A 72,089-nucleotide genomic window follows, 5' to 3' on the forward strand; every position below is an offset into this window, starting at 1 on the left:
CAAATGTGTGATGATGCATGGTGATCTCAAATGAAGGCTTGGAAAAACACTGTTGATAAGACTTTTAGGCATTGTGGTAATTGGACTTCTTCTATGCACTTATATATTGTTAGTGCAAGTTCTGTCTCCAATGTGCCTTTAAAAAGGAAAAAAAAAAAAACAGTTTTACAAACTATCTCCCCAACCTACCCATGGCCCAGGGACTCTTGAAAAAGAGGGGGCATGTGAGGAAGTAAGGGATGGCCAGGGGGGTGGATTGTTAGGTACATATACCATCTTCTACCTGACTGAGGATTGACCTCACCCAAGACCCCCTCCTCAGACATCCCTTCCCATCACAGCCTGGGAACACACCAAACTTACTGCTATATTCTTGAGCACAGCCTGCACTGAGCACATCTTGTTTTGAAAAAGAGCACATACCAAGATTTTTTCCCAATACTTGCAAGCAAGTCCCTGGCACTTAGCTACCTTGGTTCCTCAATGATGTATAATACATAAAGTTGTAGGTTCAGACATATTTGAGTGAACTTCTTGCCATCTCACTGTCTGTAGCAAGGTAATTGAGATTTCTGTACATCAGTTCCCCTAATAAATAAATTTGAACCAATCAGCTTGGCATTAATGCCTTTTTCTTCATAATCTCAACTGACTCCATTGTAGGGTGGATTGGGACAGTCCCTGATGAGTCTTCCTCTATTGCTTGTATCATGGCAAGACCTGCTGCTTGTTCAGTGAGACACAACAGTATCATATCATATCATATCATATCATATCATATCATATCATATATATCATATCATGTATCATATCATCTATCTATCTGTATCTATCTATCTATCTATCTATCTATCTATCTATCTACTAAACAATTGAGATTAAGTTGTATACATCATGCTCCTTGAACACATAATACTCCACATGTATTCCTCAGGATAAGGATATTCAGCTGAACCATAAGTTCAGTTATCAAGTTCAAGAACTTTCAAATTGATATAAACTTTACAGTCTATTTCAATTTTTTCATATGTCTCAATAACAACTTTGGGCCTTTCCCCTTATTAGAACCAGTGCAGGATCATGTACTGCATTCAATGGTCATTGTTTATTTATGCTCTTTTTATTTTTTAATTGTGGAAGGATATATACTATATAAACCTTCCCGTCTTAATCACTCCCACAAATGTTATTCGGTAAAATTAATCACATTCACAATGTTGTGCTACCCTCACTACTATCCATTACAAGAACTTCCCCATCACATCAAACAGAAACCCTACAACCTTTACAGATATTCTAGCTATTTCATATAAGTGGAATCATACAATAGCTGATGGTTTGTGTCTGAATTATATTACTGAACATGATGTCTTTTTGGGTCATCCACGTAGTGGTATATATAAGAATTTCATTCCCTTTTATGGCTGAACAATATTCCATTGCATGTATAAATCATATTTTCTTTATTCAATCATCTTATGATGGACATTTGGATTGCTTCCATCTTTTGGCTACTGTAAATGAAGTTTCCACACTGGGGTACAAATATCTGTCTGAAACCCTGCTTTTAATTCATTTTGATACATAACAAGAAGTGGGATAATCAGGTCATATGGGAGTACTTTAACATTTTGAGGAAATGCAAAGTGATATTGTACAGCAGCTATATGAATGCATATTCCCAACAAAAATGGATAAGAGTTCTTATTTCTCCACATGCTCACCAGTCTGTAATTTTCTGTTATTTTAATAGTATTCATTCTAGTGAGTGTGAAGTGGTACCTCATTTTGGTTTTGATTTGCATTTCTATAATGGCTAGTGATATTGAGTATCTTTTCATTTATTTATTTAACATTTATATATTTTCTTTGGAGATATGTATATTCAATTCCTTTGCCCATTTTTTAAATTGGGTTTTCTGTCTTCCTGTTTTTGTGCTGTAGGTGTTTATATATTCCTGATATTAAACCCTTATCAGACATATGGTTTCCAAATATGTCCTCCCATTTGGTTTCTTGTCTTTTTAGTTTCTTAATAATGTCTAAACATACATTAAGTTTTCATTTTGATGAAATCAGTTTTATCTATTTATTATTTTGTTTCTTGTGTTTTGGTGTAAATTCTAAGACCCCTTTGCCTAATACAAGCTCTCAAATATGATTTCCTAAGTTTTCTTCTAGAAGTTTTATAGTTTAAGTCCTTATATTCAGGTCTTTGATACATTGTGAGTTAATTTTTGTATATGGGGTAAACTGTGGTCCATTTTCATTCTTTTGCATGTGGATATCCAATTTTCCCAGCACCATTTGTTGAACACTGTTCTTTTACCATTGAGTTGAATTGACTCCCTTGTCAAATATCAATGAACTACAGAAGTGTAGGTTTATTTTTTCACCCTCAACCCATTCCATTGTTCTATATGTATGTCATTCTGCCATACTGTACCTTTGTAATAAGTATTGAAACCAGAAATCATGAGTCCTCCAAATTTGGTATTTTTCAAGATGGCTTTGGGTATTCAATGTCCCTTCCCTTTCAAAATGAATATAATGATTAGTTTATTCACATTTTGAAGTAGACTATAGAAATTTTGATTGGGATTGTGTTAAATCTGAAACTCCCTTTGGGTAGTATTGACCTCTTCATTACATTGTCTTCAAATCTGTGAGAATGGAATATCTTTCCATGTATTTAGGTATTCTGTAATTTATTTCCATAATGATTTGAAGTTTTATGCATACAAGTACTTTACAACCTTGGTTAAATCTATTCCTAGATATTATATTTTCTGTTGCTATTGTAAATGGAATTTTTTCCTTCATTTCATTTTCCAATTTTTCATTGTTGATGTATAGGAATGACACTGATTTTTTTATTAATAATAAATTTTATTTTGAAATAGGTTCAATCTTACAGGAACAGTTGTAAAAACAGTACAAACCCCCTACATAGATTTCCATCATACCCTGACACCCCTCCCCCGATACCCTGATCCATCACCTTTAAGATCCTGTCACACCACTCTTTCTTTCCCTCCCTCTCTCCCTCACTCCCTCCCTCTCTAACACCCATCATCTATTGCTTTGTCTTCTGAATATATGGGAGCAAGCTGCACACATCCTTGAACAGGCAATGTAATTCACATATACCTTTCGCATGGACAAGAACATTATTTTATGCAATCTCATTAAATGCAGCTAAGAAGTTCAAGAAATTCAACATTGATATAAAGCTTAGATTCTATATTTCCTTTTATTTTTCCTTATGTCCCAGCTGTGTCCCTCTGAGCCTCCTCTCCTCCGACCTCAGATCCCATCCAGGATCATCCTTGGCATTTAATTGTCGTCTATTTAGACTGTCTTATTTTTTTTTTCATTTGTGGAAAGATATATATAGCCTAAATCTTCCTATTCCACCCCTCCCTAGCATTCCCTTAGTGGGATTAATCACATTTAGCATGTTGTAATGCTATCACCTTCCGACCATCCATTTCTAGAAGTTTCCCTTCACCCCAAACCAAAACCCCTACTCTCATTTCTTAACTCCCCATTGCCCCTTCCCCCACTTCTTGGAACCCCTACTCTACTTTTCATCTCTTTGGTCATATTCTTTGATACTTTCTTTGTGTTTACCATGGGGCTTAAATTTAACCTCTTAAATCTAACCTCTTAAATCTATAACAATCTTGTTTTTCTTTGAAACCAATTAACTTCAATAGGACATGTATACTGTGTTCCTATACTTCTCCATTCCCCCACCTTTATGTAGTTCTTGTCAAGGATTACATATTTTACATTGAGTCCAAAACCACCAATTTATCATTACAGTTTATGTATTTTAGATCCTGTAGGAAGTAAATAGTGGAGTTATAAACCAACCATACAGTAGTATTGGTGTTTATATCTACCATGTAATCTTTACTGGAAATCTTTATTTCTTCATGTGGTTTCAGTCAATTGTTTAGTGTCCCTTCCTTTCAGCCTGCTTAGGACGGATCTACTGGTGATGAAGCTCCTCAGCTTTTGATTGTCTGGGAATGTTTTTATCTCCCCCTCATTTTTATCTTTCAGGTGTTTGTGAATTCTCCAAGTCTCTGATGGTTATTGACTTCTATTTGTATTCCATTGTGGGCAGAGATTGTTCTTTGAACAAATTCAGTTTTATATTTTTTTATTTTATTGAGGTTTGTTTTTATGTCCCCACATACAGTCCATTCTGGAGAAAGATCCGTGATCCCTAGTGAAGAACATGTGTCCCAGTGACCTGGTATGTAATATTCTATATATGTCTGTTAAAAGTCTGTATATCTCTCTTTCATTGCTTTGTTTCTCTGTCGGTAGGGCTCGCTTTAGTATCTGAAGTAGGGCAGGTCTTTTATTAGCAAACTCTCTCAGCATTTGTTTGTCAGTGAAAAATTTAAGCTCTCCCTCAAATTTGAAGGAGAGTTTTGCTGGATAAAGTATTCTTGGTTGGAAATTTTCATCTCTCAGAATTTTAAATATGTCATGCCAGTGTCTTCTTGCCTCCATGGTAGTCGCTGAGTAGTCATTACTTAGTCTTATGTTGTTTCCTTTGTATGTGGTGAATTGCTTTTCTCTTGCTGCTTTCAGAACTTGCTCCTTCTCTTCAGTATTTGACAGTCTGATCAGAATATGTCTTGGAGTGGGTTTGCTTGAATTTATTCTATTTGGAGTTCGCTGGGCATTTATACTTTGCATATTTATATTGTGTAGAAGGTTTGGGAAGTTTTCTCCAACAATTTCTTTGAATACTCTTTCTAGACCTTTACCCTTCTCTTCCCCTTCTGGGACACCAATGAGTCTTAAATTTGGATGTTTTATTTTATCTATCATATCCCTGAGATCCATTTTGATTTTTTCAATTTTTTCTCCATTCTTTCTTTTGTTCTTTCATTTTCTGTTCTGTGCTCCTCGAGGAGGTTGAGTTGTTTTTCAGCTTCCTCTAATCTTGTATTATGAGTATCCAGAGTCTTTTTAACTTGGCCTACAGTTTCTTTAATTTCCATAAGATCTTCTATTTTTTAATTTACTCTTGCAATATCTTCTTTATACTCTTCTAGGGTCTTTTTTATGTCTTTCATATTCTGTGCCATGCTCTTCTTCAAGCCTTTTATATCCCATGCCATGCTCTCTTTGCCTGTCTGTAGTTCTTTGATTAATTCTGCCAGGAACTGTGTCTTCGGATCTTTTGATATGAGTGTTTGGGTTTGGGTTCTCCATGTCGTCTGGTTTTATCATATGCTTTAAGATTTTCTGTTGTTTTTGGCCTCTTGGCATTTGCTTTACTTGATCTTTAATTTGTTAGAATTGCAGTTTGGTGACATACACTTTCTCTAACTAACCAGCAGATGGCGTCCATGTGTCACTTATTCCCCTCAAGTCAGTTCTCCCCAACTTTGTGTTAAGTGGGGATCTGATTCTTTTGGGTCCAATTGGTGCACTTAATTTGGGTGTGTTGTCAGTGCTGTCTACCCTCAATGAGGGGCGTGTGCCTGAGTGGTTAGGGAGGAAGGGCAGGTTTAACAATCAAATCTCCCAGGTGTTCCCAGAGATTTAAGGCTGTTCTCTGCTGCTGACACAAAAGTCCTTGGTATTGGCGTAGGTTCCCTGGGGTTTCCTAGTGGTTCCTGCCTCCCTGCTGTGCTTTTCCAGGACCTCTGTTGAGGTGGGGAGGGCCATGCCACATCACAGGTGAGCGCCAGCCTCCAGGGAAGTGTAGGGATTTTCCCAGCCCACTTCAAAGATGGTTGAATGGGATGCATTAACTTCCCCCTTTCTGCACAGCTCCACTCTCCCAGCTCCGGGACAATCAGCTGTGGGTGTATTCAAGGCCACTGTCCACAGCTGATATTGTGTCGTGTGAGCAGTGCTGCGGGAAAGACTCCCTGTCAGGCTGGGTTTCTTGTCTGGGTTCTGTGCTGTGTGTTCAGCCCTGGGCAGGAGCAGCCCCGCCCACTGGGGTGATGGCCGTGAGGTTGGGTTTCTCCCCTTTGTTTCCCTGGACCCGAGACAATCAGTCGTGGGTGTGGGAAGGGGTATCCTCCATCCCAGACACTGAGGCATTAGTCCAGACCACTCCCATCTTATCTGCAGCTGTTCCCAGGCTTCTCTCTTTTTTAATAATAATAATACAAAAAAATGCCAGCCCAGTGTCTCCCCCCACTGCAGCATGGCCAATGGATCAGCCTACTCACTCATGCATTTCAGAATGCAGACTCCTGGTTTCACCAAATTCACGTTCCCTGTGGTTTCAGCAGACCTTGTCTGGCTGGTGCTACTTTGGAAGTGGTGTTCTGGGTCCTTTCTGGTTTTTTACCTAGTGTTTTCCACAGAGGTGTTTTTTTCTCTGTCTCACCTAGCCACCATCTTAGGTTCCTCCCTCTGTTTTCTTTTATTTGTCTTGTACCCTGCCACTTTATTGAATTTGTTTATTAGCTAGTAGCTTTCTTGTAGGTTCTTATGGATTTTCTATATATAGAATCATGTCATCTGCAGGAAAAGTAATTTTAATTCACCTTCCCAAATTGTATGACTTTTATTTATTTTTCATGCCTAAGTGCTCTGCCAAAAACTCCCAGTATGATGTTGAATACCAGTGGTAATTGCAGTCATCTTTTTCTTTTTCCTGATCTTAGGGGTAAAGATTTCACTAATGAGCTTGATGTTAGCTGTGGGTATTTTTTGCTCACTTTTATTTTTTAATTATTTATTTTTTTCCTGCAGTTTTATTGAAATATAATCACATACTATACAATCATCCAAAGTGTACAACAAATTGTTCACAGTATCATCATATAGTTGTGCCTTCATCACCACAATTTTTGAACATTTTCATTATCCATAAAAAGAATAAAAATAAAAATAAGAATAAAAAGAAAAGTAAAAAAGAAAACCCAAAACATCTCATCCTTCCATCCTCCCCTATTATTCATTCACTTTTTTGGTACCAATTTTTCAACTTATCTGTCCATACACTGGATAAAGGGAGTGTGAGCCACTAGATTTCCACAATCACACAGTCACACCATATTAGCTATACAGGTATAAAATCATCTTCAAGTGTCATGGCTACTGGATTGCAGTTAACAGTTTCAGGTATTTCCTTCTAGCTATTCTAATATACCAAAAACCAAAAAGAGTTATCTATACAATGCAAAGAATAACCTCCAGAATGACCTCTTGACTCCAGTTGAAATCTCTCAGCCACTGAAACTATTTTGTTTCATTTCACTTCCCTTTTTTGGTCAAAGAAGGCTTTCTTAATACCACAATACAAGACACTGGGAGTCATGTTCCACATTGCCAGGGAGATTAACACCCCTGGGAGTTATGTCTGATGTATGGGGGAGGCCACCAATTCCAACTGCTGAGGTAGCATATAGAGCAAGGCCACATATGAGGAACAAAAGTGGCTCTCTGGAGGTGACTCAGGCACAATTATAAGTTGGCTTAGCCTCTCCTTTGCAGTATCAAGCTTCATAGGGCAAGCTGCAAGACTGAGGGCTTGGCCTACCAAATTTGTAATCCCCAATACTTGTGAGAATATAAGGAATTCCCTAGGTGGGTAAGTTTAGTATTTCCATATTTTCCCCCAGGCACTGAAGGGGAATTTTCAATACTTTTTTATTATGTGTCCAGATTACTCTGCAATGTATTGGGGCTTCACACTAACTTGTTCAAACAAACCAGAACTCACTCCCCTTCAATGTTTCATGTAATTATAGTGTTTAAATAAACTGATAAACAAGTTAAATTATATAGCCTGCTAATGAAAATATAGACATTACAACAAATAAACAACTCTTACTTTGGTTTCACAATTAAGGTGAAGTTTTAAAACACAGTCAATATCATCCTTTACCCTTTAGTCTAATTTACCTTAGTCCTAACCAAGTCCATTTTGTTCATATATCTAATTAAAGTTTGATCTCTTTTGCAGCTTCTTTAACATTTGCTGTCTGGGGTAATACTGACATTCAGAGCTGCTGAACTGTGGCTCTGAGTCTCAGATGTCACAAAGACACCCAAAGTTCCAAGGACTGACCAGATTATACACAAAGAGCTCAGCATATCAGAAATTACAAATAAACATTACAACTCAGGAATATATGTAACTGCTGTTAAAAGCCTACAATTTAATAAATTTTACCATAAGCCTTTCACTGATAACCTATGCCTTCAGATTCAATTCCGAGTTTGCACATTTTAATTAGTCCATATCACAGTGTTATAATGTCTGCCTTTCTATTTCTGGCTTTTCACACAAAGTACTCTCCTCAAGGTCCATTTACCTAGTTGAGTACCTCACAACTTCATTCCTTCTTGCAGTGGCTCAATATTTCATTGTATGTATTCACCACAGTTAACCATTCCATTCATCAGTCAATATACCCTTACGCCACCTCCATCCACTGTGAATCATGGATACTGCTGCCATAAACACCAATGTGCAAATGTCTGCTTTTGTTCCTGCTCTCAGTTCTTCCAAATATACACCCAATTATGGGGTTGCAGGACATTATGGCAAACCCATATTATCTTCCTGTGGAACTACCTCAAGGCCCTCCAGATGGGATGTACCATTCTATTCCTACAACAGTGATTAGGTACATACCTCTCTCAACATTTTCTCCAGCACTTGTATCTCTCTGTTTATTTTTAAAACATTCCATCCTTAGTGGAGGCATTATTACAATGTTACTGTTAACTATGTACTATAGTTTGCATTGATCATGTTTTGTAACAAATATTCTCCCATTCTCAACACCTTGCAAAGTTGACATCAATTTGTTCCCATTCATGTCAAAATATTCTTACATTTGTGTATTTAATCACCATCACTGACCAGTCTAGATTTCACTAAGTTATAAAGTCCCAGTCTCTGTCTTCTATCTATCCTTCTTGTGTCATACATGCCCCTACCCTTCCCCTTTCAAACGTACACACACTCAAATTTATTCAGTGTACTTTCAGTATTGACAGTATTGTGCTACCATCACACAGTGCTGTGTTATTCATTTCTGCATCTATATAATCAATCCTGTTGAACATTCTATATTCCTTCAGCATCAAATGCCCTATCTCTAACATCTATCTATCCCTGATAACCCATGATCTCAACTTTAACTCTCAAAGTTTGCTCATTAATGTTAGTTCGTGTTAGTGAGACCATATAGTATTTATCATTTTGTTTCTGGCTAATTTCACTCAACATAACATCCTCATGTTTCATCTATGTTGTTATATGATCTATGACTTTATTCTGTCTTACAGCTGCATTATATATATATATATATATATATATATATATATATATATATACATACATACATACATACATACACACACACACACACACATATACCACAATTTGTTTATTGACTTGTCCATTGATAGTCATTTGGGCTATTTCCATCTCTTGTAAATTGTGACAAATGCAGCTATAAACATTGGGTGCAAATATCCATTCATGTCCTTGCCTTCAATTCCTCTGAGTATATACATAGTAATGAGGTTGCTGGATCATAGAGCAAGTCTATACATACCTTCCTGAGAAACAGGCACACTGCCTTCTCACCAACAGTGAATAAGTGTGCCTGCTTCTCCACATTCCCTCCAGCACTCATAATTTTCTTTTGTTGGGGGGCATTCTTTTAGGTGTGAAATGATATCTCAATTTTGTTTTGATTTGCATTTGCTTAACAGCAAGTGAAGTTGAGCATCTTTTCATAAGTTTTTAAAATTCAGTTTTATTATGACGTATTCACATACCATAAAATCATCAACAATGTACAATCAATTGTTCATAGTAACATCATATAGTTATACTTCATCACCACAACCAATTTTGAACACTTTCATTACTCCAAAAACATGAAAATAATAATAAAACTAAAATTAAAAAGAACACCTAAAACATCCCATTCCCCCAATACCACTGGTTAAAGGGAGTGCGAGCCACAGGCTTTTCACGATCACACAGTTGCACCATGTAATATACATAATTATACAGTTGTCTTTAAGAATCAAGGCTGTGGGTTGCAGTTCAACAGTTTCAGGTATTTTCTTCTAGCTATTCCAATAAACTAAAACTTACAAAGGGCTATCTATATAGTGCATAAGAATACCTCCAGAATGATCTCTCCATTTGAAATCTCTCAACCACTGAAACTTTATTTTGTTTCATTTTGCTTACCTTTTTTGGTCAAGAATACTTTCTCAATCCCACAATGCTGTGTCCAGTGTCATCCCCATGAGTCTTATTCCATGTAGGGGGAAGAGCAGTGAGTTTACCTGCTGAGTGGGCTTAGGCAAAGACAGGCAGCAAAAGAGGCTTTCTGGGGGAGACCTCTAGGCGCAATTATAAGGTTAGCCTCTTCTTTGCAGTAACAAGCTTCATAAGGGCAAGCCTCAAGATGGAGGAATTGGCCTACTAAAGTTTTAATCCACAATGCTTGTGAGAATATCAGTAATTCCACATGTTGGGAAGTTTAATATTTCTGCATTTTCCCCCAGTTCTTCAAGAGGGAGCCCTGCAAATACATTTTTACTCCCTGCACAAATTTCTTTGGGATGTATAGGGATTTAACACCTACCTGTACAAATCTACTAGATCTTGCTTCCTATTCTAAGTTCCATGTAATTATGGTGTTTGGATAAACTGACAGTACAAGTTAAATTATATAGTGTGCTACAGAAGATAAAGATCATACACTATATAAACATCCTTTCCCTTTGTCTCACACAGTAGATGTTTTAAAAAACAGTCGATATCATCCATTACCTTTTGGCCTGATTTGCATTAGTCTTAGCAGATCCACTTCATTCATATCTCTAATTGAAGTCTGAACTATTTTTCAGCTTTTTTAACAGTTGCTGTATGAGGTAATACTGGCATTCATAGCTGCTGATTTCTACCTCTGCATCTCACATGTCACACAGATACCCAAAGTTCCAGAGACCAGCCAGGTAATACACAATGATTAGAGATAGTCACATTACAATTCAGGAATATAGGTGATTGCTATAAGAGCTTACAATCTAGGGATCTTCACAACAAGCATTCCCCTGATAACTTGTGCTCTAAGATTAAATTCTCAGAGTTTACACATTATAGTTAGTCCATATCTGTGAGGCTTTACAATGTTTGTCTTTTTATTTCTGGTGCATTTCTCTCAAAATGCTGTCCTCAAGATTGATTCACTAGTTGCCTGTCTTAAAATTTCATCTCTTCTTGGAGGGCAGGGCAAGATGGCAGAGTGGTGAGGGGCAGAATTTCATCTTTCCCCTAGGGTAGCTGGCAATTACCCAAGAACTATATGAAACAGTATTTTTGGGGTTTCCAGTAACCAGTCACACATCAGACACAAGTTTGGAACTGGAGGAAAAGCTGAGATCACAGTGAACATTGTAAGTTACCCGGACCAGAGGTCTGGTGCCCCTCCCCACCCAGACCTCACAGACTGTCTTGCTGCTGGCTCCCTGAAAGGGGGAAGAAAACCCCAAAAAACAGCAATCTGCTGAGAGTAAGAAGGAGGGCTCAACCCAGCCTCAAATGCAGAATTAATTAACAAATTAAGTAACTAATTTTGGTAGCTGGGGTACTAAAGAAGGGATGGGCTCTGAGAAGGGGGTGCACATAAAAGTGGGCACCCATTCCCAGGCTCCAAAAAAGCCATTTTTTTCCCTTACATTTTGTCCCATTTGGCTTCTCACTGACTTCTTATCTTTTGACATTTCAATAGTCCCTGGCAGGGGTGCAATTGAAGCTGTTGGGTAGTAATTATCAGACAATAGCCAAAGTACATCTTTAAATGCCCTGTTCTGACACTGACAAATCTTCCAGGCTGGGGAAAGACTTTTAAAAGGGACTCCTTTTTTTTTTCCTTTTCTCGTTTTTCTTTTCTATTTTTTTTAAATCTAAAAGTAACATGTGGTTATTTTCTATTGGAAAGCCCAGGTTGAGGGACTAAGCTGGGCTTGGGGGGAGACAGAGTACCCACAGCATCTTTGAGTTCTGGATTCAGTTCTGAAGAAGGTCTCCACCCCTGTCTTTAACTGGAAACTCAGGTTGACTAAGGAATCTAGTTGGAGATGCCCCAAAGAGGAGAGGGCAGAAGGGAATAGTGTCCGTGAGAGACAACTGGAGTTCCTAGGATTGGGAGAGGACGGAGGTCCAGCTCAACTGGCAGTCCTCCTTCTGGGAACTCAGACCCCAGGGGCTGGAATTCAGATTCTGGCTTCAGTCAGCCACACCTCTGACAGGCTCAGAGTCACCAGGAGAACTAAAGTTTCCATACCTCCTTACACTGGTAGGGGAGCTGCAGGCTGGCTACCGCCACCTGCTGGACAAGAGAGGAAAAGCACCAATTCTAAAGGCCTCATAGGAGGGTCTCATTCTCAGGAAAACTCCATTCCCTCCTAATGAGACCTGGGCCTCACTAGTTTGGGAAAATCTGACTAGGGTCGACCATATCCGAGGAGACCCTCTCACAAAAAGGTTACATAGAGGCAGAGCAAGAAACAGAAAAAACAAGAGGGGAAAAATTCTGATCAACTAAATAGAACCTAAGTTAGAGGTCTAGAATAAGTTGAACTGAATAACAGAGGCCAGAGAACAAAGTCAACCAACAAGAAACCCCTAGGTAAAAGATAGAAAACAAGCTGCCGAATAAACTAATCAAGAAAATCAGATGTCTAGACAACTTAAGATAACAAGCCATACCAGGAAACATGAAAATATGGACCAGCCAAAGGAACAAACTGATAGTTCAACTGAGATACAGGAGCTGAGGCAACTAATGCTAAATAAATTCAATGAAATGAAGGAATATATATTGAAATGGATGAAGGATATAAAGAAGACACAGGATGATCATAAAGAAGAATTCAGAAACTTGAAAAAACAAATGGCAGAACTCATGGGAATGAAGGCCACAATGGAAGAGATGAAAATCACGATGGAGGGACACATCAGTAGATTTGAACAGGCAGAAGAAAGGATCAGTGAACTGGAAGACAGGTCATTCGAATTCATACACACAAAAGAACAGATGGTGAAAAAAATGGAAAAATGTGAGCAGGGTCTTAGGCAGCTGAGTGACAATATGAAATGCACAAATATACATGTTATGGGTATCCCAGAAGGAGAAGAGAGGGGAAAAGGGGAAGAAAGAATAATAGAAGAAATATCCAGTGAAAATCTCCCAACTCTTATAAAAGACAGAAAATAAGAGATTCAAGAAGTACAGTATACCCCAAATAGAATAGATCCCAATAGACCTACTCCAAGACACTTACTGATCAGATTGTCCAATGTCAAAGACCAAGAGAGGATTCTGAAAGCAGCAAGAGAAAAGCAATCCATCACGTACAAGAGAAGATCGATAAGACTATGTACAGATTTCTCCACAGAAACCATGGAGGCAAGAAGACAGTGGCATGATATATTTAAGATACTGAAAGAGGAAAACTGCCAGCTAAGAATTCTATATCCAGCAAAACTCTCCTTCAAAACTGAGGGAGAGATTAAAACATTTTCAAGAGAAAAGACACTGAGATAGTTTGTGAATAAGAGACTAGCACTACAAGAAATACTAAAGGGAGTGCTACAGGTTAATAGAAAAAGACAGGAGAGAGAGAGCTGGAGAAGAGTGCAGAAATGAAGATTATAAGTAAAGGTAAAAGGAGAGAGAGGAAAAAATAAGATATGACATATAAATTCCAAAACACAAAATGGTAGTAGAAAGTACTGCCCTTACAGTAATAACAGTAAATGTAAATGGATTAAACTCCCCATAAAAAGACACAGACTGCCAGAATGGATTAAAAAACAGAACCCATCTATATGCTGTCTACAAGAAACCCACTTTAGACACAAGGACAAAAATAGACTGAAAGTGAAAGGCTAGAAAAAGATATTTCACTCAAAGAACAAAAAAAAAGTGGGAGTAGCTATATTAATATCAGACAAATTAGACTTCAAAAGTAAAACAATTAAAAGAGACAAAGGACACTGTATATTAATAAAAGGGTCAATTCATCAAGAAAACATGACAATCATGAATATTTATGCACCAAGCCAGAAGTCCCCAAAATTCATGAGGCAAACACTGAGATCACTGAAAGGAGAAGTAGACACCTCTACAATAATAGTTGGAGACTTCAGTACATTGCTCTCATCAATGGATGGAACATCTACACAGAGGATCACTAAAGAAAAGGAGATGATAAATTGTATGATAAATGAATTAGACTTGACAGACATTTATAGAACACTGCATCCAACAACAGCAGGATACATTTTTTTCTCAAGTGCTCATGGAACATTCTCTAGTATAGACCACATATTGGGTCACAAAGCGAGTCTCAAAAAATTTAATAATATTGATATGATACAAAACACTTTCTCAGACCATAATGGAATGAAGTTGGAAATAAATAAAAGGCAGAAGGTCATAAAATTCATAAACATTTGGAGGCTAAACAACACCCTATTAGAAAACCAGTGGGTAAAGGAAGAAATCAAAAGAGAAATTAGTAAATACCTCGAGGCAAATGACAATGAAAATACAACTTATCAAAACTTATGGGATGCAGCAAAGGCAGTGCTGAGAGGGAAATTTATTGCCTTAAATGCCTATTTTAAAAGAGAAGAAAGTGCAAAAATCAAAGTGTTAATTGTTCACCTGGAGGAATTAGAGAAAGAATAGTAAACTAACCCCAAAGCAAACAGAAGGGAAGAAATAACAGATTAGAGCAGAAACAAATGCAATTGAGAACAGGAAAACAATAGAATCAACAAAACCAGAAGTTGGTTCTTTGAGAAAATCAATAAAATTGATGGACCACTGGCTAGGCTGACAAAAAAAAAAAGAGAGTGGATGCAAGTAAATGCAAACAGAAATGGGAAAGGAAATATAACTACTGGCCCTGCAGAAACTAAGGAGGTAATGAGAACATACTATGAGCAACTATATGCTAATAAACTAGACAACTTAGATGAAATGGACAACTTCCTAGAAAAGCATGAACAACCAACATTGACTCAAGAAGAAATATATGACCTCAACAAACCAATCACAAGTAAACAGATTGAGTCAGTCATCAAAAAGCTACCAAAAAGGAAAAGCTCAGGACCAGAAGGTTTCACATGTGAATTCTACTAAGCATTCAAGAAAGAATTACTACCAATACTGCTCAAACTCTTCAAAAAATTTGAAGAAGAAGGAAAGCTACCTAACTCATTCTATGAAGCCAACATCAGCCTAATACCAAAATCAGACAAAGATACTACAAAAAAAATTATAGACCAATTTCTTTAATGAATATAGATACAAAAATCTCAACAAACTACTTGCAAATCAAATCCAGCAACACATTAAAAGATTTATACACCACGACTAGGTGGGATTTATTCCAGGTATGCAAGTCTTGTTCAACACAAGAAAGTCAATTAATGTAATACACCATATCAATAAATCAATGCAGAAGAAACACATGGTCATCTCAATCTATGCAGAACAGGCATTTGACAAAATTCAACACCCTTTCCTGAAGAAAACACTTCAAAGGATAGGATTAGAAGGGAACTTTTTCAATATGGTAAAAGTGATATATGAAAAACCCAAAGCTAACATCATACTCAATGGGGAGAGACTGAAAACTTTTCCTCTAAAATCAGGAATTAGACAGGGATGCCCACTGTCATCATTGTTATTCAACATTGTGCTGGAAGTTCTAGCTGGAGCAATTAGGCAAGAAAAAGAAATAAAAGGCATCCAAATTGGAGAGGAAGAAGTAAAACTTTCACTATTTGCAGATGACATGATTCTATATGTAGGAAATCCAGAAAAATCTACAGCAAAGCTACTAGAACTAGTCAATGAATACAGCAAAGTGGCAGGGTACAAGATCAACATGCCAAAATTTGTAGTGTTCCTACACACAAGTAATGTGCAACAAGAGGAGGAAATCAAGAAAAAAATCCCATTTACAACAGCAACCAAAGGAATCAAGTATTTAGGAACAAACTTAATCAAAGACACAAAACACCTGTACACAGAAAACTATAAGAAACTGCTAAAAGAAATTGAACAAGACCTAAAAGAATGGAAGAACATGCCATGTTCATGGATTGGAAGACTAAATATAGTTAAGATGGCAATTTTACCTAAACTGATTTACAGATTGAATGCAATACCAATCCAAATCCCAACTTACTTTACAGAAATAGAAAAACCAGTAATCAAATTTATTTGGAGAGGCAAGGTGCCCCAAATAGCCAAAAATATCTTGAGAAAGAGGAATGAAGTGGGAGGTCTCACACTACCCAACTTTGAAGCATATTACAAAGCTACAGTGCTCATAAAAGCATGTTACTCTCACAAGTACCGATATACTGACCAATGGAATTGAATTGAGTGTTCAGAAGTAGACCCTCACATCTACAGACAGCTGATCTTTGATAAGGCAGTCAAGCCAAAGCAACTGGGAAAGAGCAGCTTCTTCAATAAATGGTGTTCAGAGAACTGGATATCCATTTCCAAAAGAATGAAGGAGGATGCCTATCCCACACCTTATAGAAAAATTAACTCAAAATGTATCAAAGACCTAAACATTAGCACCAAGACCATAAAACTTTTAGAAGAAAATGTAGGGCAATATCTTAAAGATCTTGTGATAGGAGGTGGTTTCTTAGACCTCACACCCAAGGTGCAAGCAAACAAAGAACAAATAGACAAATGGGATATCCTCAAAATTAAACAGTTTTGTACATCAAAGGACTTTGTCAGAAAAGTAAAAAGGCAACCTACACAATGGGAGATGATATTTGGAAACCACATATCAGATAAGCATTTAATATCCTGAATATATAAAAGAATCCTACAACTCAGTAACAGAAGGACAAACAATACAATTAAAAAATGGGCAAAAGACATGGACAGACATTTATCTGCAGAGGAAATACAAATGGCTCAAAAACATACGAAAAATGCTCAGCTTCACTGGCTATTATGGAAATGCAAATCAAAACCACAATGAGATATCATCTCACATCTACCAGAATGGCCATTAACCAAAAAACAGAAAATGACAAGTGCTGGAGAGGATGTGGAGAAAGAGGCACACTTATTCATTGTTGGTGGGAATGTAGAATGCTGCAACCACTCTGGAAGATAGTGTGGAGGTTCCTCAGGAAGCTAAGTATACATCTGCCATATGATCCAGCAATTCCATTACTAGGTATATACTCAGAGGAACTGAAAGCTCAGATGCAAACAGACATGTATAAACCGGTGTTTAGAGTGGCATTATTCATGATTGCCAAGAGATAGAAACATCAGAAGTGTCCATCAATGGACGAGTGGATAAACAAACTGTGGTATATACACATGATGGAATATTATGCAGCTGTAAGACAGAACAAAGACATGGATCATGTAATAACATGGATGAACCTTGAGTACATTATGTTGAGTGAAGTTAGCCAGAAACAAAAGGACAGATTCTGTATGGTCTCACTAAGATGCAAAGATATTAATGAACAGACTTTGGGAGTTAAAAGCTGAAAATACAGGTAATAGAAAGAGGGTAGAGATCAGGCATTTGATGCTGAAGGACTGCAGAATGTTTAGCAGGATTGATTGTATAGATCCAGAAATAGCATAATACTGTGTGATGGTAGCACAGCATTGTAAGTACACTGAACAAGGATGCCTGTGAGTAAAGCTGAAAGAGGAGGGATAGGAGAATGTATGACACCAGAGGTAAAGATAGATGATAAAGACTGGGACTGTATAACGTGGCAAAAACTGGAGTGGCCAATGACTGTTACTAAATATACAAATATAAAAATGTTTTTGCATGTGGGAAAGCAAATGAATGTCAACCATGTAGAAATTTGAAAAAGGGATGGTATTCAGGAAAAAAACATAATCAAAGCAAACTGCAGTCTATGGTCAACAGTAACATTGTAATATACCTCCATTAAATGTAATGAAGGCAATATGCCAATGCTAAGTGTTTATGAGAGGGGGATATAGGGGAGGAATATGGGATTCATGGTAGTGGTGTTATTTTCTGTCCTTACTATTATATTGTAATTTTTCTTTTTATCATCTTTTTTATTATTGCTAAAAGAAACAAACAATTTTTCTTGTAGTAATCAATACGTTCAAGTGCTGATTATGGTGATAAATGTACAACTTTATGATGATACCATGAACAACTGATTGTACACTGTGGATAAATGTATGATATATGAATATAACCCTATAAATTGTAGGAAAAATATATATAGGAGTAAAGCATTGGAGAAAACATGGTGAGAGGGATGTACCTATCTACTGTTGATGGGCAGGTAGAATGGTGTAGCATTTCTGAAGGACAGTGTGGTGGTTCCACTAAGTTAAGTATGTAGGGACCATAAGGTCCTGCAAACCCACTATGGTGTATGTCATTTGAAGATCTGAGAGCAGAGACATGAATGGACATTTGCAAACTGGTGGTCATGGCGGCAGTGTTCATGTTTTGCAAAGGGTGGAGGTGACCTAAGGGTCCATAGACTGAGGAACATAATGGTGAACTGTGGTGTATGCATAACCTGGAATATTGAGCAACTATGAGAAGGAATGAAGCTGTGAGACACACAATGAGGTGAATGGATCCTGTACACAGTATTTGAGTGAAGTACACCAGAAATAAAGGCAAACACTATAACGCCTCACCAATATGGACTAACTACAATGTGTAAACTCAGAATTGAATCCTAGAACATAGCCTAACATGGAAATGATTATTGTAATGGTCCCCAGATTGTAAGCTCTTACAGCAGTCACCTCCATTCCTGAATTGTAATGCCTATCTCTAAACTTTGACATGCTGATCCCTTAGTGTATGACCTGAATGGTCTCTGGAACAATGCATATCTCTGAGACACTTGAATCTCTGAGCTAGAGCTCAGCAGATATGAACGTCAGTATTAGCGCATACAGCAACTGTTAAAAAAATAAAAAGTTAAAAAACAGCCCAGACTTCAATTAGTGATATGAATGAAGTAAATCTGGTTAAGACTAGGGCAAACCAGACCAAAGGATAAAAGTCAAAACTGACTGTGTTTTAAAACTTCAACTTCCATGTGAGACCAAGGGAAGAGATGTCTATTTGGTGCAGGATCTTTATTTTCTAAACAGTGTAACTCTATAGTCAGTTTGTTCAAACACCACAATTACATGGAACTTTGAATAGGAAGTGAGGTACAGTAGGTTAGTGTAGGTTAGAGTGAAATAGTGACACATCACAAAGTAATTTGGGCAGAGAATAAAAAATATATTTACAGTTCCCCCACCCGAGGAGCTGGGGGAAGGTGCAGAAGTGTTGGACTTCCTCACCTAGACTGGTATTGATGTTGCCACAAACATTGGGACTGGCGGTTTGATGTGCTGAGCCCTCGATCATGGGACTTGCCCTTATGAAGCTTGTTACTGCAAAGAAGAGGCTAAACTTGCATATAATTGTGCCTAAGTGTCTCCCCCTGAGTACCTCTTTGTTCCTCATATGTGGCCCTCTCTCTCTCTCTAAATGAGCCACCTTGGCAAGTGAACTCACTGCCCTCCCCGCTATGTGAGACCAGACTCCCAGGGCTGTAAATCTCCCTGGTAATGCAGGATATGACTCCCAGGGATGAATCTGGACCCAGCATCATGGGATTGAGAATATCTTCTTGACCAAAAGGGGGATGCAAAATGACATGAAATAATTTCAGTGGCTGAGAGATTTCAAATGGAGTCAAGAGGTCACTCTGGTGGACATTCTTTGCACTATATAGATAATACCTCTTAGGTTTTAATGTATTGGAATAGCTAGAAGTAAATACCTGAAACTATCAAACTCCAATGCAGTAGTCTGGACTCCTGCAGATGACTGTATAATAATGTAGATTACAAGGGTTACAGTGTGATTGTGAAAAGCTTGTGGATCACACTCCCTTTATCTAGTGTATGGATAGATGAGTAGAAAAATGGGGACAAAAACTAAACGACAAATAAGGTGGGATGGGGGGTGGTTTGGGTGTTCTTTTTTTACTTTTATTTTTTATTCTTATTCTGATTCTTTCTGATGTTAGGAAAATGTTCAGAAATAGATTGTGGTGATGAATGCATAGCTATATGATCGTACTGTGAACAGTTGATTGTACACCATGGATGATTGTATGGTATGTGAATATACTTCAATAAAACTGAATTAAAAAAATTCTCCTCTTGCAGCCACTCAATATTCTACTGTATGCATACACCACAGTTCACCATTCTGTTCCTCGGTTGATATACCCTTAGGCCATCTCCATCCATTGCAAATCATGAATACTGCCGCCATAAACATCAGTGTGCAAATGTTCATTCATGTTTCTGCTCTCAGTTCTTCCAAGTATGTACCCAATAACGGGGTTGCATGACCTTATAGCACCCACATACTTAGCTTCTTTTCTAACCACCACACTATTCTCAAGATAGGCTGTACCATTCTACTTCCTCACCAACAGTGAATAGGTACTCCTCTTTCTCCACGTTTTCTCCAGCACTTGTATCTCCATGCTTATTTTTCCCTGGCAATCTTATAGAGATATAGTCACATATCATACAATCATCCACAGTGTACGATCAGTTGTTCACATTATCACCATATAGTTGTGCATTCCTCACCACAATCAGTACTTGAACATATTCATTACCCCAAATTTTTTTTAAAAGAGTAATAAAAGAAAAAATTAAAAAAAAAAATAAGATCAGACAGCACCATCACCAAGAATCCCATATGCCTCCATTATATTCCCCTATTAGAGACTTGGTATATTGCTTTGTGACATTTAATGGAAGCATATTACAAAGTCACTGTTAACTATAGTCTATAGTGAGCATTGATTATATTTTCCCCAATACCATCACTTTTTCAACATCTTGTAAGGTTGACATTTATTTTCTCCCACATGTAAAAATATTTTTATATTTGTATATTTTGTCACCATCATGGACAACTCTAGGTTTTACTAAGTTATATTATTTCAGTCTTTATCATCTGTCTTTCCTTCTGGTGTCATATGCTTCTAGGCTTCCTCTTTCAACTTTACGCACAGACTCATTTGTTCAGTGTACTTACAATACTGTGCAACCATCACACAGTATTGTGCTACCAACTTCTGAATCTATACAATCAATCCTGTTGAAAATTCTATATTCTTTCAGCATCAAATTCCTGATCCCTACCCTCTTTCTATCTCCTGATATCCTTTGTTCTAAGCTTTAACTCTCAACATTTGCTGTTTAGTGTTAGTTCATATTAATGAGACCATGCAGTATTTGTTCTTTGGCTTCTGGCTAACTTTGCTCAACATAACATCTTCAATTTTCATCCACATTATTATATGTTCTCTGACTTTGTTCTGTCTTATATCTGCTTAATATTCCATCATATGTGTATACCACAGTTTGTTATCCACTCATCCATTGATGGACATTTGGCTGTTTCCATCTCTTGGCAATCATGAGAAATGCCACTATAAATATTGGTTTACAAAAGTCTGTGTCTTAGCTTTCAGTTCCTCTGAGTATATACCCAGTAATATAATTGCTGGATCATATGGCAAATCTATGCTTAGCTTCCTGATGATCTGCCACAATGCCTTCCAGAGTGGCTGTGCAATTCTACATTCACACCAACAGTGAGTAACTGTGCATCTTTCTCCACATCCTCTCCAGCACTTGCAATTTTTTCTCTTTTTAGATAATGGTCATTCTAGTAGGTGTGAGATGATATCTCTTTGTGGTTTTGATTTGCATTTTCCTAATATTCAGTTAAGTTGAGCATCTTTAGATATGTTTTAATTTATTCTTTAATTGAGAATGTTCACATACCATACAATTATGCAAAGATCCAAAGTGTACAATCAATTGCCCATGGTACCGCCATACAGCTGTGCATCCATCAATACAATTAATTTTTTTCCAATTTTTAGAACATTTTCATTACTCCAGGAAAGAAATAAAGACAAAAAAAGAAGATGCAAATCGTCCCATACCCTCAATCATCCTGCTCCATTATTGATTCATAGTTTTGGTATAGTACATTTGTTACTGTTGAAGAAAGAATGTCAAAATACTACTAACTATACTATATAGTTTGCAATAGGTATATATATATATTTCCTATATGCCCCTCTATCATTAACTTCTAGATATAGTGTCATACATTTGCTCTATTTCATGAGAGAGATTTCTAATATTTGTACAGTTAATCACAGACATTGTCGACCACAAGATTCACTGTTTATACATTCCCATCATTTAACCTCCAACTTTCCTTCTGGTGACATATGTGACTCTGAGCTTATCCTTTCCACCACTTTCACACACCATTCAGCATTGTTTGTTATTCTCACAATAACATGCAACCTTCACCTCTGTGCATTTCCGAATGTTTAAGTTCACCCTGATTGAACAATGTGTTCATAATAAACAACTGCTCCCCATTCTTAGCCTCATTCAACATCCTGAGAACTAATATTTCATGTCTATGAGATCACCTATTATAATTAGATCATATCAGAAAGATCCTGCAATATTTGTCCTTAAGTATCTGCCTTATTTGACACAATATAGTGACTTCAAGGTTTCTTCATCAACCCATTGTTTAAAGACAGTTTTGTTCACACACTATACATTCCATCTTAAGTAAACAATCATTGGTTCCCTGTATTGTAATGTATTCAGGTATTCAGAACCATCACCACTATTTATATAAGGACATCTCCATTCCTTCCACAAAGAAGTGGGAAGAGTCAAAGAAGGTAGAGGGACAAAAGAAAAGGAAAAAAAGAGAGAGAAAAAACAAAACATGACAGCTAGAAAGCAATGAAAGGAAAGATAACATTAAACTAAAATAGAATAAGGAGTCAGACATCACCAACACCAGGAGTCCCATACCCTTCCCCTATGTCCCCCCATATGCATTTAACTTTGGCATATTGCCTTTGTTATATTAAAAGAAGCATAATACAATGTTTCTGTAAATTATAGTCTCTAGTTTGCATTGATTGTATTTTCCCCTCAATCCTACCCTATTTTTAACACCTTGCTATTTTGACATTCACTTCTTCTACCTCATATAAAACCATATTTGTCCCTTTTATTACCATGATTGAGCACCCTAGGTTTCACTGAGTTATAGAGTCCAAGTCTTTGTCTTTCCTCTTTCATTCTGGTGTCCCACATGGTCCTAACCTTCCGCTTTCAACCATGCTCACAGTCAACTTTGTTCAGTGTACTTACATTGCTGTGCTGTTATCTCCCAAAATTGTGTTCCAAACCTCTCACTCCTGTCTTTTCCTTTCTGTTTGCAGTGCTTCCTTTATTCTTTCCTGTAAAGCAGGTATATTGTCCACAAACTCTGTCATTGTCTGTTTGTCAGAGAATATTTTAAGCTCTCCCTCATATTTGAAGGACAATTTTGCCAGATACAGGATTTCTTGGTGGTTTTTCTCTTTCAGTCTCTTAAATATATCACACCACTTCCTTCTTGCCTCCATGGTTTCTATTGAGAGATCCACACATAGTCTTATCAAGCTTCCTTTGTATGTGATGGATCATTTTTCTCTTGCTGCTTTCAGGATTCTCTCTTTATCTTTGACATTTGATAATCTGATTAAGTGTCTTGGTGTAGACCTATTCAGATCTATTCTCTTTGAGGTATTCTGTGCTTCTTACATCTGTAATTTTATGACTTTCATAAGAGATGGGAAATTTGCATTGATTATTTCCTCTATTATTGCTGCTGCCCCTTTTCCCTTCTCTTCTCCTTTGGGGACACCAATGACACATACATTCCTGATTTTCATTTTGTCCTTAAGTTCCTTGAGATGTTGCTCATATTTTTCCCTTCTTTTCTCTATCTGTTCTTTTGTGTCTAGGCTTTCAGGTGCCTTTTTCTCCAGTTCCTGAATGTTTACTTCTGCCTCTTGAGATCTGTTGTTGTATGCTTCCATTGTGTCTTTTGTTTCTTGTGTTGTGCCTTTCATTTTCATAGATTCTGCCAGTTGTTTTTTTGAACTTTCAATTTGTACCTTATGTACACCCAGTGTCTTCATTACACTCTTCATCTCTTTTGCCATAACTTCCCTAAACTTTTTGAATTGATTTAGTATTAGGTTGTTTAAATTCCTGTAACTCAGTTGAAGTGTAAGTTTGTTCCTTTGACTGGGCCATAACTATTTTTCTTAGTGTAGGCTGTAGTTTTCTGTTGTTTAGGCACCTGGTTTACTTGATTACCCCAATCAGGTTTTCCCAGACCAGAACATTCTCATCTTGGAAGGAGGGAATAGTATCTGGTTTTCCTGAGCATGTCTTAGAATACTGGTACACCCTGTGAGGTCTCAGGTCACTGTGCTTTTCTTCCCAGCAGGTGGCACCTGTCAGCCTGTAGCTTCAGACTTGTGTAAGGAGGTGTGGCCAGTGGCTGTTTTCCCCCAGGCTCTGGGGTCTGGTTCTGAATCAAAAAGCAGGTAGTAGATCTGAGTGCCACCTCTTTCCTCTTAGGGAAGATAACCCTCTAGGGAGAGGTCATTAGCATTTGAATAGGCTCTCTGCCTGTTCTATCTTCATCCTTTTCTGGGTCAGAGCACTGGGAACTGAAAATGGCTGAAGCTTTCTCCATTGAGCTTAAAAAGGGACAGAAAGTCCCCTTCAGGGCCAATCCACAGCCACCCTCCAGCTCTCCAAGGTCAGTCATCACCAACATTCTCTGCTTGTTGGAGACTCATAACTTGTATTGAGCAGTCCATGTTTATTAACTAAAACACCAATTGGAGTTCAGCTGAGCTATATTCACTTGTTGGGAGAGCGCTGCTTTCTAGCACCATGAGGCTTTGCTGTTCAGGCTATGAGGTAGGGGGCTCCCAGCTTGGATTCACAGTTTTCACTTACAGATTTTATGCTGTGATCTTGGGTATTCCACCCAATTCAGATTGGTGTATGGTGAGTGAATAGACACATTTGTGTCCCTACAGTTATTCCAGATAATTTACTAGCTGTTCATGGTTATTTATTAGTTTTTTCAGGGAGACAAAGTAGCTTCCACTCCTCTCTATACCACCATCCTTTACATATGTTTTTGAGCCATTTGAATTTCCTCTTCAGAAAAGTGTTTGCCCATATCTTTTGCCCATTTTTAATTTAATTGTTTGTTTTTCTGTTGAGTTGTAGGATGTCTTTTTGTATTCTGGATATTAAACCCTTATCTGATATTTGCTTTTCAAATGCTTTCTCACATTGCACAGGTGGTACTTTTATTTTTATGACAAAGTCCTTTGATGTAAAAAAGTGTTTAATTTTGAGGATATTCCTTTTATCTATTTCTTCTTTCATTGCTCAAACATTGGGTGTAAGGTCTAGGAAACTACCTCCTATCACAAGATCTTTAAGATATTTCCCTACATTTTATTCTAAAAATTTTATGGTCTTAGTACTAATATCTAGATCTTTGATCCATTTTGAGTTAATTTTTGTGTAAGGTGTGTGAGAGGAGTCCTCTTTCATTCTTTTGGTTATGGATATCCAGTTCTCTAAAAACCATTTATTGAAGAGGCTGCTCTGTTGCAGTTGCATTGGCTTGACTGCCTTATCAAAGATGAATTGTCTGTGGATGAGATTGTCTGTTACTGAATACTCAGTACATTTCCATTGTTCAGTATATTTATCTTTATGCCAGCACCATGCTGTTTTGACCACTATAGCTTTGTAGTATGCTTTAAAGTCAAGTAGTTTGAGACCTTCCCCCCTCATTCATCTTTCTCAGGATATTTTTGTCTATTCAGGGAACCCTATACTTCCAAACAAATGTGTTATTGGACTTTCTATTTCTATAAAGTGTGTTGTTTGGATTTTTATTGGTATTGCATTGAATCTATAAATCAATTTAGGTAGAATTGCCATCTTAACTATATTTGACCTTCCAATCCATGAACATGGTATGTTCTTCCATTTTTAAGTCCTTTATGATTTATTTTAGCAATTTCTTATAGTTTTCAGGGTATAGGTCTTTTATGGTCTTGGTTAAGTTTATTCCTAAATACTTGATTCTTTTGGTTGCTATTGTAAATGGAATTTCCTTCTTGATTTCCTCCTCTTGTTGTTCATTATGTATGCATAGCACTACTGATTTTTCATGTTGACCTTGTACCCTGCCACTTGGCTGTATTCATTTATTAACTCTAGTAGCTTTGCTTTAGATTTTTCTGGATTTCATGCATATAGGATAATGTCATCTTCAAAGAGTGAAAGTTTAACTTCTTCCTCTCTAATTCTGGTGAATTTTATTTGTTTATCTTGCCTAATTTTTCTAGCTAGAGCTTCCAGCACAATGTTGAATAAAAATGGTGACATTTGGCATCTCTGTCTTGTGCCTGATCTTAGAGGGAAATCTTTCATTTTTTCCCCATTTGGTATGATGTTAGCTGTGGGGTTTTTCATATATTGCCTTTATCATATTGAGAAAATTCCATTCTATTCTTATCCTTTTTATTGTTTTCTTCAAGAAAGGATATTGAATTTTGTCAAATCCCTTTTCTGCATCTATCAAGATGATCACATGTTTCTTCTGCTTTGATATATTTGATTTTCTTGGGTTTAACTTGTCTTGCATACCTGGAATAAATCCACTTTGTCATGCTGTATAATTCTTTTAATGTGCTGTTGGATTTGATTTCTGAGTATTTTGTCGAGGATTTTTGCATCTATAATAATTAAAGAGATAGGTCTATAATTTTCTTTTTGTAGTATCTTTGTCCAAATTTGGAATTAGGATGATGTTGGCTTCATAGAATGAGTTCAGTTGCTTTCCCTCCTCTTCAATTTCTGAAGAGTTTGTGTGGGATTGGTACTGATTCTTTCTTGAATATTTGGTATAATTGACATGTGTAGCCATCTGGTCCTTGGCTTTTGTTTTTTGTGAGCTTTTTGATGACTGCGAATACTTTTAATTTTGATTGATTTGTTGAGGTCACCTATTTCTTCTCTAGTCAATGTTGGTTGTTCATGCTTTTCTAGGAACTTTCCCATTTTGTCTAAATTGTCTAGTTTATTAGCATATATTCACTCATAATATCCTTTCATTATCTCCTTTATTTCTGCAGGGTCAGTAGTTATGTCCCCTTTCCCATTTTCAATTGTACTTATATGCATCCACTCTTTCATTTGTTAGCTAAGGGTCCTTCAATTTTATTGATTTTCTCAAGGAAACAACTTCTGGTTTTATTGATATTCTATTTCTGTAAAGTTCATTGTTTGAATTTTTATTGGTATTTCATTGAATCTATAAACCAATTTAGGTAGAATTGACATCTTAACTATATTTGCTCTTCCAGTCCATGAACACGGTATGTTCTTCCATTTTTAAGTCCTTTATGATTTCTTTTAACAGTTTCTTGTCATTTTGGTGTATAGGTCTTTTATGATCTTGGTTAAGTTTATTCCAAAATACTTATTTTTGGTTGCTTTCATAAATGGAGTTTTCTTCTTGATTTCCTCCTCCTGTTGTTCATTGCTTGTGTAAAACACTACAGATTTTTCATGTTGACCTTAAACCCTGCCACTTTGCTGTACTCATTTATTAAGTCTAGTAGCTCTGCTTTAGATTTTTCTGGATTTTATACATACAGGATGACAACTCCAAGACAGTCTGCCATGCCTGTGGGCATGGGGCACCAGCCCCCTGGCTGGGGAATCTTACAGTCCCTCACTGCGCTTTCCATCATTTGCCCTTTATCATTTTGAGGAAGTTCCCTTCTGTTCCCATGTATTTTCCATGGTTTTATCAAGAAAGCACTGGATTTAGTCAAATACATTTTCTGCATCAATTGAGATGAAAAGGTGTTTTTGTATTTTGCTCAGTTAATTTGATGTTTTACATTGATTACATTAATTATATGGTGAACCAGCTTTGCTTACTTTATCTAAGTCACACTTGATTATCACAGTGTGTAATCCTTTTGATGTGCTGTTGGATTGTTGAGGATTTTTGCATCTCTGTTCCTAAGAGATATTGGTCTATAGTTTTATTTTCTTTTGATATTTAGCTGTGATTTGGTATGAGGGTGATGCTAGCTTCAAAGAATGAAATAGGATGTTTTCCCTAAGCTTTCCTTTTAGGAAGCTTGAGATGGATTGGTAATAATTCCCCTTTGTATGTTTGGTAAAATTCACCGGAGAATTTATCTGGTCCTGGGATTTTTAGATGGGATGATTTTATTACTATCATTCTCTTTTCTTGTTATTGGTCTGTTGAGATCCACTATTTCTTCTGGAGTCACTTTATGTAGATTGTGTGTTGCTATGAATTTGTCTATTTCATCTAGGTTGTCTAATTCATTTGTGTACAACTGTTCATAACATCCCTTTTTAAAAATTCTTATTTCTGTAAGGTCATTAATAATGTCTCCCATTTCATTTCTTTTTTGACTAGATAACTGTGGCTATACAGAACAATCAGGCACAAAATACAGGAATCCCAGACACCGCTCCACTACCAACAGCCTGTATAGATGTGGAATATTTGTTGCAATTGAGGACAGCATATTGTTATAATTGTACTATTAACTACAGTCCATAGTTTAACATATGGCTCACTGTGCAGAGCAGGGCCATGGATTTTAAAAATATTTTTAAATTTATTACTATATAGACAACTGAATGTTTTGCCTTTTAAGCACATAAATACACATATTTCAGCCCTGTTAATTGCATTCACAACATTGTGCTACCATCACCACCATCCATTACCAAACATTATCGTCATTTGAAAGAGGAACTCTACAATTTAAGCATAACTTCCCTTTCCCTATCCCTAACCCTTCCCATGGTAACCTATATTCTAGATTCTGATTCTACAAGTTTGATTTTTCTAATTATTTCATACCCATGACATCATAAAATATTTTTCTTTTTCTATCGTATTTTACTCAACATGATGTCTTCAAGGTTCATCTATGTGAAATCAAAATTGCATTCCCTTATATGGCTGTGCAATATTCAATTGTATGTATCTAGCACATTTTATTTATCTATTCCTCAGTTTATGGACACTTGGGTTGCCTCCATCTTTTGGCAATCATGAATAATGCCACCATGAATATTGGTATTTAAATATCTGTTTGAATCCCTGCTTTCAATTCTATTGGGTATAATCATAGAATTGAGATTGCTGAGTCACATGATATTTCTATATTTAACTTTCTGAGGAACAACCAAACTGCCATCCACAGTGGCTGCACCATGCTCCACATCCTCTCCATCCATTGTCATTTTCTGTTTTGTTAATAGAAGCCATTCTAATGGGTACAAAATGGTATTTCATTGTGATTTTGATTAGAATTTCCCTGATGGCTAAGGATATTGAGCATATTTGAATTTCCTTTCTCATCATTCATATGTCTTCTTTGGAGAAGATCTATTCAAGTCTTCTGCCCATTTTGTCTCCTTATTGATAAGTTGAAGGATTTCTTAATGTGTTCTGCATATTAATCCTTTATCATATATGTGGTTTCCAAACATTTTCTTCCATTTTGTAAGTTTTCATTTTACTTACATGGTAAAGTCCTCTAATGCAAAAAAGTTTTTAATTTTGATGAGGTCCCATTTATCTATATATTCCTTTGTTGCTTGTGCTTTGGGTGTAAAGTCTAAGAAACCATTGCCTAAAACATAATCCTTAAGCTGCTTGTCTGAATATTCTTCTAGGTGTTTGATATTTCTGGCTCTTATGTTTATGCCTTTTGATCCATTTGATTTGATTTTTATAAGGTGTGGGGTAGGAGTCCTCCTTATTTTTGTTGCAAATGGAGATCCAGTTTTCCCAGCATGATTTGTTGGAGAGAAAATTCTTTCCCAATTGAGGTGTCTTTGCCCCTTGTCAAAAATTAGTTGGCCATAAATAAAACAGTTGATTTCTCAACTTTCAATTGGATTCCATAGGCCTGTATGTCCATCTTTGTGCCAGTATCATGCTGTTTTGATTACTGTAGCTTTGTAGGAAGTTTTAAGATCAGGAGTGTTTGTCATCCAACTTCACTCTTCTTTTTCAATGTGACTTTAGCTATTTGGGGCCCCTTACCCTTCCATATAAATTTCATGGTTGGCTTTTCCACTTCTGCAGAGAAAGTAGTTTATATTTTGATTGGAATTTCATCAAAACCATAAATTACTTTGGGTAAGATTGACATCTTAACAATATTTGGTCTTCCAATCCATGATCATAGAATGTACTTCCATTAATTTAGGCCTCTTTAAAGTTTCTTTTCACAACATCCTTGGTAATAAATATTTTTGTATTTGATACTTTTAGTTACTATTGTAAATGGCATATTTCTCTTGATTTCTTCTTCTGAATGTTCATTGCTTATGTGTAGAAACACTACTGATTTAGGGATATTGATATTTGCTGCATAATGATGCTGAATTCATCTATTAGCTCTAGGAGTTTTGTTGTGAATTTTTCAGGATTTTCCCTATATTGTGTCATATCATATTCAAATAGGGAATATTTTGCTTTTTGATTTCCAAATTGGATGCCTTTTATTAATTTTTATTCCCTAATTACTCTGGCAAGATCTTCCAGTACAATATTGAATAACATTGGTGACAGTGGGCATCCTTGTTTTGTTCCTGATCTTAGAGGAGAAGCTTTCAGTCTTTCACCGTTAAGCAGGATGTTAAGTCTGCTTTTTTTTTTTTTTTCCATATATGCCCATTATCATGTTGAGAAAGTTTCCTTCTCTTCCTAGTGTTCTACAAGATTTTATCATGAATTTTATCAAATGTCTTTTCTGCATCAATTGATATGATCATGTGGTTTTCCCCTTCGTTTTGTTAATGCGGTGTATTACATTAATTGATTTCATTATGCTGAACCAACCTTGCGTACTAGAAATAAATCTCACTTGATCATGTTGTATAATTCTTCTAATGTGATATTTTATTCAGTTGCTAGTATTTTGTTGAAGATTTATGGGTCTATATTTTTAAGAGATTTTGGCCTGTAATTTTCATTTCTTGTGATATCTTTATCTGACTTTGTTATTAGGGTGATGTTGACCTAGTGGAATGAAATATGGAGTGCTCCCTCCTTGTATTAGACAGGGTTCTCTACGGAAACAGAACCAATAGGAGGTGTCTGTAAATATGAGATTTTACAAAAGTGTCTCACACAACTGTGAGGATGCATGAGTACAAATTCCACAGGGCAGGCTGAAACTCTGATGAAGGTCTTTGATGAAATCCTCAGAAGAGGCTGGCTGATTGAAGAAGAGTGATTATGTAGGGTAGGCTGAAAGCTGGCACTCTGTTTAAGGTCTTCAATGAATTCCCCAGGAGAAGCTGGCCGGATGAAGAAGTGAAAGTTCTTTCTTTTCCCTTAAAAATCTTCAACTGACTGGATTAAATACAGCTGATATAATCCTCTAATTGATGAAGACACTCCCTCCTTTGATGTAATCAGCCACAGATGCAATCAATTGGCTGATGATTTAATAAACCTGCCTTCTGGTTTATTAACCAGCCACAAATATCATTGCAGTAATGGTTAGGCCAGTGCTTGCTTGACCAGACAAATGGCCCCATTGCCTTGTCAAGTTGACACATAAACCTAACCATCACACTCTACAAATTTTGGAAGAGTTTGAGCAGAATTGGGGTTAAGTCTCCTTGTAATGTTTGGTAAAATTTCCCAGTGAAACCATCTTGTCATGGGCTTTCACTGGAACACTGATTCCATCTCTTTATTAGATATTTGTTGATATCTTTTTATTTCTTCCTGAGTGTTGGTAGTTTGTGTGATTCTAAGATTGTTTCCATTTTTTTTCCAGGTTTTGTAATTTGTTGGCATACAAATGTTCAGAGTAATCTCTTATTATACATTTTTATTTAAGAAAGGTCAGTTTAAATCTCTCCCTTTTCATTTCTGATTTTTGTTATTTGTATTTTCTCTTTTTTTTTTACTTTCTTAGCTTAGCTAATGTTTGCCAATTTTATTGACTTTTCCAAAGAACCGACTTTTGGTTTAGTTTATTCTCTCTATTGATTTTTTTTTCTCTATTTCATTGATCTGTACTCTGATATTTGTAATTTCCTTTTCTGATCACTTGAAATTTGTCACTTTTTTATGGTTATTACAGTTTTGATGTTAGGTCTCTTATTTGAAGTCTTTTTTTTTTTTAGTGTAATAATTTACAGCTATAAATTTGTCCCTCAGCATTGACTTTGCTGCACCCTGTAAGCTTTAGAATGTTGTATTTTCATTTTCATTCACCTCAGCATATTTCCTAATATTCCTTGTGATTTCATCTTTAACATGTTTCTCTAAGAGCACTTTGTTTAATTTCTACATATTTGTGAATTTTCCATTTCTTCCTCTGTTCTTGTAATTCTAGCTTTTTTCTGTTGTGGTGAGAAGATATTTTTACTATTTCAATATTTCTTAACTTATTGAAACTTGTTTTGCATCCTAACATTTTGTCTTTTATGGATAATGATTCATGTGCACTCAAGAAAAATATGTGTATTCAATTGTTGTTTGGTCAAATTTCCTATCTGTCTGTTATGTCTAGTTGATTTAGCATATCATTCAAGTGTTATATTTCTTTATTTTTCTTGTCTCTAAATATTTTATCCATTATTGACAGTGGTATATTAATGTCTCCCACTATTAACAGAATAGTCATTTTTTTCTCTTCAAATCTGTCAGTATTTGCTCCACAAATTTTGGGACTCTGCTTGGTGCATATATATTTATAATTGTTGCAACTTCTTGTTGAATTGTCCCCTTTATCAGTATATAATCCCTGTCTTTCCCTTTCATAATTGTTTTTGACTTAAAGTCTATTTTATCTGATATTACTATAGCTACCCCAGCTCTCTTTGTGTTACTACTTGCATGTTATATTTTTTCCAACCCTTCACTTTCAAACTACTTGTATCATTGAACTTAAGGTCAGTCTTGTATAGACACCACATACTTGGGTAATGCATTTTTATCCATTCTGTCCATCTCTGCCTTTTGACCAGAGAGATTAATCCATTTACATTTAAAATCACTACTGACAATTCAGGACTTTCTCCTGCCATTTTGCTATTTAGTCTTTGTAAGCCCTATACTTTTTTGTCCCTTATTTCCATTAAAGCCTACCTTTATATTTATTTGCTTTCTTGTGTAGTACCATATTGATTGCCTTCTCTCTCCTATCTGGATATATTTTTCATTTTCCTTGTGGTTATCATGGGGTTAAAATTTAACCTCCTAAATGTATAACAATCATATTTGGTTTGATACCAACTTGACTTCAGTAGCATACATATACATTTTCCTAACTCCCTCATTTGTCCAGCTTAGTTTTGGTAGTTTTACTACTTATATCTTTGTACATTGAATTTCCAAGACCATAGATTTATCATTATTTTTCATGCATTTGCATTGAAGCACCTGTAAGATATAAAAGTGGAGTTGCAATAAAAAATTCAACGGAATAATGCTGATATTTTTAATTACCAGTATGGTTACCTTTACTGAAGGTCTTTATTTTTTAGGCTGTTTTTGAACCACTGTCCTTTCAGTCTGAAGTTCTCCTTTCAGCATTGCTTGTAGGGCAAGTCTAGTGATGATGAATTCTCTCATATTTTGTTTACCTCTGATTTTCTTAATTTCTTCCTCATTTTTGAAGGAAAGTCTTGAGAGATATAAAATTCTTGTTTTGTGGTTTTCTTTGAGTACTTTAGATATATCAACCCAATGCTTCTTGCCTTCATGGAATCCTATGAGAAATTTGCACTCAATCTAATTGGGAGTTCTTATACCTGATATGTTGTTTTCTCTTGCATCTTTCATACTTTTCTCCTTGTCCATTGAATTTTATAATGTGCTCAATAAATGACAGGATGCATTTTTCTCCATGTTGATCCTCTTTGGTTTTCTCTGGGCTTCTTGGATGTGCATATTCATATATTATGCTAAGTTTGGGAAATTCTCAGTCATTGTTTATTTTAATAGTCCTTCTGCCCCTTTCTCTCTCTCTTCTCCTTTTGGGACTACCATTATGTACATATTATTAAGCTTATTGGTTTTCAGAGCAAACTCTTTTTGCTTTGTGTAATATTTTTTATCTTTATGCTCATCATCCTGTCTCGTTTTAACTGTCTGGTCTTTGCGTTTGCTAATTATTTGTTTTGTTATCACCAATTTGCTCTTGAGTCCCTTCTGAGGATTTTTCATTTCAGTTATTGTGGACTCCAACTCCAGCAGTTTTTGGCTGGTTCCTTTTGAAATGTCTATCTCTTTATTAAGATTCTCATGTGGATCATTCATTGCTTTCCTGATATCCTTTAGTTCTTTCTTTGTGTTTTTGGTCATCTACTTGAATATATTTTATTCAATTTTATTGAGATATATTCACATACCATACAATCATCCAAAGCATACAATCAGTTGTTCACCATACCATCATATAGTGGTTCAGTCATCACCCCAATCCATTTTTTGCACATTTTCCTTGTACCAGAAAAAGTGAAAATAAGAACAAAAAATAAAAATAAAAAAGAACACCCCAAACACCCTCCCCTCACACCCTATTTTTCATTTAGTTTTTTGTCCCCATTTTTCTACTCATCCATCCATGCACTGAATAAAGAAAGTGTGATATATAAGGCTTTCACAATCACACTGTCATCTCTTGTAAGCTACATTGCTATACAATCATCTTCAAGAATCAAGGCTACTGGGTTGCAGTTTGATATTTTCAGGTATTTACTTCTAGCTATGCCAATGTCTTACAACCTAAGAAGGGTTATCTATATAGTGCATAAGAATGCCCCCCAGAGTGATGTCTCAACTCCATTTGGAATCTCTCAGCCACTGAAACTTTATTTCATTTCATTTTTCATCCTCCTTTTCATCAAGATGATGTTCTCAATCACATGATGTCAAGTCCAGATTCATCCCCTGGAGCCAAAACCCACATTGCCAGGGAGATTTATACCCCTAGTAGTCAGATCCTATGAAGGCAGGAGGCCAGTAAGTTCACCCACTGAGTTGGCTTAGCTAGAGAAAGAGGCAAATATCTTAGCAACAAAAAGGCACTCAGGGGGAGAATCCTAGGCATAATAATAATCAGGTTTAACCTCCCCTTTGCAGTGATGAGCTTCATAAAGGCAAATCCCATGATAGTTGGCTCAGGACATCAAACCACAAGTCCTCAATGTTTGTGAGAACATCAGCAACAATCCAGGTGAAGAACCTCTGCATTTTCCCCCACTCCTCAGGGGGTCCCTGCTTATATATTTTTATTCTCTGTTCAAATTACTTTGGGATGTGTCCCTATTTCACACTAACCTATGCAAATCTACCAGGTCTCATTTCCTATTAAAAGTTCCATGTAATTATGGTATTTCAACAAACTGTGAGTTTAATTGTTTAGGAAATACAGATCTTGTACCACCTAACCATCTTTTCACAGGTTTCACATGGAATTTGAAGTTTTAAAATGCAGTCAGTATTGTCCTTTACCTTTTGGCCCAATTTGACCTATTCCTAACCACATCTGTGTCATTCACAATTCTAATTGAGCTCTGGATTATTTTTCAGCTTTTTTAACAGTTGCTATATGTGTTAATACTGACATTCATTTCTGCCAAGTTCTAGCTCTGAGTTTCAGGTGTCACACAGATACCTGATTTCCAGGGATCAATCAGGTTATACACAAAGTGAGCACCAACTTCGAATCTGGAGATAGCCATTACAATTCAGGAATAGACACAACTGCTGTAAGAGCTTATAATCTAGGGACCGTTACAGTAAGTGTTCCCCTGATAAGCTGTGTTCTATGGTTCAATTCTGAGTTTACACATTGTAGTTAGTCCATATTGGTGTAGCACTGTAGTGATTGCCTTTGTTTCTGGTGCAGTCCACTCAAAATGCTGTCTACAGATTCCATTCACCTTGTGGCCCATCTCACAGCTTCACCCCTTAGAGTATCTCAATATTTCCATGTATGTACACAAGAGTTCACCATTCTGCTCCTCAGTTGATGTACCTTTAGGCCACCTCCACCCATTTCAAATCATACATACTCTTTCCATAAACACCAGTGTGCAAATATCCATTCATGTTCCTGCTGTCAGATCCTCCAAGTAAATGCTCCCTAATGAGGTTGCAGGAACTTATGGCACCCACATGCTTTGCTTCATATGGAAGACTCCACTGTCCTCCAGAAACACTATAACATTCTGCATCCTAAAAAGCAGTAAATATGTACATCCCTCTCTCCATAATTTCTCCACAATTTTTATCCTTGTTTATATTTTTCCATACAATTTTATACAGCTATATTTACATACCATATAATTATCCACTGTATACAATCAGTTCTTTATGATATCATCATACAGTTTTGCATTTGTCAAATGCTGACAACACTTGAACATACTGATAACTACAAAAAAGTTTTTTGAACACATAATTAAAAAGATAATAAAAAGAAAAATAAAATATCTACAATACTATATAATAGTAGTGTCAGACAACAACAACACTACCAAGAATCCGTTAGCCCTCCCTATATCTTGCACTCATACATATTTAGCTTTGGTATGTTGCCTTTGTTACATTTAATGGAAGCATGTTACAATGTTACTGTTGACCAGAGACTCCAGTTTGCTTTGATTAGATTTTTCCCCCAATACCACCACCTTTCTGATGTTATGAATAGTTGACATTCATTTGTTCTCTCACATGCAAGAGCAGTTTTATATTTGTACATTTAGTCACAATCATTGATCACTTCAGTTTTTGCTAAGTTAAACAGTCCGTCTTTACCTTCTGTCTTTACCTCAGATGTCATACATGTGCCAACCCCATCTGTTTGAGCTTTACTCATGGACATCTTTATTCAGTGTACTTACAATATTGTACTACTATCACACAATATTATGCTATCAACTTTTGGGTCTATACAATCAAGTCTGCTGAACATTCTGTAGTCCTTCGGCACCAAAGGCCCAAACTACACCCTTTCTATCCCTTGGTAGTCTGTTATTAGCTTTAAAAAAGTTTGCTCATTAATGTTAGTTCGTATTAGTGTGACCATGCAGTATTTGTCTTTTTGTTTCTTACTAATTCACTCAACAAAGTATCCTCAAGATTCATCCATGTTATTGTATGCTATGTGTCTTTGATCTGTCTTACAGCTGCATAATATTCCATCATATGTGTGTACCACAGTTTGTTTATCAATTCATCTGTTGACAGACATTTGGGCTGTTTTCATCTCTTGGATATTGTGAATAGTGCCACAATAAACATCAGTTTACAAATGTCCATTTATGTCTTAACTTTCAGGTCCTCTGAGTACATACTTAGTAATGGAATATCTGGGTCATATGGCACATCTATACTTAGCTTCCCGAGGAACTGCCACATTGTCTTTCAGAGTGCTTGCACCATTCTACATTCCTAGCACCAGTGTGTAAGTGTGCTTCTTCCTCCACATCTACTCCAGCACTTGTAATTTTCTGTTTTTTGGATAATGGTTATTCTGGTAGGTGTGAGATGATATCTCATTGTGGTTTTGATTTGCATTTCCTTAATAGCCAGTGAAGTTGAGCACTTTTTCATGTTTTTGAGCCATTTGTGTTCTTCTTTAGAAAAATTTCTGTCCATGTCTTCTGCCCATTTTTAAATTGGATTGGTTGTCTTTCTGTTATTGTGTTCTAGGATAACTTTATATATTTGGGATATTAAACCCTTATTTGATATGTGGTTTCCAAATATTGTCTCCCATTATGTAGGCTGTCTTTTTTATTTTTCTAACAAAGTCCTTTGATGTACAAAAGAGTTTGATTTTGAGGAGATCCCATTTGTGTATTTGCTCACACTTTGGGTGTAAGGTCTAGGAAACCATCTCCTATCACAAGACCTTTAAGAAATAGCACTACATATTCTGCTTATAGTCTTTTGGTCTTAGCACTAATGTTTAGGTCTTTGATCCATTTTGAGTTAGTTTTTGTATAAGGTGTGTGATAGGAGTCCTGTTTCATTCTTTTGGGTAGGGATAACCAGTTTTCAAAAAAAACGTTTATAGAAGAGGCTGCCCTGTACCAGTTGCTTTTGCTTGACTGCCTTTTCAAAGATCAATTTCTGAGTGTCTATTTCTGAGCACTCAACTTGATTCCATTAGTCAATATATCTATCCTTTTGCCAGTACCATGCTGGGTTTTTTTTTTTTTTCATTTTTTATTACATTTGGACCTTTAAAAACATATACCATTAGTTATATCACTTTTCAGAAAAAAATCTATTCTAGTTTTTGGAAGCATACATGCCACAAACTGTCTTTTGCTTCTAGTCTCCAAGACCATGGAGTTTATCAAGAAAGTACAGTCTGACCTGTGGAATCCTGGGCCTTGAGGTTCTGAATGTTTTTTATATAATTTTTATTCATATTTTTCACATACCCTACAAGTATCCAAAGATCCAAAGTGTACAATCAATTGCCCATGATACCCTAATACAGCTGTGCATCCATCACCACAATAAATAATTTTTACAATTTTTAGAATATTTTCATAACTCCATAAAAGAAATAAAGATGAAAAAAGAAGACTCAAATCCTCCCATACCCGTAACCACCCTCCCTCCTTTATTGATTCATAGTTTTGCTGTAGTACTTTTGTTAATGTTGATGAAAGAATGTTAAAATACTAACTGTAGTATATACTTTGCAATAGGTATATATTTTTCCTATATGCCTCTGTATTATTAACTTCCAGTTATAGTGTCATACATTTTTTCTAGTTTGTGAGAGAGATTTCTAATATTTGTACAGTTAATCACAGACATTGTCGACCACAAGATTCACTGTTTTATACATTCCCAGCTTTTAACCTCCAACTTTCCTTCTGGTGACATACATGACTCTGAGCTTACCTTTCCAACACCTTCACAAACCTTTCAGCACTGTTAGTTATTCTCACAACATGCTACCATCACCCCTGTCCATTTCCAAACATTTAAGTCCACTCTAGTTTTGAACATTCTGCTCATAATAAGGAAATCTCCCCCTTTTTAGCCTCATTCTATGTCCTCGTAACTTATATTTCATGTCTATGAGTTTACATATTTTGGTTAGTTTATATCAGTGAGATCCTGCAATATTTGCCTTCAGGTGTCTGTCTTATTTCACTCAATATATTGCCCTTAAGGTTTCTTTGCCAAACCCTTTCTTTTCAGATGGTTTTGTTCACACACCATACATTCTGTCCTAAGTAAACAATCACTAGTTCCCTGTACAGTCATGTAATTATGTATTCAGCACCATCACCACTATATATATAAGGACATCAACATTTCTCCCCCAAAGAGGAGGAAGAGTCAAAGAAAGCAGAAAGATAAAAGAAAAAGAAAAAAAAGAAAGAGAGAGACAGAGAAATAAAACAACAACAAAAAAGCATGACAGCTAGAAAGCAACAAAAGGAAACAGCATTAACCTAAAGTAGAATAAAGAGTCAGACAACATCACCAATGCCAGGAGTCCGATACCATTCCCCTATGCCCCACCATATGCATTTAACTTTGGTATATTGCCTCTGTAATAGTAAAGGAAGCATAATGCAATGTTTCTGTTAATTATACTCTCTGGCTTGCATTGATTGTGTTTTTCCCCAATCCCACCCTATTTTTAACACTTTGCAATGTTGACATTCATTTGTTCTACCTCATGTAAAAACATATCTGTCCCTTTTATTAAAATTATTGAGCACCTTAGGTTTCACTGAGTTATGCAGTCCCAGTTTTTATCTTTCCTCTTTCATTCTGGTGTCCCACATTTTTCCAACCTTCCTTTTTCAACCTTACTCACACTCATCTTTGTTCAGTGTACTTACATTGCTGTGATAATATTTCCCAAAATTGTGTTCCAAACATCTCACTCCTATCTTTTCCTTTCTGTCTGCAGTGCTTCCTTTAGTGTTTCCTGTAGAGCAGGTATCTTGTTCACAAACTCTGTTATTGTCTGTCTGAGAATATTTTAAGCTCTCCAACATATTTGAAGGACAGTTTTGCCAATGTAGGATTCTCGGTTAATGGTTTCTCTCTTTCAGTATCTTAATTATATCACCCCACTTCTTTCTTGCCTCCATGGTTTCTATTGAGAAATCCACACATAGTCTTATCACGCTTCCTTTGTATGTGATGGGTTGCTTTACTCTTGCTGCTTTCAGGATTCTCTCTTTATCTTTGATGTTTGATAATCAGATTATTAAGTGTCTTGGGATGGGCTATTCAGATTTATTCTGTTTGGGGTATGCTGCACTTCTTGGATCCATAATTTTATGTCTTTCATAAGAGATGTGAAATTTTCATTGATTATTTCCTCTGTTATTGCTTCTGCCCCTTTTCCCTTCTCTTCTCCTTTGGGGACACCAATGACACATACATTCCTGATTTTCCTTTTGTCCTTAAGTTCCCAGAGACATTGCTTATATTTTTCTATTCTTTTCTCTATCTGTTCTTTTGTATGCAGGCTTTCAGTTGTCTTGTTCTTCAGTTCCTGAGTGTTTTCTTCTGTTTCTTGAGATCTGCTGTTGTATGTTTCCATTGTGTCTTTCAACTCTTGTGTTTCAACTCTTGTGCCTTTCATTTCCATAGATTCTGCCAGTTGTTTTTTCAAACTTTCAGTTTCTACCTTATGTATGCCCAGTGTTTTCATTATATGGTCCATCTCTTTTGACATATCCTCCCTAAGCTTTTCGAATTGAGTTTGTATTAATTGTTGATATTCCTGTGTCTCAGCTGAAGTGTAAATCTGTTCCTTTGACTGGGCCATAACTTCATTTCTCTTAGGGTAGGTTGTAGTTTTCTGTTGTTTAGTCATGGTTTCCTTGGTTACCCCAAAACAGGCTCTGGTCTCAGAAGGAAGAAGTATTCAGTATCCAGTTTCCCTGAGGGTTTGTCTTAGAAAATTGGTACACACTGTGATGCCTCAGGTCACTGTGATTTTCTGCCCAGCATGTGGCATCTCTCAGCCTGTTACTCCAGACTAGTGTAAGGAGGTGTGGCATGTGGCTGTTTTCCCCCAGGCTCTGGTTCTGAATGGAAAGCATATATTAGATCTAGGCCCCACCTCTTTCCTCTTAGAGAAGACAGATCTCCTAGGAGAGGCCATTAGCATTTCAATATTCTCTCTCTACCTGTGCTGTCTCCACCCTTGTCTGAGTCAGAGCACTGGTAACTGAAAATGGCTGAGGCTTTCTCCACTGAGCTGAAAAGGGGACAGAAAGCCCCCTTCAGGTCCTGTCCACAGCCACCCTCTTGCTCTCCAAGGTCAGTCTTCATCAAAAGCCTCTGTCTGTTTGCTGAAGATTCATAGGGAGCAGTGCACACTTTTAATTAAAACCCAATTTTGAGTTCAGCTGTGCTATATTCACTCACTCAGAGAATGCTGCTCTCTCGGTCCATGAGGTTTTGCAGCTCAGGCCATGGGGGGAGGGAGCTCCTGGCTTGGATCTGCAGTTTTTACTTAGAGATTTTATGCTGTGCTCTTGGGCATTCCTCCGTATTCATGTTGGCATATGATGAGTGGACAGTCACATTTGTCTCACCACAGTTATTCTGGATTATTTACTAGCTGTTCCTCATTGCTTATTAGTTGTTCCAGGGGTACAAAATCACTGTGCTATTTCAACAACTTTAGTTCTGTAATATGCTTCAATGTCAGATAGTGTGAGACCTCCCACTTCATTTCTCTTTTGCAAGATATTTTTGGCTCTTTGGGGCACCTTTCCCTTCCATATAAATTTGGTTACTGGTTTTTCTATTTCTGCTAAGTAAGCTGTTTGGATTTTAATTGTCATTGCATTGAATACATAAATAATTTTAGGTGGAATTGACATCTTATTTATTTTTAGTCTTCCAATCCATGAACATGGTATGTTCTTCAATTTTTTTAAGGTTCTGTTCAATTTCTTTTAACAGTTTCTTGTAGTTTTTTTGTATAGGTCTTTTGTGGCCTTTGTCAAGTGTATACCTAAATACCTGTTTCTTTCAGTTGCTATTGTAAATTAAATTTTTTTCCTGATTTCTCCTCTTGTTGCACATTATTTTTGTATAAGAATGCTACAGATTTTTGCATGTTGATCTTGTAGCCTGCCAACTTGCTGTATTCACTGATTAGTTCCAATAGCTTTGCTGCAGATTTTTCTGGGTTTTCTTCATATAGAATCATGTCATCTGCAAGCAGTGAAAGTGTTACTTCTTCCTCTCCAATTTCAATTCTTTTTATTTCTTTTTCTTGCCTAACTGCTCTAGTTAGAGCTTCCAGCACAGTGTGGAATAACTACAATTGCTCTAGCTAGAACTTCCAGCACAATGTTGAATAGCAATGGTGATAGTGAGCATCCCTGTCTTGTTCCTGATCTTAGAGGGAAAGCTTTCAGTCTCTCCCCATTAAGTACAATGTTAGCTGAGGGTTTTTCATATACTGCCTTTATCATATTGAGAAAATTTCCTTTTATTACTGTCCTTTGAATGGTTTTCATAAAGAAACAATGTTGAACTTTGTCAAATGGGTTTTCTGCACCAATTGAGATGATCATGTGTTTCTTCCGCTTTGATTTATTGATGTGCTGTATTACATCAATTGATTTTCTTGTGTTGAACAAGCCTTACCTGGAATAAACCCCACTTGGTTATGGTGTATAATTCTTTTAATGTTCTGCTGAATTTGATTTGGACTATTTTTGTTGAAAACTTTTGCCTCTATATTCATTAAAGAGATTGGTCCATAATTTTCTTTTTTTCTAGTATCTTTGTGTGATTTTGGTATTAGGGTGATGTTAGTTTCATAGAGTGAGTTGGGTAGCTTTCCCTCCTCTTCATTTTTTGGAAGAGTTTGAGCAAGGTTGGTATTAATCCTTTTTTGAATGCTTGGTAGAATTTACATGGGAAGCCATCTGGTCCTGGGCTTTTCTTTTTAGGGAGCTTTTTGATGACTGATTTAATCTCTTTATTTGTGATTGGTTTGTTGAGGTATTCTATTTCTTCCTGGGTCAATATTTGTTGGTTGTTTATGCTTTTCTAGGAAGTTGTCCATTTCATGTAAGTTGTGTGGTTTTTTAGCATATAGTTGCTCATAATATCTTCTCATTATCTCCTTTATTTCTGCAAGGTCGGTAGGTAGTAGGTATGTTTCCTTTCTCATTGCATTTATTTGCATCCTCTCTCTCTCTCTCTCTCCCCCACCCCTCTCTCTCTCTCTCCCTTTTGTTAGTCTAGCTAGGGTCCATCAATTTTGTTGATATTCTCAAAGAAACAGCTTCAGGTTTTGTTGATTCTCTCTGTTGTTTTCCTGTTCTCAGTTTCATTTATTTCTGTTTTAATCATTATTTCTTTCCTTTTATTTCCTTTTGGGGTTAGTTTGCTCTCCTTTCTTAAGTTCCTCCAGGTGGACAGCTAATTCCTCAATTTTTGCTCTCTCTTCTCCTTTAATCTAGGCATCTAAGGCAATAAATTTCCCTCTCTGCACCACCTTTGCTGCATCTCATAGGTTTTGATATGTTGTGTTTTCACTGTTACTTGCCTTGAGGCATTTACTAATTTCTCATCTAATTTCTTCCTTTACCCACTGGTTTTATAAGAGTATGTTTTTTAGTCTGCCTGTTATCTATTTCCACCTTCATTCCATTATGATCTGGGAAAGGGTGTTTTATGATATCAATATTCTTAAATTAGTTGAGACCTGCTTTGTGACCAAAAATGTGGTTTATCCTAGAGAATGTTCCATGGGCACTTGAGAAAGAGATGTATCCTGTTGTTGTGTGGTGTAGTGTTCTATAAATGTCTGTCAAGTCTAGTTCATTTATCATACAATGCAACATCTCCATTTCTTTATTGATTCTCTGTGTGGATGTTCTATCCATTGATGAGAGCAGTGTATTGAAGTCTCCAACTATTATTGTGGAGTTGTCTACTTCTCCTTTCAGTGTTCTCAGTGTTGGCCTCATGAATTTGGGGGCTCTCTGGCTTGGTGCACAAATATTTATGACTGTTATATTTTCTTGATGAATTGACACTGTTATTAATATATAGTGTCCCTCTTTGTCTCTTTAAATTGTTTTACTTTTGAAGTCTAATTTGTTTAATACTAATATACCTACTTCCAGTTTTTTCTGCTTGCTGTTTGCATGAAATACTTTTTGCCAACCTTTCACTTTCAGCCTATTTTTGAGCTTGGGTCTAAAGTGAGTTTCTTGTAGACAGCTTATAGTCAGGTCCAGTTTTTAAATCCATTCTGCCAGTCTGTATCTTTTTATTGTGGACTGTTATCCATTAACATACAGCATTTTTACAGTAGGAGAGTACTTTCTTTTACCTTTTTGACTTTTGGATTTTGTATGTCATGTTTTATTTATTCCCTCTCTCTCCTTTTACCCTTCCTGATAATCTTCATTTCTACACTATTCTCCAAACTTCTCTCTCCTGTCTTTTCCTATCAGCCTGTAGCAGTCTCTTTAGTATTTCTTGTAGCACAGATCTCTTATTCACAAACTCTCGCATTGTCTATTTGTCTGAAAATATTTTAATATCTCTCTTGTTTTTAAAGGACAGTTTTGCCAGATATAGAATTCTTGGTTGGCAGTTCTTCTCTTTCAATAGCTTAAATATATCATACACTGTTTTTTCCCCTTCATGGTTTTGGCAGAGAAATCTGTACATAGTCTTATCAGTCATCTCTTGTAAGTGATAGATTGCTTTTCTCTTACTGCTTTCAGAATTCTCTTTTTGTCTTTGACATTGGAGAATCTGATCAGTGTTTTGGAGTTGGTCTATTGGGGTCTATTTTTTAGGGTGCAGTGAACTTGAATCTGCAATTTTCTGTCTTTCATAGGAGTTAGGATTTTTTGATAATTATTTCTTCTATAATTCTTTTTGCCCCCTTTCCCCTTTCTTCTCCCACTGGGGCACCATAACATGTATATTCATGCACTTTATGTTGTTTGTTACTCAGCTCCCTAAGGACTGCTCTTATTTTTCCATTCTTTTCACCGTCTATTCTTTTGTGTGTATGAATTCAAATACCTTGTCTTCCAATTTGCTTACACTTTCTTCTGCCTGTTAAAATCTGTTATATTCCTCCATTGTCTTTTTCATCTCCTCCATTATGTCCTTCATTCCCATAAGATACACCATTTGTTTTTGTTTTTTTTTTTTCCAAACAAGTGCCATTTGTTTTCCATGAATTCTTCTTCTTGGTCTTCCAGTGTCTTCCTTATATCCTTCATCTCTGTTGCTATATCTTTCTTTGGTTCATTGACTTAATTTTTGAATTGATTTAGGGGATTTGCTTGAATGTCTTTAATTTGTTCTTCCTTCAGTTCATTGAATTTATTTAACATTAGTTGCCTCAACTCCTGTATGTCAGTTGAACTATTAGTTTTTTCCTTTGGATGGTCCATATTTTCATGTTTCCTAGTATGGCTCATTATCTTGAGCTGTCTAGGCATCTGACTTTCTTGATTAGTTTATTCTGGAGCTCATTATCACTCATTTACCTAGGATTATCTTGTTGGTCAATTTTATCCTCTAACCTTTGGTGTTTATTTCAGCTTATTCTAGGCCTTAAATTTATTTACTGTTTAGTTGATAGACATTTTCACCTCTTTCTTTTCTGTTTCTTTCCCTGCCTCTGTGAGTCCTTTTTGTGTGAGCATCTACTCAGCTATGGCCAACCTCAGTCATTGTGTTCCAGTCCAGAGAGGCCCAGGTCTCAAGAGGAGTATATAGAGTTTCCTTGAGAATGAAACCCTCCTGTGAATCCTTTAGACACTTTGCTTTTCTTATGCTGTCCAGCAGGTGGTGCTTGCCAACCCACAGCTCACCCAAAAGTGTGAGGAGGTATGGAGCCTTTATTTCTCCTGGTGACCCTGATCCTGTTGTGGGCATGGCTGTCTGAAGCTGGTTTCTGTATTCCAACCCCTGGGATCTGAGTTTCCCAAAGAAAGGCTGCCACCAGAACTGGGCCATGTCCCCTTTTCTTGGGGAAGTTATTGTCTTTAGTGAATTTTCTCCACCACTAGACTTATCACTTTGTCTCTCAGAGGTATCTTAGCTCTGCTGTTGCCGGGGCCCAAATTGAAATCTTTGAGTCTTTCTGTAATGGGCTACTTAGATAGTTATTTGTTAAAAAAGAGGAAAAGATAAAAAAAAGAAAAAAGAAAAAGAGGGACCAAGTATAGACCATTTAAAGGAAAGCCCTTTAATTCAGTCTTTGCAGCTCTGATGGGCTATTGAAATGCAAAAAGACAAAGAGTTGGAGGCAACTGAGGAACAATCAAGAAAACAGAAAAGTCAGATTTTCAGTGAAGGGCCCTGGCCTGCTGGGTTTGCATATGCACCTGATTCTGCTTTAGCCCAACTCTTCTCTGTATTATGTTCACCGCCATCTCCAAAAGTCTCTGTTTTTATTTTTATTTTTATTGCTGTTTTTTCTAGCCCTATCTCCTCTATACCAGGCTGACTGCTCCCAGATTCTCCAGTGTCTGGTCTCAGTTTATCTATGGCTGGAGTTTTTTCCAGCAGTCTGAGTTTATTAATCAGTTGTGTAATGGTAGTTCTACCTCCTGGTCCCCAGCACTGATGGCCCCTCCTCCTTCAGGGTTGTGTCTGGCAGGGAGGGGCATGGGCCCCCTGGCTGCAAAAACTTACAAATTTCACTAATCTCAGTTGCTCTTGAGTGTTGTATGACATGTGTCCAAACTCTAATTCCTCTGTGGTGTCTGGTCCACACAGTTCCTGGCTAACTACCAGCTTCTCCAGAGGAGTAAGTAAAACCCACACCTCATCACTCTGCCATCTTGCCCTACCTCCCTTGAATATTTTTAATATCATATTTTTAATGTCTTTATTTGTTATGTCTACACTCTGGTCTTCTTTGCTGTTATTTTCTATATTTGTTTCTTCTTCCTTTGGTGGGCCATCATTTCCTATTTATTTTTCTTGTTGCACACTGAATATTTTGAGATTTTAAAAGATCACCTTTGGGATATATCCCCTAAGATATGTGTTTCTTGATATTGTAAACAGCTGATGAGAGGACATTTACTTGAGTTTCAGCTTTCCATTCAGGGAGTTCTGCCCAAGGCAAATGCAGTGTGCAGAGTCATTTCTGTCTTTTCTGGGCCTGTGTCTTGCTACGGGTTTCTGCTTTTTAGTTGATTTGGAGTTACCTTGTTTATAGGAGTTGGAATACATCTCTTTTTTTCCCAGGAGACAGACCTCCTTCTCCCAGGTGTATAAAGGAGGCAAGCCTTTGCCATTGGCTGTCAGTCACTATAATTTATTGGATGTCTGAAGCTGTTTTTTCATGGAGAGCAAATTCTGGGAGAGAAGACATGCCAGAGAGGAGTTTACCAAATCAGTCTTTCCCAGGTGAAACAGGGGCAGGATCTACGAAGGGGGAGCTGACTTATTCCATAGTTCCCTGTGGAGGGGATCAGGAAGCACATCAGAAGTTTCCTCTATGGCTGTACAAACTGAGCTCTATTGACCTTCTGGCAAATGTAGCCCTTGAACTTGTTCCCTGCAGCCCTGAGAAGGGTACTGTCTTTAAGTCTCCTCTGCCTCTAACTTTGTCTGTGGTGTTTTGGAACAATAGCCTCCCTCAGAGCTGAGCACCCAGTGATCCAAAGTCACTAATCAAAAGCCCTGATCAGTGATTGGCTGTTCCCACCCCTGGTCTCTGAGAAGAGAATTTTTACATCCCTTCTTTCACCAGCAAGCTAACCAGGGTCTGGATCCCATGGTGGACTGCTGCAAGAGTGGGTAATGGGCACCAGTAGCCCATTTACTGATCTTTGCCATAATTTACCATCCTCTACCTCCCACTCTTCCTTGGATGCTGTACAATGTTTTATTGGCCTCCAGTTTCAAAATAGTTTTTTTCAGTTACTGATGGTTTAATTGTTGTTCTGGTTGAAGGACTGAATCCTGGAGCTAACTACTCCACCATATTCCCAAAATCCCCCTTTCATTTCTGATTTTAGTTAATTGTTCTTCACTGCGTTTTACTTTGTCAGTCTAACTAAAGTTTTGTCACTATCATTTTTTCTTTACAAAGAACCAATTTTGGTTTTGTTGATTTACTCCATTGTTTTTTAATACTCTGTTTCATGTATCTCAAATCTAATCATTATTATTTTCTTCCCTTGCTCTCTTTGCTTTTGATTTCTTCTTTTTCTAATTCCTCCAGTTGTGGGGAATCTTACTGATTGAAATATTCTTTTTTAATGTATGCATTTAGAGCTATAAATTTCCCTCTTAGAACTGTCTTTCCTTTATCCTATAAACCTTGGCATATTGTGTTCTTGTTTTCACACATCAAAAGATATTTCTGAATTTCCCTTGAGATTTCTTCTTTGATCCATTGGTTGCTTAAAGGTTAATTGTTTAATTCCCACATTTTTTTTTAATTCTCCAATTCCCTTGTTCCAATTTGCTAATGCTGCCATTATGCAAAACACCAGAAATGGATTGGCTTTTATAAAGAGGGTTGATTTGATTACAAATTTACAGTCCTAAGGCCATAAAAATGTCCAAACTGAGGCATCAACAAGAGGACATTTTCACTGAAAAAATGGCCAGTGGTGTCTGGAATACCTCTATGAGCTGGGAAGGCTTGTGGCTGGCATCTGCTGGTCCTTTGCTTCTGAGTTGTATTCCAAAAATGGCTTTCTTGTAAATGCCTCTGGAATTCTGTCTTCACTCTTTTCTCTTACCTCCTGTGCATCCTTGCTTCTTTCTCCCATGGCATTTCTCTGCAAGAATCTGGGGGCCCTCTCTTAGTTTCTCTAGGGTGAACTCTTCTCTTATCTTAGCATCTCCAAATGTCCTTCTGCCTGCATCTCCAAACATCTCCAAGCATCAGCAAGCATCTTTGTCAGTTCTTCAGTTCTCTTAAATACACCAGTAACTAATCAAGATCACTGTGAATGGGTGGGATCCACACCTCCATGGAAATAATTCAATCAATTATCACCCACAGTTGGGTAAGTCATATCTCCATGGAAACAATCAAAATTTTCCACCCTACAATTGGATCATGGATCTTCTGGGATCCATAACAGATTCAAACTGGCACATTCCATCCCCTGGGCCCCAGAAAGACATGCACTTTCCACATGCAAAAATACATTCATTCCATCACAATATAGATAAGTACAAATTCTTAACAAGTCTGTTGCAGTTGTGGTCTGTCCAAACACAAAATTTCCCTCTGGCTGTGCAACACAGAACAAGTTTTCTGCTGTCAATATACACAGGAGGGACAGTTGTAGGATAAACATACCCCATTGCCATAGGAAGAAATTGGACGGAAAACAGGGCTCATGGAACCCAAACTGTTGCTAAAACCCACAGGGCATACTTAGATTTCAAAGCCTGAGAGTATTTATCAAATTATGTTTCATCCTCAGGGATTCAGAGAGCAGGATTTCAACACTTTCCAAAGGCCTTCATGGCAGCTCTTTTCTCTCCAAATGCTGGGGTGAGTTCCCCAATACATTCACACTTTAAGGAGACCACCTCTTCTCATCCCCACCCTCCTCAAGCATGGGGGTGACACCCAGACTCTGCATCTCCAGGGCACAAAATATCCCCTCTCAAAAGAATGGAGTGGTGACCAGGCCCTCCCCATTTACTGGGGTATATACTCTACCCTTTCTCAGGCATGGGGTGGCAGCACCCTTCCTGAACATGGGGGTGGAAGGCCTGCCCTCTGCCTGTGGCAAAAACTCACTCTCTTCACATGCATGGGTGGGTCTGCTGTCCTTGCCCAAGATTTCTTGGCTTCAGACCTTGGCTTCTATGGTTCTGCCCCTGGAATTTTTCCTCAATCTTTCCTTTTTCTGTCCCTTTCAGTCCAGAGTGGCAGTGGTTCTGTTTATACAGTTCTCATAAAAACTTTGTTGGCTTGGCATGCAGCATACAGGGGTCAAACCATCAGACAAAGAACTTTCCACAATTCCTTCTTGGTTAACACCATTTCTATTCCTTGCTTGTACTGAAATGGCTGGCTGGTTCCAGGTTTGGTTAAATGCTCACATAGGGCTGTAACTTCTGGGTCACTTTATGAAAGCCCAGAGTTTTCTGGGCCATAAATTTCTGGTTTCTCTGTACCCAAGAGTTCAGTTCTCAGCATATCTCTTTTCTCTTGCATTTCACTGTAAGCTGCTAGGAGAAGCCAGACTGCATTTTCCACATTTAGTCTTGAGATCTTTTCAGCTAAGTCTCTCACCTTGTGGCTTTCAAATTCTGCCTTCTATCCAACACTAGGACTCAATTTTGCAAAATTCTCTGCCGCTTTAAAACAAAGATTGCCTTTTTTCCATTTGGCAATAATGCATGCATCATTTGTGTCTAAAGCCTCTTTAGAGTACATATTTCTACCAACAGTCCCTTCAAAGCAGTCTAGGGCTTTTCTAACAAGCTCCTCACAATTCTTTCAGAATCTTCCCCTTGTCCATTAAAAAAAGCCATTCCCTCCTGATTGGTATTTGCAAGCTCAGCCACACCCCACTTCTTTGATACCAAAATCTGTTCCAGTTTGCTAATGCTGCTGTTATGCAAAATACCAGAAATTGATTCGCTTTTATAAAGGGGGTTTATTTGGTTACAAATTTACAGTACTAAGTCCATAAAAATGTCCATAATAAGTCATCAGTGAGGGGATACTTTCACTGAATAATGGCCAATGGCTTACATAATCCCTCTATCAGTTGTGAAAACATGTGGCTGGCATCTGCTGGTCCTTTCTCTCATGTTTTGTTTCAAAATGGCTTTCTGCAAAATGTCTCTGGGCTTCTGTCTTAGCTCCTCTCTCTCAGCTCCTGTGCATCTTTTCTTCTTTCTCCCAGGGTGTTTCTCTCTAAGCACTTGAGGATCCTTTCTTAGCTTCTCTGGGGCAAATTCTGGTATTCATCACTTTGCTTAGCATCTCCAAACATCCTTCTGTCTGCATCTCCAAGCATCTCGAAGCATCAGCAAGTGTCTCTGTAATCTATTGAGCTCTCTCTTAAATACTCCAGTGCACTAACCAAGATCCACCCTGAATGGGCAGGGCCCACACCACCATGGAAATAATTCAGTTAGAGTTATCACCCACATTTGGGTGAGTCATCTTTCCATGAAAACATTTAATCAAAAGGTTCCTCCCTAAGATTGGGTAAAAGATCATGGCTCTTCTGGGGTCCATAAAAGTTTCAAACTGGCACACCGCTTCTGTCATTGAATTCCAGCTTCATTTAATCATGAAAGGAGATAATTTGTGTAATTTCCATCTTTTAAAATGTATTGAGACTGGTGCTTTGACCTAACATATGGTTGATCCTAGAAAATGATGCATGTGCCTTGAGAGGAATGTGTACTGTGCTGGAGTTGGATGAAGTTTTCTATATAAGTGTTCTATAGTGTGTCAACTACTTGTTGGTTTATAGTATTTTTCAACTTCTCTTTTCCTTATTGACCTGTGCCTCTTTCTATCCATTATTGAAAGTGCTGTATTGAAATATCCTACTATTAACATAAAATAGTTTATTTCTCCCTTCAAATATGTCAATGTTTCCTTCATATATTTTGGGACACATGGTTATGTACATATATGTTTCTAATCATTATTTCCTTTTCTGTATTTCCTTTTCTGAATTTACACTTTTATCAATATATAGCATCTTTCTTTGTCCTTTTTCACAATTTTTATTTAAATCTAATTTCTTCTGATATTGCTATAGTAATTTCTGCTCAATTTTGATTACTATTTGCATTGAATATATTTCCAACATTTTACTTTCAACCCCCTTGTGCCTTTGATTTTAAGGTGAGTCTCTTGTAGCAGGATAGAGTTGCATCATGTTTTTAAAACAATTTTGAAAATCTCTGCTTTTGGACTGGAGAGTTTAACAAATTTATATTTAAAGTAACTATTGGCAAGGCAGGATTTCTTCTGCTATTGTTGTATTTGGTTTTCATAATTCTTATAATTTTTAGCATCAATTCTTCCATTATATCTTATATTTTTATTTGTTGATTTTTTTCTTTTTTCAGTTTTATTGAGAAATATTCACATACCATACAATCATCCATGTTGTATAATCAACTGTTCACAGTACCAACTTACACTTGTGCATTCATCACCCCAATGTATTTTTGAACAATTTTCTTACACCAGGAAGGATCAGAATAAGAACAAAAAATAAAAATAAAAAATGAACACCCAAATCACTCCCCTTCCTGCTCTATTTTTCATTTAGGTTTTGTCCCCATTTTCCTACTCATCCATCTATACACTGGATAAAGGGAGTGCAATCCACAGGGTTTTCACAATCACACTGTCACCCCTTGTAAGCTATATTGTTATACAATCATCAAGTGTAAAGGCTACTGGGATGGAGTTTGGTAGCTTCAGGTATTTACTTCTAGGTATTCCAATATATTAAAATGTAAAAAGTGTTATCATTATAGTGTGTAAGAATGTCCACCAGACTGACCACATGACTCCTTTTGAAATCACTTAGCCACTGAAGCTTTATTTCATATCCCCCTTTTGGTCAAGAAGATGGTCTCAATCCCATGATCCCAGGTCCAGATTCATCCCCAGGAGTTGTATCCTGCATTGCCAGGGAGATTTACATCCCTGAGAGACAGGTCCCACATAGCGGGGAAGGCAGCAAGACCACCCACCAAAGTGGCTTAGTTAGAGAGAGAGGACCACATCTGAGCAAAAAAGAGGCAATCAGGAGGAGATTCTTAGGCATAATTTTAAACAGGTTTAGACTCTTCTTGCAGCAACAAGTTTCATAGGGGCCAGCCCCAAGACAGAAGGCTCAGCACATCAAGCCATCAGTCCACAATGATTGTGAGAACGTCAGCAAAAATCCAGGTGAGGAAGTCCAACACATCTGCATCCTCCCCCAGCTCTTCAGGGAGGCCCAAAATATATAAATTTATTCTCCACCCAAATTATTTTAGGATGCATTGCTATTTCATTATAATCTATACATACCTACCATAGCTCACTTCCTATTCAAAGTTCCATGTAATTGTAGTGTTTGGACAAACTGACTGTAGAAGTTATATTGTTTAGAAAATATAGCTCCTACACCAAATAAATATCTCTTCCCTTGGTCTCACCTGGAAATTTAAGTTTTAACATGGAGTCAGTTTCAACCTTTACCCTTTGGTCCAATTTGCCCTAGTCTTAACCAGATCTGCCTTTCTCATATACCTAATTGAAGTCTGGGCTGTATTTCAGCTTTTTTTTCTTAACAGTTGCTGTATGCATTAATACTGATTTTCATATCTGCTGAGCTCTAGCACTGAGTTTTGGGTGTCACACAGATACTCAATGTTCCAGAGACCAATCAGGTTATACACAAAGAGATCAACATCTCAGAGTTTGGAGACAGCCATTACAGTTCAGGAATAGATTTGACTGGTGTAAGAACTCACAATCTAGGGACCATTAAAGCAATCATTTCCCTGTTAGGCAGTTCTCTAAGATTCAATTCTGAGTTTACACATTGTAGTAGTCCATATTGGTGAGGCATTATAGTGTTTGCCTTGGTTTCTGGCATACTTCACTCAACATACGGTCTACAGAATCCATTCACTTCATTGCGTGTCTCACAGCTTCACTCCTTCTCATAGTTGCACAATATTCCATTGTATGCATAGACCACATTTCACCATTCTGTTCCTCAGTGAGTGTACCCTTAGGTCACCTCCACCCATTGCAAATCATGAATACTGCCTCCATAAACACCAGTGTGCAAATATCCACTCATGTCTCTGCTCTTTGATCTTCGAAATACATACCTCATAATGAGGTTGTAGGACCTTACAGCCCCACATACTTAGCTTCTTTGGATCAACCACAGTGTCTCCCAGAAAAGCTACACCATTCTTCCTCCTCATCAACAGTTAATAGGTACATCTCTCTCTCAATGTTTTCTCTAGCATTTTACTTCTATTTATATTTTTGGTAACAATCTTATAGAGATATATTCATATAACATACAACCATCCAGAGTGTACAATTGTTCATGGCATCATCACATAGCTGTACATTTATCAACACAAGTCAGCACTTGAACATATTGATTATTGTGAAAAAGATTTTTTTTTTTGGTGAATAATAAAAGATAAAAAGAAACAGAATAATGTCATACAATACAATATAATAATAAGACAGAAAACTGTACCACTACCAAAAATCCCATATCCCTCCCTTATATCCCCCTCTCATACACATTTGACTTTGGTATATTGAATTTGTTACATTTAATGGAAGCATATTGGAATGTTACTGTTGATCATAGACTTCAGTTTGCTTTGATTATGTTTTTACCCAAATGCAGTCCTTTTTTTCAACACTCTGCATGGTTGACATTCATTTGTTCTCCCACATATGAGAACATATTTATATTTGTATACTTAGCAACAGTCATTGGCCACTCCTGTGTTTGCCAAGTTACACAGTACCAGTCCCCATCAGCTGTCTCTACCTCTGGTGTCATAACTTCCCCTACCCCACCTCTTTCAGCTTTACTCACAGACCTTTGTTCCATGTACTTACAGTAATGTGCTACCCTTAAACAGTATTGTGCTGTCTATTTCTGGACCTATACAGTGAATCATGCTGAACATTTCTGCAGTCCCTCGGCATCAAAATCCTGATCTCCACCCTCTTTCTATCTCCTGGTTGCCTGTGTGTTCAGCTTTTAACTCTCAAAATTTGCTCATTAGTATTATTTAATATTAGTGAGACCATACAATATTTGCCCTTTTGTTTCAGGATAACTTCACTCAACATAATGTCCTCAAGGTTCATCCATGTTATTACATGTTCCATGTCTTTTTTCTGTCTTACAGCTGCATAATATTCTATCATGTGTATATACCACAGTTTGTTTATCCACTCTTCATTTGATGGACATTTGGGATGCTTCCATCTCTTGGCAATCATGAATAATGCTGCAATAAACATTGGTTTACAAATGTCTGTTTGTGTCTTAGCTTTCAGTTCCTTTGAGTATATGCCTAGCAATGGAATAGCTGGTTCATATGGCAAATTTCTACTTAGCTTACTGAGGAAACTCCACACTGTCTTCCAAAGTGGTTGCACCATTCTGTATTCCAACAAACAATGAATAAGTGTGCCTCTTGCTCCACATCTTCTCCACCACTTGCAATTTTCTGTTTTTTGGTTAATGGCTATTCTGGTAGGTATGAGATGATATCTTACTGTGGTTTTGATTTGCATTTCCCTAGTAGCCAGTGCAGTTGAGCATTTTTTCATTTTTTGAACCATTTTTATTTCCTCTTTGGATAAGTGTCTGTCCATGTCTTTTGACCATTTTATAATTGGGTTGTTTGTCTTTCTGTTGTTGGATTGTAGGATTGCATGATATATTCAGGATATTAAACTCTTATCTTATATGTGGTTTCCATATATTGCCTCCCACTGTGTAGGCTGCCTTTTTACTTTTCTAACAAAATCCTTTGATGTACAAAAGTGTTTGATTTTGATGTGATCCCATTTGTCTATTTGTTCTTTGGTTGCTCACACTTTGGGTGTGAGGTCTAGGAAACAACCTCCTAACATAATATCTTTAGGATAGTGCCCTACATTTTCTTCTGAGAGTCCTATGATCTTAGCACTTACGTTTAGGTCTTTGATCCAATTAGAGTTCATTCTTGTATAAGATGTGAGGTAGGACTTCACTTTCACTCTTTTGGAAATGGATATCTAGTTCTCCAAACACCATTTATTGAAGAGGCTGCTCTGTCCCAGTTAATTTTGTTCTACTGCCTTATCAAAGATCAATTGTCCATAGATGCAAAAGTCTATTTTTGAACACTCAATTTGATTCCATTGGTTGGTATCTCTTTCCTTATGCCAGTACCATGCTGTTTAGAGTGTTGTAACTTTTTAATATGCTTCAAAGTCAAGTACTGTGAGACCTCCCACTTTGTTCCTCTTCCTCAAGATATTTTTGGCTATTTGGGGCACCTTGCTCTTACAAATAAATTTGGTTACTGGTTTTTCTGTTTAAGCAAATAAGTTTTTGGAATTTTAATTTGTATTGCACTGAATCTATAAATCAGTTTAGGTAGAGTTGACATCTTAACTATATTTAGTCTTCCAATCCAAGTACACAGTGTGTTCTTCCATTTTTTTAGGTCCTGTTCAATTTCTTTTAGCATTTTCTTGTAATTTTCTTTGTACAGGTCTTTTGTGGCCTTCGTTAAGTTTATTCCTAAATACTTTATTCTTTTGGTAGCTATTGTAAATGGAATTTTTTTTATTTCTCCCTCTTTTTGCACATGACTTGTGTATAAGAATACTACAGATGTTTGCATGCCGATCTTGTAGCCTGACACTTTGCTGTATTCATTGATTAGCTCTAATATCTTTGCTGTAGATTTTTCTGGATTTTCTACATATAGAATCATATCATCTGCAAACAGTGAAAGTTTTACTTCTTCCTCTCCAATTTGGATGCCTTTTATTTCTTTTTCTTGCCTGATTGCTCTAGCTAGATATTCCAGCACAATGTTGAATAACAATGGTGACAGTAGGCATCCTTGTCTTGTTCCAGATCATAGCAGGCATGCTTTCAGCACATTGAGTATGATGTTAGCTGTGAGTTGTTCATGTATTGCCTTTATCATATTGAGAAAATCCCCTTGTATTCCTATTCTTTGAAGTAGTTTAATCAAGAAAGGATGTTGAATTTTGTCAAATGCCTTTTCTGTCTCAATCAAGATGATCACGTGGTTCTTTACTGTGATTTATAGATGTGGTGTATTACATTAATTGATTTTCTTGTGTTGAACAATCCTTGCACACCTGAAATAAACTCCACTTGGTCGTGGTGTATAATTCTTTTAATGTGCTGCTGGAATTTATTTGCTAGTATTTTGATCAGGATTTTGGGATCTATATTCATTAAAGAGATTGGTCTTTAATTTTTTTGTACTATCTTTGGCTGATTTTGCTATTAGGGTGATGTTGGTTTCATAGAATGAGTTGGGTATCTTATCCTCCTCTACAATTTTTCTGAAGAATTTGAGCAGGATTGGTAATAATTCTTTCTTGAATTTTTGGAAGAGTTCACATGTGAAGTCAACTGGCCCTGGGATTTTCTTTTTGGGAGATTTATGATGACTGATTCAATCTTTTGCTTGTTATTGGTTTGTTGAGGTCCTCTATTTCTTCTCTGGTCAATGATGGTTGTTTATGCTTTTCTAGGAAGTTGTCCATTTCATGTAAGTTGTCCAGTTTATTAGTGTATAGTTGCTCATAGTACCTTCTCATTATCTCCCTTATTTCTGCAGGGTCGGTATTTATGTTTCCTTTCCTGGTTCTGATTGCATTTATTTGTGTCTGCTCTCTGTCTCTCTCTCTCTTTTTTTGTTAGCCTAGCTAGGGGTCCATCAATTTTTGTTGTTTTTTTTTTTGAAGAAAAAGCTTCTGGTTTTGTTGATTCTCTCTATTGTTTTCCTGTTCTCAGTTTCATTTATTTCTACTCTGATCATTGTTATTTCATTCCCTCTGTTTGATTTGGGGTTTATTTGCTGTTCTTTCTTTAATTCTTCCAGGTGGACAGTTAATTCCTCAATTTTTCCTGTCTCTTCTCTTTTAATATAGGCATTTAAGGCAATAAATATCCCTCTCAGCACCACCTTTGCCATATCCCATAAGTTTTGGTATGTTTTGTTTTCATTGTCATTTGCCTCGAGGTATTTAATAATTTCTCTTATGGTTTCTTCCCTTACCCACTGGTTTTCTAAGAGTGTGTTGGTTAGTCTCCATATACTTGTGAATTTTACCATCTTCTGCCTGTTATTTATTCCCAACTTCATTTCATTATGATCTGAGATAGTATTTTTTATACTATCAATATTTTTTAATTTGTTGAGGCTTCTTTGTGACCCATCATGTGGCCTATCCTAGAAAATGTTCCATGAGAACTCAGGAAGAATGTGTGTCCTGCTGTTATGGGGTATAGTATTCTATGTAAGTCTGTCATGTCTAGTTCATTTACTATACAAATCAACATTTCTGTTTCCTTTTTGATTCTCTGTCTAGATGTTCTATCCACTGATGAAAGAGATGTACTGAAGTTTCCAACTATTATTGTGGAGTTATCTACTTCTCCCTTCAGTGTTCTCAGTGTCTGCCTCATGAATTTTGGGACACTCTGGCTTGGTGAATACATGTTTATGATTATGTTTTCTTGATGAATTGACCCTTTTATTAACATACAGTGTCCTTCTTTGTCCCTTTTAATTGTTTTACCTTTGAAGTCTACTTTGTCTGATATTAATATAGGTACTCACATTTTTTTCTGGTTGCTGTTTGAATGAAATATCTTCTTCCATCCTTTCACTTTCAGCCTATTTTTTTCCTTGTCTCTGAGGTGAGTTTCTTGTAGATAGCATACAGATGGGTCCTGTTTTTTAATCCATTCTGCCAGTCTGTTTTTTTATTGCTGGGTTTAATCCATTTACATTTAGTGTTAATACTGTAAGGGCAGTACTTTCTCCTGTCATTTTGTCTTTTGGATTTCATATGTCATGTCTTATTTTTTTCCTTTCTCCCTTTTTATTCTTCCTGATAATCTTCATTTCTACACTCTTCCCCAAATCTTTCTCCTGTCTGTTCCTTTCAGCCTGTAGCACTCCCTTTAGTATTTCCTGTAGGGCCAGTCTCATATTCACAAGCTCTCTCATTGTCTGTTTGTCTGAAAATATTTCAATTTCTTCCTCATTTTTTTGAATGACTGTTTATTTTTATTTAATTTTAATTAATTTAATTTTAAATTCATTTTTATTGAAATATATTCACATACCATGCAATCTTACAAAGCAAAGCATCCATTCAGTTGTTTACAGTACCATTATATCGTTGTTCATTCATCACCAAAATTAATTTTTGACCATTTTTGTTACCACACACACAAAAATAATAATAAGAAAAATTAAAGTGAAAAAGAACAATTAAAGTAAAAAAAGAACACTGGGTGTCCTTTTTTTTCCCTTCCCCCATTTTTCTACTCATTCATCCATAAACTAGACAAAGGGGAGTGTGGTCCATATGGCTTTCCCAATCACTTTGTCACCTATCATAAGCTATATTTTTACACAATCATCTTCAAGATTTATGGGTTCTGGGTTGTAGTTTGATAGTTTCAGGTATTTACTGCTAGCTATTCCAATTCATTAAAACCTAAAATGGGTTGTCTATATTGTGCATAAGAGTGACCACCAGAATGACCACTCAGCTCTTTTTATAATCTCTCTGCCACTGAAGTTTATTTCACTTCTTTCACATAACCCTTTTGGTCAAGAAGATGTTATTCACCCCACAATGGTGGGTCTAGATTCCTCTGCAAGAGTCATAGTCCATGTTGCCAGGGAGAGTCACTCCCCTGGGTGTCAGATCCCATGTAGGGGGGAGGGCAGTGATTTCACCTACCAAGATGGCTTAGCTAAAGAGAGTGGGCCACATTTGAGCAACAAAGAGGCACAATTATTAGGAGGCCTAGCCACTCCTTTCCAGCAACAGTCTTCCAAGCACAAGTCCTGTGGTAGAGGGCTCAGCTCATCAAACCACCAGTCCCTGATTTCTGTGAGCACATCAGCAACAACAAGGTGGGGAAGCCCAACACCTCTGCCTTCTCTACCAGCTCCTCAATGGGGCTCTACATATTTTTTTATTGTTTTTTTTTTAAATTAACTCTTTTTTTAAATCAACTATATCAAAAAAAAATTAAAGACATCCAAAAAAAAAAAAAAAACCATTTCAAACAAATCCTAACAAGGGAGTAAGAAAAAGACAAACAACCTAAGATAACTACTTTACTTCCAACACATTCCTACTCTACCCCAAGAAAATTACCCAATATAGCCACATTTCTGTGAACTTGTTCCTACCATATGCACCAGAAATTAACAGACCATACTCATACCTGCACATTCCCAGAACATTCAGTTTACCCACAATATCTTATCTGTTCTTATTGGGTTGTCATTCCCCTTCCTGAATTGCTCTCTATCACTAGTTCCCATACACTCTACATTATAAAATATGTTTTACATTTTTTCAATGGTCACATTAGTGGTAGCATATATTATTTCTCTTTTTGTGCCTGGCTTATTTTGCTCAGCATTATGTCTTCAAGTTTCACCCATGTTGTCATATGTTTCACAACATCGTTCCTTCATACTGCCATGTAGTATTCCATCGTGTGTATATACCACATTTTATTTATCCACTCATTTGTTGAAGGACATTTGGGTTGTTTCCATCTCTTGACAATTGTGAATAATGCTCTATGAACATAGGCATGAAGGTATCTGTTTGTGTCACTCCTTTCAAATCTTCTGGGTATATACTGAGAAGTTCAATTGCTGGATTGAAGAGTAACTCTATATCTAGTTTTCTAAGGAACTGCCAGACTGAGTACCAGAGTGGTTGAACCATTATACAGCCCACCAACAATGAATAAGAGTTCCAATTTCTCCTCATCCTCTCCAGCATTTGCAGTTTCCTGCTTGTTTAATGGCAGCCATTCTAATTGGTATGAGGTGGAATCTCATTGTGGTCTTAATTTGCATCTCTCTAATAGTTTGTGAAGCTGAACATTTTTTCATGTGTTTCTTGGCCATCTGTATTTCCTCTTCAGAGAACTGTCTCTTCAACTCCTTTGCCCATTTTATAATTGTGCTGTCTGTACTATTCTCATTCAGTTGTAGGATTTCTTTATATACCCAAGATATCAGTCTTTTGTCAGATACATGTTTTCCAAAGATTTTTCCCATTGGGTTGGCTGCCTCTTCAGCTTTTTTAAAAATTCCTTTGAGGTATGGAAACATTTAAGTTTGAGGAGTTCCCATTTATCTGTTTTTTCTTTTGTTGCTTGTGCTTTGGGTGTAAAGTCTAGGAAGTGCCAACTTAATACAAGGTCTTGAAGATGTTTCCCTGCATTATCTTCAAGGAGTTTTATAGTATTGCCTTTTATATTGATATCTTTGATCAACTTTGAGTTAATTTTTATGTAGGGTGTGAGGTAGGGATCCTCTTTCATTCTTTTGGATATGGATATCCAACTCTCCCAGCCCCATTTGTTGAAGATATTCTTATGTCCCAGTTCAGTGGCTTTGAGGGCCTTATCAAAGATCAGTCGGCCATGGATCTGGGGATCTATCTCCAAATTCTCAATTCAATTCCATTGATCAATATATCTATATATATACCAGTACCATGCTGTTTTGACAACAGTTTCTTTACAATAATCTTCAAATTCAGGGATTGCAAATCCTCCCACTTCCTTTTTCACTTTTAGAAAGTCTTTAGCCATTTGAGGCATTTTCCCTTTCCAAATAAATTTGATAGCTAGCTTGTCCAACTCTGAGAAGTAGGTTGGAATTTTGATTGTGATTGCATTGAATCTGTTGATCAGTTTGGGTAGAATTGATATCTTAATGACATTTATCTTTCCTATCCATGAACATGGAATATTTTCCCATCTTTCAAGGTCCCTTTCTATTTCTTTTGGTAGAGTTATGTAGTTTTCTTTGTATAGGTCTTTCACATCTTTGGTTAAGTTTTTTCTTAGGTACTTGATTTTTTTTTAGTTGCTATTGAAAATGGTATCTTTTTCTTGAGTGACTCTTCAATTTGTTCATCTCTAGCATATAGAAACATTAATGACTTATGCGCATTAATCTTGTATCCTGCTACTTTGCTAAATTTGTTTATTAGCTCTAGTAGCTGTATCGTCGATTTCTCAGGGTTTTCCAGATATAAGATCACATCATCTGCAATGATAATTTTACTTCTTCTTTTCCAATTTGGATGTCTTTTATTTCTTTGTCTTGCCAGATTGCCCTGGCTAGCAATTCCAGCACAATGTTGAATAACAGTGGTGACAGCGGGCATCCTTGTCTTGTTCCTGATCTTAGAGGGAAGGCTTTCAGTTTTTCACCATTGAGTACTATGTCAGCCATGGGTTTTTCATATATGCTCTTTATCATATTGAGGAAGTTTCCTCCAATTCCTAACTTTTGAATTGTTTTTATCAAAAAGTGGTGTTCGATTTTGTTAAGTGCTTTTTCATCATCTATTGAAATGATCATTTGATTTTTTCTCTTTTGATTTGTTAATGTGTTGTAATACATTGATTCATTTTCTTATGTTGAACCATCCTTGCATGCCTGGAATGAACCCCACTTGGTCATGGTATGTGAATTTTTTAATGTGTCTTTGGATTCGATTTCCAAGTATTTTGTTGAGAATTTTTGCATCTATATTCTTTAGGGAGATTGGCCTGTAATTTTCCTTTTCTAGCATCTTTGCCTGATTTTGGTATTAGATTGATTTTAGCTTCATAAAATGTGTTAGACGGTGCTCCATTTTCTTCAATGCTTTGAAAGTGTTTAAGTAAGATTGGTGTCAGGTTTTTTTTGGAAAGTTTGGTAGAATTCCACTGTGAAGCCATCTGGCCCTGGGCATTTATTTGTAGGAAGCTTTTTGATGACTGATTGGATTTCATTGCTTCTGATTGGTTGGTTGAGGTCTTCTGTTTCTTCTCTGGTCAGTCTAGATTGTTCATATGTTTCCAGGGAACTGTCCATTTCCTCTACATTATCCAGTTTCTTAGCATACAGTTGTTCATAGTACCCTCATAATTTTTTTAATTTCTTCAAGATCCACAGTAATGTCAACTTTCTCATTCATTATTTTGCTTATATGGGTCTTCTTTCTTTTTTATTTTGTCAGTCTAGCTAGGGGCTTGTCAATCTTGTTGATCTTCTCAAAGAACCAGCCTTTGGTGTTATTTATTCTCTCTGTTGTTTTTCTGTTCTCTATAATTTATTTCTGCTTTAATCTTTGTTATTTCTTTTCTTCTACTTGGCTTAGTATTGGTTTGCTGTTCATTTTCTACCTTCTTCAGTTGTTCCATTAGTTCTTTGATTTCAGCATTTTCTTCCTTTTTGATGTATGCATTTAATGTTATAAATTTCCTCCTCAGTACCACTTTTGCTGCCTCCCATAGCTTTTGATATGTTGTGTTCTCATTTTCATTCATCTCTATATATTTAGCAATTTCTCTTGCTATTTCTTCTTTAACCCAACGATTGTTTAGGAGTATATTGTTTAACCTCCAGGTATTTGTGAATTTTCTGACTTTGATGATTATTGACTTCTAATTATATTCCATTGTGGTCAGAGCATGCACTTTGTATAATTTCAAATTTTTAAAATTTATTTGGCTTGTTTTATGTCCCAGCATATGATCTTTTCTGGAGAAAGTTCTGTGAGCACTAGAGAAGAATGTGTATCCTGGTGATTTGTGATGTAATGTTCTTTATATGTCTGTTAAATCCAATTCATTTATCAGATTTTTTAGTTTTTCATTTTCCTTATTGGTCATCTGTCTTGTTTATTTATCTATAGAAGAGAGTATGTGTTGATGTCTCACACAATTATTGTGGAACATCAATTGCTTCCTTTAGTTTTGCCAGTGTTTCTCTCATGTATTTTGTAGCACCTTGATTGGGTGCACAAACATTTATGATTATTTCTTCTTGCTGAATTGCCCCTTTTATTAGTATGTATTGGCCTTCTTTGTCTCTCACAACATTCTTGCATTTAAAGTCTATTTTATCTGAGATTAACATTGCTACTCCTACTTTCTTTTGGCTGTTGCTTGCATGAAATATTTTTTCCATCCTTTCACTATCAATTTCTTTGTGTCCCAGTGTCCAAGATAAGTCTCTTGTATGAAACATATTGATGGTTCATTTTCTTTTTTCCATTCTGCTAATCTGTATCTTTTGAATGGGGAGTCTAATCCATTTACAGTCAATGTTATTACTGTCAAGGCATTTCTTGAATCTGCCATTCTGTCCTTTGGTTTATGCCTGTCATATATATATTTTTCTCTCTCTTAATGTCCTTTAATGTACCCATATTGAATCTCTTTAGTACTGAACCTTTCTCTATGTCTCTCTCTCCTTTCTTTGTTTCTCTGTCTATAGGTCTCTCTTTAGTATCTCAAGTAGGGCAGGTCTCTTGTTAGCAAATTCCCTCAGCATTTGTTTGTGAAAAATTTAAGCTGTCCCTCATATTTGAGGGAGAGCTTTGCTGGATAAAGAACTCTTGGTTGGCAATTTTTCTCTCTCAGAATTTTAAATATGTCATGCCACTGCCTTCTCACCTCTGTGGTGTCTGCTGAGTAGTGACTACTTAGTCTTATGCTGTTTCCTTTGTATGTGGTGAATTGCTTTTCTCTTTCTGCTTTCAGAACTTGCTCCTTCTCTTCAATATTTGAGAGTCTTATCAGAATATGTCTCAGAGTGGCTTTACTTGAATTCATTCTATTTGGAGTTCACTGGGCATATGATTTGTGCATTTATGATGTTTAGAATATTTGTCTCCCTCATTTTTGAAGGACAGTTTTGCTGGATGTAGAATTTTTCATTAGCAGTTCTTCTCTTTCAGTATGTTAAATATATCGTACCACACTCTTCTTGCCTCCATGGTTTCTGTGGAGAAATCTGTGCATAGTCTTGAGTTACCCTTGTATGTGATGTATTTCTTTTCTGTTACTGCTTTCAGAATTCTCTCTTTGTCTTTGACATTGGGCAATCTGTTCAGTAAGTGCCTTGCAGTATGTCTATTGGGGTCTACTCTGTTTGGGGTGTGCTGTACTTCTTGAATCTCTAATGTTCTGTCTTTCATAAGATTTGGGATATTTATGGTGATTAATGCTTTTATTATTCATTTTGCCCCTTTCCCCCTCTCTTCTCCCTCTGGGACACCCAAAACATGTATATTTGTGCATTTTGTGTTGTCACTTAGCTCCATAACACCCTGCTCATATTTTTCTATTCTTTTCTCTTCTATTTTCTCATGTGTGTGAATTCAGATGTCTGGTTTTCCAATTCACTGGTTCTTTCTTCTGCCTGCTCAAATCTCCTGTTGTATCCCTCATTGTCTTTTTCTTTTCCTCCATTATGCCCTTCATTCTCAGAAGTTCTGTCTTTTGTTTTTACAAGCTTATGAATTCTTCCTTATGGTCATCCAGTGTCCTTTTTATATCCTTTGTCTCTTTTGCTATGTCTTCCCTAAGTTCATTGACTTGGTTTTCGAATTGATTTAGATCTGTTTGAGCATCTCCAATTAGTTCTTCCTTCAGCTCTTTGAATTGACTTAGTAATAATTTCTTGAACTCCTGTATCTCAGTTGAACTGTTAGTTTTTTCCTTTGGATGGTACATATTTTTGTGTTCCCTAGTATGGCTCATTAACTTAAGCTGCCTAGGCATCTGACTTTCTTAATTAGTTTATTCTGGAACTTGTTTTCACTCTTTTACTGAGGATTTTCTTGTTGGTTGGCTTTGTTCTCTAACCTTTAGTGTTTAGTTCAGCTTATTCTAGACCTTTAACTTAGATTCTGTTTAGTTGATCAGAGTTTTTCAACTCTTGTTTTTCTGTTTCTTTCCCTCTCTGTAGATGTTTGTGTGCTGATCTCCTCAGATATTGTCAGCCCGAGTCAGATTTCCTAGTCCAGTGAGGCCCAGGTCTCAGAAGGAGGGTATGGAATTTCCTTGTGAGACCCTCCTGTGTGGCATTTAGACTCTGTGCTTCTCCTATGGTGTCCAGAAGGTGGCACTAGCCAGCCTACCATTCTCCCACAAGTGTTAGGGGTTGGGGATCCTTTAGTTCTCCAGGTGACCCTGACCCTGTTCAGGACATGGCTGACTGAAGCTAGTTAATGAATTCCAACCCCTGTGATATGATTTCCCAAAAGTGTTGGGATTTTATGGTGTTTAGCAAATTTTCTCTGCCACTAGACTTATTGCTTTATCTCTCAGAGTTATCTTAGCTCTGCTCTTGCCTAGGACCAAATTGCAAGTCATTGAAGTTTTCTGTAGTCGGCTTATTACAATAACTGTTTCAGAAAAAGAGAAAACTATATTTAAAAAAGGAAGGGCCCAGTATGGACTATTTACAGTCTTTGCAGATCTAATAGGTATTGAAATACCAAAAGACCAGAGCGAGGGTGCTTAAGGAACAATCAAGAAAGCAGGGAAGCTGGCTTTTCAGACAATGGCTCTCCCTTCCTGGATTTGCATATGTTTCTGATTCTGTTTGAGCCCCACCCTTCTCCATATTATATTCATGTGACCCCAGAAAGTCTCTGTTTTTATTTTGTTGTCTATTTTTTTGCTGTTTTGCTAGCCCAATCTCCTCTCTGCTGGGCTGACTGCTCCCAGATTTTCTGGTGTCTGCTCTCAGTTTATCTATGGTTGCAGCTTTCATTCTCCCTCCTGGTTCCCAGAACTGTCAGCCTGTCTTCCCTCAGGCTTGTGCCTGGCAGGGGGATGTGCAGGCACCCTGGCCATGATAACTTTCAGATTTCACTGATTTCAGCTGTTACACGTTTGTGAGTTTTGTATGAAGTTTGTCCATTCTCAAATTCCTCTGCAGTGTCCAGTCCACGCAGTTTCTGTCTGTCTACCAACTGCCCCAGAGGAGTAACTACAACCTAGACCTCATCACTCTGCCATCTTGCCCCTATATCCTGCTGATATTTTTAATGAACACTTGAACCCTTCTCATTTCCTTCTGAGGATATTTTTTCAATTATTTTCTTTGTGGTTGACATGGGCTTAAATTTAACATCTTAAATCTACAAAAATCTTGATTGTTTTGAAAGCAACTTAAAGTCAATGCCATACACTATATACGTTCTTATACCCCACCACCCTTATATCTTTATGTAGTTCTTGTCACAAATTACATACTTATAATAACCAAAACCATTGATGTGCCATTACTTTTGATGCACTTGCATTTTAGATTCTGTAGGAAGTAAAAGATGATCTTACAAACCAAATCTACATTAGTATTTTTATTCATATTTACCCATGTTGTTACCTTTATCACAGAAATTTATGTCTTCATGTGGCTTTCATTTACTTTCTCATGGTCTTTCCTTTCAACCTGAAAAATTCCTATTAGCATACCTTGTGAGGACAGCCTAGTGGTGACAACTTCCTGAAGGATTTTTTTTTAATTTGGGAATGTATTGATCCATACTTAATTTTGATAATAAGTTTGTCTGGATCTAGAGTTCTTCATTGGGAAATATTCCATTCAATACTTTAGATATGTCAATCCTCTGGTGACTTGCTTCCTTGATTTCCAATGAAAAATTTGGCATTTAATCTTTCTGCAACTCCCTTATATAATTTTTTTATTTTGCTGAACACTTCTTGCTTTCAGGATTCTATTGTGACTTTTCCATTTGACAGTTTATTTATTTTTATTCAATTTTATTGAGATATAGTCACATAACATAAAATCATATGCACAGTACAATAAATTGTTCACAGTGCAATCATATAGTTGTGCACTCATCACCACAATCAATTTTTAAACATTTTCATTACTCCCAAAAATATGAGAATAAAAATAAGAGTAAAAAAGAAACTCAATATATCCCATCCCTCCATCACCACCTGTGCTGGTTTGGATGTAGTACATCCCCTAGAACACCATGTTCTTTGATGCAATCTTGTGGGGGCAGGCATATTAGTGTTAAATAGGTTGGAATTTTGGATTATGTTGTTTCCATGGAGATATGACCCATCCAACTGTGGATAATAACTTTGATTAGATTATTTCCATGGAGGTGTGGCCCTGACCATTCAGCATAGTCCTGATTTAATCATTGCAGCTTAGAGAGACATTTTGAAGACAGCCATTGAAAGCTGATGCTGACATTTTGGAATTTGCCATTTTGAAACACAACCTGGGAGCAGGCAGAAGCCACCCATGTGCCTTCTGAGCTAACAGTGTGCGGGTTGCTGGTGCTGAGTTCCAACTTGGCGGGCCGGGGCCAGGGAACCTGGTCAGCCCCTGGGGGAGGCGATGGGCATGGGCAGTAGCGCCCTCCACAGCCCCCCCCCAGGGAACCTGGCCAGCCCCTGGGGAGGGTAGTGGGCATGGGCAGTAATACCCTCCACAGCCCCCCGGGCCTGAGAAAGTGGAGCCGGCTACAGGCCCCACCTCCCTCACCCAAAATACAACCGTTAGAGGAAGCTTGCCAGAGAAAACCGCCCCCTTTATCTTGCCCGCACACTCCCCGTTGCCAGAGCAACTCCCGCCACCGCCAGCGCGCATACACCGTTGCCAGAGCAACTCCCACCACCGCCAGTGCGCATACACCGTTGCCAGAGCAACTCCCGCCCCTTTTCAAACGACCTCCGCGCCCTCTCAGAACCAATCCTAGCCTTTATCCCCTCAGCATTGCCATGTAAGGACCCCACACCCCTAACACCGACCCCGCCCTCTATGCCACCCTATATAACTTGTGCTCACCCCTGAATAAAGGCTTTTTGTTTTACTACCTTGGAAAGAGAGTGTCTCGCGTCCCTCTCTCGCCGCCCTCCACACCTTGCACGCCTCCGCCGGGGACTCGGCCAAGTCCCCCGCCTCACCTTCGCCTCCGGGAAGAGCTGCCGCCGGTACCCCTCAAGCAATGCTGAGCGCAGAGGGTTCCGTGGCTGCCTGTCCCTAGCTGCGACCGCACAGTGGTTTTCCAGATGTTATTTACCTTCCTTCAGTGAAGGTGTACTCAGGTTTATGCCTTGGTTTGGACACTTTATGGCTGTATAACTGTAAATTTGTAATTTGATAAATTCCCTTTATAAAAGCTAATCCATTTCTTGTATTTTGCATAATAGAAGCATTAGCAAACTGAAACAGATTTTGGTACTAGAAGTGTGCTGCTGAGTTTGCAAATACCAAATGTATTGGAACAGCTCTTTAAATGGATAAGGGGAAGATTCTGGAAGAATTGTGAGGAGCTCGATAGAAAAAGCCTAGATTGCTTCAAAAAGACTGTAGAAATATGGACTATAAAGATCCTTCTGATGAGACCTTCAACATAAATGTTGAATGTGTCATTGCAAACTGGAAGAAAGACAATCCTTGTCTTAAAGTGATGAAGAATCTGTCAAAATTGAGTCCTGGTGTCAAATGGAAGGCAGAATTTTAAGGTGACAACATGGAATACTTAGCTGAGTAGATCTCCAGACTGTGTGTGGAGGATGTAGCCTGGCTTCTCCTCACAACTTATAGTGTGCTGTGACAAGTCAGAGATAAGCTGAGAATTGAACTCTTGGGTACAAACAAACCAGAAATTGGTGGTTTGGAAAATTCTGGGCTTCCAAAAAGTGAGATCCCAGAAGCTAGAACCCAACATGAGGATTTAACCAAACATGAAAACTGACTTCCATTCCTGTACAAGCCAGGATTGGAAATGGAGTTATCCAGAAAGGACTTCTGGAAAGTTCTATTATCTGATGGTTTTGACCCCTGTAAACTGCATGCCAAGCCTACAGAATTTTTGCAAGATCTGTATAAACAGAATCACTACTGGTCTAGAATGGAGAGGATGGAGAAGGGACAAATTGAAGGAAATATTTCTTCAAAGGCAGAAGCATGGAGATTGAGGTCTGGAGTCAAGAGGTCTTGGGCATGGAGGACAGAGTGGCCTATGTACATGGAAAGGATGAGTTTTCCCCAAAGGCAGAGGACAGGCCTTACACCTAGATGCTCAGGAAGAGTGCTGCCACCACAGGCCTCAGAGAGGGTGGAAACAATTCCCTGCAGGTTGGGGAGATCCTGACCAACATCCCACTGTTCTGAAGAGGTTGAGTGTGTGCCCCAGAGATGGAAGAGATTTGGGGTGCCACCCTGATGTTTGAGGAGAGTGGGGCCAAGAAGTTTGTTTTCCCAGTGTGTGGATATATTGCAGCACTCAGCCCAGCATTGGGAGAGAAAAATACTGCTGCATAAGCCTATGGAAAGATTGGAATCCTGCTTTCTCAAGCCCCAAGGATACATCTTTTGATAAGTGACTCTCAGACTTTGAACTCTAATTCAGATGCCCTGCAGGTTTTAGGAATCGTTTTGGTCCTGTGAACCCCGTTTTCCTTTCAGTTTCTCCCTTTGGCAATGGGAATGTTTATCTTATGACACTCCTTCCTTTGTATATTGGAAGTGGATAACTTGTTCTGGGTTTCACAGGTCCATAGCCAGAGGAAAATTTTTCCTTAAGACAGAGCATGCCTGTAATTGATTTTGATAAGATCATGTACTTACCTACTGTTACTGAAATGATTTAAGTTATTGTGATATTGTGATAGGATGAATGCATTTTTTATATGGAAAGATCATGTCATTTTGTGGTCCAGGGTGTGGGATTGGCCAATATGGATGTATTATGTCCCCCAAACCCCAAATCCTTTAATGCAATCTTGTGGGAACAGATGAATTGGTGTTGATTTTGTTGGAATCTTTGGATTAGGTTGTTTCCATGGAGATGTGACACATCCAACTCTGGGTAACAACTTTGATTAGATTATTTCCATTTGCTGTGGGCCTTCCCATTCAGTGTGTGTCTTGATTGATCATTGAAATCTCATATAAGTGTTCAGACAGAAAGAGCTCACTGCCACAGCTCAGAGAGACATTTTGCAGAGGGCTGTTGAAAGCAGACACTGACATATTAGAGAATACCATTTTGAAATGCAACCTGGGAGCAAGCAGATGCCAGCCATGTGCTGTCTGAGATAATGAGGTTTTCCTGATGCTATTGGCCTTCCTTCAGTGAAGATATACTCATGTTTATGCCTTGGTTTGGACACTTTCATGACTGTATAACTGTAAATTTGTAACTAAATTAATCCCCTTTATAAAAGCCAATCCATTTCTGGAATGTTGCATAATGGCAGCCTTAGAAAGCCAGAACAGCACCCATTACTCAATTAATTTTTGTACAAATTTTTCTACTCATCTGTCCATACACTGCGTAAAGGGAGTGTGAGTCACAAGGTTTTGACAATCACATAGTAACACCATGTAAGCTATATAGTTATACAATCATCTTCAAGAATCAAGGCTCCTGGATTACAGTTCAACAATTTCAGGAATTTCCTTCTAGCTACTCCAGTACACTAAAAATTAAAAAGGGATAACTAGATAACACATAAGAATAGCCTCCAGAATGACCTTTCCACACAAGTACAAATCTCTTAGCCACAGAAACTTTACTATGTTTAATTTCTCTTTCCATTTTCTGTCAAGAAGCCTTTCTCAGTCCCTCAATACTGGGTCTAGGCTCACATCTGGAAATCATGTTTCACATTGCCAAGGGGATTTACACCACATAGGGAGGAGGGCACTGAGTTTACCAACAGAGTTTGCTTGGACAGAGAGTCCATATCTGAGCAATGAAAGAACTTCCCTGGTGTGACTCAAGCAAAATTTTAAGTAGGCTTAATTTCTCCTTTATAGTAATAGGTTTCATAAGGGCAAACCCAAAGATAGAGACCTTGGTCTATTAAATTGGTAGTCCCCAATACTTGCGAGAATATCAAGAGTTCCCCTTGGGGGAGTTTAAAATGACCACATTTTTTTCCCCAGTCCAATAAGGGGGCTTTGCTAATGCATTTTAATTCTCTGTCCTACTTACTATGGGAAGTAACAGTGCTTCATACTAACCTGTACAAACCAATCCATGTATGTTGTCTGAATAAAATAACCATACAAGATAAATTATATAGTATCATACAGAAAATATAGATTTTCCACCAAATAAACATCATTTCCTTTGGTCTCACACAGAACTTGAAATTTTAATACCCCATCAATATCATCCTTTACCATTTAGTCTGATTTACCTTGGTCATAAGTCCATTTCATTCATATTTCAAACTGAAGTCAGATAGCTTCTTCAGCTTCCTTAACACTTGCCGTATGCGGTAATGCTGACATTCGTAGCTGCCAAACTCTGGCTCTGAGCTTCATGTGTCACACAGATACCTGAAGTTCCAGGGAATGATGAGGTT

The sequence above is a fragment of the Choloepus didactylus genome (assembly GCF_015220235.1).
Source record: "Choloepus didactylus isolate mChoDid1 chromosome 24 unlocalized genomic scaffold, mChoDid1.pri SUPER_24_unloc1, whole genome shotgun sequence".
NCBI lineage: Eukaryota > Metazoa > Chordata > Mammalia > Pilosa > Megalonychidae > Choloepus > Choloepus didactylus.